General features: G+C 40.7%; 1 protein-coding gene across 2 annotated transcripts; it reads right to left on the reverse strand.

The window, feature by feature from the left end:
* Positions 1-716: 716 nt before the first annotated feature.
* UBE2N (ubiquitin conjugating enzyme E2 N) lies at positions 717-21,597 on the reverse strand. 2 transcript variants are annotated; one of them, XM_043966317.1, is made up of 4 exons: positions 21,526-21,597; positions 3,237-3,483; positions 2,909-3,049; positions 717-2,409 (listed from the first exon to the last, which is right to left on the reverse strand). In XM_043966317.1, exons 1-4 carry the CDS (start codon positions 21,580-21,582, stop codon positions 2,369-2,371), a joined length of 486 nt encoding a protein of 161 aa, XP_043822252.1. In that variant the 5' UTR covers positions 21,583-21,597; the 3' UTR covers positions 717-2,368. The 2 variants fall into 2 exon arrangements, with proteins under 2 accessions (XP_043822252.1, XP_043822253.1); XM_043966318.1 differs by lacking the exon at positions 21,526-21,597 and adding an exon at positions 9,295-9,324.
* Between the last annotated feature and the right edge of the window lie 50,492 nt (positions 21,598-72,089).

Here is a 72,089-nt window from a genome sequence, read left to right on the forward strand (position 1 = left end):
ACTAAACCTTGAATGAGCTCAGATTTAAGTTCAAGGGAGAGGACAGCAGGAATCATATGCTGGATGACCTATTATTCAAGGGCTGGCAAAAGGTAGAAAAATTTATATGCCACAACTACAAACTTCCCAGAACTCCACTTTAGTTATATAAATTGATTTCCCTTTAGTTTTAGACCTGAGTTTTACAGCCTTTTCTAGAGCTGGTCCAACTTCATCATCCCCTTCATCCTCTTCATCAAGGGACAAACTGTGGCTCCTTGGGAGATATATAACACCTGCTGTTTCATTCCCAGTTACTGTAGAAAATGCTACTCTAATAACAATGGGAAAATTAATGCCCCACTGAGCTTGCTGGGTTGTGAGTTTATTTATTTGATCATTTCTGGCACTGTAAAGGTGAAAATTTCTTGAGAGAGGTCTTCCACAGATCCATTTAAATCATAATACTCTAAAAGTTACCTGGCTGTGTAAAGACTACATATCTGAAATACAATCATATGTCTACTTTTCATACCTGATTCATATATAAGACATACCTGGATACTTGGATAATTATAAATTTTCCTAGCCACACAGGTTTTCCTATGCTGTCATCCATCGAAAACTCCAATAGTAGTTTATAGTAGGGTTACAGAAACTAATTATGGATTAATGTTCTAACATTTGTTAGCATGCAAGGCATTTTGAGGTATACCAGTTACCAGTCATCAAAAGCATTTGTATGTTGAAAATGTATTTTAATAGATAATTCTTCATCTTACATAGGAGCACAATAAAATACACCACATTCTGAAGAAACTCCAGATGATATAAGAGTGGGAAAAATTCAGATGGGCTACATAACCATCACCTTGAACTGCAAGAGACAAAGGTTCCACCTGCAAATTAACATGAACATAACTCAGACTGACTGGCCATATGATTGGCTTAAAATAAAAATAAATCAAATATGCAGAGTGAGAAAAGTGCAGAAAGAAAAGGATAGGACAACTGAAAAAAAAAAACAAACCATGGGAAATCAAATTAAAGAAGGGGGAAGGGGGGCTCCTTTAAGGAATACCTAGAGGGATCATCAGGAAATGATTATGCAGGAACTTTAAAGATTGATTATATTACACTAAAAATTGGGGACTTTCAAATGAAGAAAAACCTCTCCAATAATTCAATTTAGCTAGTCAATATTTTGTTCATCTGGGTTTGTAGATAAGATTGTAATAAATGGCTTAGCAAATCTATCATTGTTGTCCTATAAAATACAAAAGGTCATGTAATAAATTCCGACAAACTGGGAAGAAACAAAATTATAATGACCATATCAATATCAGACATGATGTGGCACAAAAGAAAAGTTACACATTGGCCAATCACAACTGCTGCTTGCTGTCAGTCTTTCCCTGGACAGTAATTTTCTAACATTCTAGGTCTAGATACCGATCAGATAGTGATAATTTTGTACGTGCCAAGTTTATTTCAATTAACATGTCAGTCACTGAAGAGATTTCTGTATTCTCAGGGTCAATTTATAAGAGTTCATTTAGCAGCATTTTATCACTTATCTGTATCAATTAAAAGAAATTGGCAAAATCCATGTCTTACTATTAAATGTCAGATGGTGAAGACCCAAAACAAAATGTTCTAGACTAGTTTTAATCTTCAAATACGATTGTCACATTAGGGAAACGAAATAAACACAGCAAAATAAACTGTACAAAGGCAAAGTAGAATAACAAAAAATATTTTACTAAAACATAAGATTTACAGAAGTTTCCAGACAAGCCATACAAAATGGTCACAAGCTTTTCTTGAAGGGAGGTTTCTACACTGGACAGCAGAATCACGATATTAGTGAGGGCTGTGATGTTTAATGTTCCCATTTTTGTTCAAACAACCAAGCTTGTCCATCTACAGCGTCTAAGGAGTTAGACTTGGCTAGAGGGCATATTCTAAAGTACAACTGGTTAGCTGCTTTAACCAATGCAATTAGCGTCACCATAAAAAGGGAAAAGGAGCCCACAAAACTTGAAGGAAAAAAAGACATACCCCTGCAGCTAACCGACAACTACTTTCATTCACAGTGCTGATACTTAAACCATGATGGGAGAAATGAATAAAAGCAGAGCTGGACCACTGCTTTTAAACAATTTCACAACAATCCAGATGATACTTCTAGCCTCTGCTCATGCGTTACAACAGTGAATCAGGACAAGACAGAGATTTGCTAATGTGCATTTAATCACCAAAGGACTGAAGATGGTCTGGGTTTTTATTCTGTAATGTTTCTAAGACTGTGTCCATTAAATGCAAACAAAAAAGGAAGAGGTCTTGGCAGAACAGGAGAAGTGATGCACACTTGATGTTGAGATTGAATTTAAATATTATTCATGGCATATAGCCTAGTCCATGCTCTGGCTGTAAAGAAAAAACAAACATGTAGTCATAGATTACTTAGTTCAATATCCTATTTTCTATCAAACATATTAAACAGGAGAGGCAATTTAACCCCCCAAATTTGAGCTTATTATTTAAACACAAGCAATATTTTATAACTATATTAATATTTTCTATAAGTTGAATAGGGTCATAATAATATCTTGGTCCTAAAAACTTCAATGAAATTCTACAACCACAATGGATACAAAATGCTAACACTCTGTCCTATTTACTGTACTACACAAATGAGTGGCACATGGGTACTTGCTGAATTGCACTGAATTTAGAGGCCAAATGCATTTGAAAATAAGCTTGAAGCAAACAATTATTTGGTTATATTAGAATGTTGTTGCATCAAATGTGTGAAAGAAAGTAGGCTGCCAAATGCAGTTAGGAGGTTGCTGGTGTGATAAGATCTGATGCACACTCAGGGGAAGGCCAGAATGTCCGCCCTAGCACAACATCCCTTGGCCATTACCTGTTTCTATGGCTTGGGCTTCATTGGTCTTCCACTGCTCAGCTACATCATTTGCTAATGGATCATCTGGATTGGGAGCACTTAACAAAGCTTGGATTGAGAGCAGCACTGTACGGATCTGCAATGCTGGAGACCATTTATCTAAGGAGACAGCAGTTTGGACTATTATAAAAACATACGAGCCATCTGAAGAATTCATGTACTGTCCTCCCCCAGATCTAGATATAAACAAAATCAAGCTAAGATTGTTAAAGAGGATTTGAAATACACCACACTGAAGTTAAGAGGAAAGGAGGAATGTCAATACCAGGACAAGGATGCCACTTACCTTTCAAAATATCTAAACATATTCTTCCCAACTTGTCTACATTAGGGTGATAAATTTTGGTCATGAAACGTACTTTAGGAGCTGCCATTGGGTATTCTTCTGGAAGAAATAGTTCAAGTTTAAAAGTCCCTCCCTCAAAGGGGGAATCCTGTGGGCCTGCAATGACCACATGAAAATAACGTGCGTTGCTTTCATCTGGTTCTGCTTTTATCCCAGGAACTGGTTCTGCCAGCAAACGCTGGGTTTCCTAAGAAAGAAAAAACACAAAAAAGTGTGCAATAAATGTAATTTAATTAGGCAAAAAAAAAAAAAAAATCAAATCAAATCAAATTCCTTTCTACAGAATATCATGTGAAGGCAATTTAGGAGGAGTGCTGTTATCTAGGTACAAAATATAAAGCTCACAAGTTGTACTTAATGAACAAGAATTTTCTAAATATTGCAATGTAACAACACAATTAACCTGCTATAGTTTAAGAGACTCTGGAGGGGACCACAGAGACATCTTACTTTGAAAAAATTATTCCAGGTAAACTTAACACGCACATATATAATTAACATGGCTAACTGCAAATAGCTTAAGGAAAAATAAGTCACAAAGATCACTGAACATCCAAAGGAACACAGGAGAAAGGAGCTTAGCTACACTAAAAACAATACACTGACACAGTCAGAGCAAGTATTTTTAAAAGTAGTTTGTCTCTCTAACAGGCTGGTGGTGGAGAAATTGAGGAAGAACCAGTGAGGCTGGAATGCTAGGCTAGATAGGCCTTTTCTTAGTTTTGTTTTTGTTTTGCAGAGCAATGAGGGTTATGTAACTTGCCCAGGGTCACACAGCTAGTAAGTGTGTCAAGTGTCTGAGGCTGGATTTGAACTCAGTACTCCTGAATCCAAAGCCAGTGCTTTATCTAGTGTGACACCTAGCTGCCCCAGATAGGCCTTTTCTTAATTTTCTGACCCGGGTGTTTTCTTTTTTCTAATAAATGCTTAATGCCCCCAAACTGGTGCTAAAGCTTCTAATGCAATTCTACAACTACAATGGATTCAAAACCCTACCTAGCTTTCCCTACACTTGGGACAGGAATAAGGCAACCACACATTATTATTATTTTTTTTTTTGAGGCAATTGGGGTTAAGTGACTTGCCCAGGGTCACACAGCTAGTAAGTGTTAAGTGTCTGAGGCCGAATTTGAACTCAGGTACTCCTGACTCCAGGGTTGGTGCTCTATTCACTGCGCCACCTAGCTGCCCCAACACAAACACAAAGTTAAACAAGAAATTAAATATCTAGTTATATGGAAAAAAATGCCCTAAATCACTACTGATTACAAGTTTGAGGTACCACCTCACATCTAAAAGACTGACTAATATGAGAGTAAAGAAAAATGATGAATGCTGGAGAAGATGTAGAAAAACTGGGATACTAATGCATTATTGGTAGAATTGTGAACTAATACAACCATCCTTTATTTTTATTTGTGTGTGAGGCAATTGGGGTTAAGTGACCTGCCCAGGGTCACTCAGCTAGTAAGTATTAAGTGTCTGATGCCATATTTGAACTCAGGTCCTCCTGAATCCAGGGCCAGTGCTCTATCCACTGCACCACCTAGCTGCCCACCAACCATCCTTCATAAAGGGACTAAAATTAAGTTTTCTTTATGCAAAGACCAGTTCCTTTCACTTCTCTGTTCAAAGCACCTTCAATTGCTCTCTACCACTAAATTAGGGTTCCAACTCTTTTCAGGCCTTTCAAACTCCCACTTAGTTGAGACAAACTAGACCCTTTCTATATACCACATATTCTGGCCATTGCTCCTTTAGACTACAAGTCTCCTATCCACCCACAGCCCATGGTATGTCAATGCTGCTTACTCCCTATAACCTCATTCAAATGAGGCCTCTCAACATAAAGACCTCCTCATTCTTATCAATCAGTCTTCATATAATACTGTTTCCTCTCCCCTCTTCTATGCCCTCATCCTGTGTCAAAATACCCAACAGACTGGTTTGGTAGAGGGCAAGGACAGATGCTATTTTCATCTTTTTTCTCCCCCAAGTGCCTAGGGCAGTGCTTAGTGCTTGTTCCATAGTAAATGTGTAAAGCACTGTGGGAATGAAAACAGAGAGGTACCGACTAGATGTTTTGGGGCCAGTCAATCCTTCTGAACTTTTAGTATGCAAGGACTGTCATTGTGGATTAGCTATTTTAAGTTATTGAACAGTTCTAGAAACTGCTGACATTCAGTATCCAAGCATCATAATGTAGACAGTAGGCAAATATTTACCGATACTATTTCCCAGAAGGAACCCTCATTAAAAGCGGGGAGGAAGATCACATACAAAAGGAATAGGGGAAGTGGGTTTAGAACTTTTCTCCTTCCTTTCAACTGTTTAGTCGTTTTTTTGGTCTTGTCCCCTATATGACCCCATTTGGGATTTTCTCTGCAAAGATCCTAGAGAAGTTTGTCATTTCTTTCTCCTCCTCATTTGACAGATGAGGAACTGAGGCAAACAGGATTAAGTGACTTGCCCAGGGGCATATAGCTAGTAAGTGGCTGAGGCCACATTGGAACTCAGAAAGAAGTCTTCCGGAGCCCAGGCCCAGCACTCGTATCCTCAGTGCCACCTAGGTACTCCCTTCCACTACTAGCCAACTATTTCTTCCTTTAAAAGACGAAAACTGGGGGCAACTGGGTGGCGCAGTGGATAGAGCACTGGCCTTGAATTCAGGAGGACCTGAGTTCAAATCCAACCTCAGACACTTGACACTTACTAGCTGTGTGACCCTGGGCAAGTCACTTAACCCTCATCGCCCTGCAAAAAAAAGGTAAAAAAATGGGGCAGCTAGGTGGCGCAATGGATAGAGCACGGGCCCTGGAGTCAGGAGGACCGAGTTCAAATCTGTCCTCAGGCAATTGACACTTACTAGCTGTGTGATTCTGGGCAAGTCACTTAACCCCAACTGCCTCACCAAAAAAAAAAGGGGGGGGGGGCAGCTAGGTGGAGCAGTGGATAAAGCACCAGCACTTAACCCTCATTGCCCTGCAAAAAAAAAAAAAAAAAAAAAAAAGACGAAAACTGAATAAAAAGCCTCTTAGGTTTACAAGCTTATTTTTCTTTCAGATAAGGTTAAATGCGAAGCTTTTTTAGCTCAACATTTTTTGGGGGCAGGAATCATTTAATTAGGAAAACACTTAGATTCTACTGTCATACTGAAGCAACATAGGAAATAAACCAAAAAGAAGAAGAAAAAAAAGGAAGGATATTGGGTCACAATGGGTCACAATGGCTAGTCACATCCATCTCAGAGAACAATATTCAACAAAAATATTCATCATTTTTGCAAGATAAACACACAATAATATGAAGTCAGGTACTACTGAGAACAAGAATTGGGTAAGGGTTTTTTTTGGGGGGGGGAGGGGAGAAGTAACCTTTGTATAGAACCCTGATGTCTTCAAGGGTCACAGGAGGAATTTAAGACAAGCAAAGGACATGCAAAGGCTTGGTTCTATTCTAACTCAAAGGAAGCATGAAAGAGAGGGAAAACACAGGGAAGAAAGGAGATGGGGAACATAACTTACTATTTCTCATAATCAGATGTATGAGAATAAACAAACATGGAAGGGGGAAAGAAGAAAGGCAACACATGGGCCTCGCCATTAGAGTTGAAAACAGTCACCCATTTTGAGATGAGATTATTTCATCCACTGTACTTGGATCTCCAGCATTTAGCACAGTGCCGGTTAGAGAGAAGGCACTTAAGTCACTGCTGACTGATTTAGTAAAGAAATACATTAACATCAACAGGAAGGAGCAGCTAGATGGTGCAGTGGATAAAGCACCAGCCCTGGATTCAGGAGCACCCGAGTTCAAATCCAGACCCAGACACTTGACACTTACTAGCTGTGTGACCCTAGGCAAGTCACTTAACTTTGCTAGGCATTGAGATGCCTAGCAAAACAAAACAAAACCAAAAACCAAAAACAAAACATCAATAGGAAAACAGGCCAGGACAAAGGATTTTAAAAGGGAGGAAGCAGACTCAAAACAAATTGCAACGGTAAAGTATGGATTTTAAAAGTGAAAAGACTCATTTTGAGAACTATTCAATGGGGGTTTGGGCAAGAGAACAAAGAGGGGTGGGGCAGTAGGCAGTATCACACTCCCACTTTCACTACAGTCTTCCTCTTTTCAAAGAGGATGGGGAGTAGCAGAAAGAGTAAAATGTACACAGGAGAGGAGAAGGGTAGTCAATGGACACTGAGTAAGGGTTTTACTATGTGCTAAACTCTGGGGCTACAAAGAGAGAAAAACCCCCAAAACAAACAAACAAGAAAACCCAACCCGCCTGCCTTCACCTTCTAATGGTGGAAACACTAACCCTAACAAAGCACATGATATATATACACTATAAAAACAGGAAGACATAAACAGATGAGGCCGACCAGGAGGAATGAATCAGTAGATAAAGGGAAAAACATAACCAAGAACATGAAGAAAAGGACAACATCAGAAAACAATGCTGTTTATAAGAAATAGCTGAAACAAAAAAAAAAATCACAAGCTAAAATAAATACTAGCTTGAAATGAACTAAAAAAAAGCAGAGGTAGCAATCACAATCTCAGAAAAGGCAAAAATGAAAAAAAGGATTTTAAAAGATAAAGTGGGAAACCACATTATACTTAAAGCAATCACGGCCAATGAAATAATAGCAACACTTAATATGATGGATCTGTGGTGATTACTGACTGGGAATCAAAAGGAATAGAACTACTTCTTAAATGTACATGGCAGCTTTACAAATTGTGACCATGTGCTAAAACATAAACCTTTTAATAAATGCACAAAATCAGAAAACATTAAACACATCCTTTACTGACCACAATTCAAAATTAAAACTTAATTGGAAACTAACTTAATCCCAAAGAATTAGTGTGTTAAAGAATAAACCAAGAAACATTTCAAAGAAAATGACAATTTAAAAACATACCAAAACTTTTGGGATACAACCAAAGCAGTCCTTGGGGAAAATTTTATATTTCTAACCACTTTTATCAACAACAAAAAAAGAAGGAACAGATCAATTCGCTAGGTATGTAACTAAAACAAACTAGAAGAGCATAGAAATTATGAAAATTAAAGGGATTAATAAGACTGAAAGCAAAATTTTCACTGAAATGAAAATTGGGAGTTGCTTTTGGAAGAAAAAAACTAATAAAATACATAAACCATTAGCTAGCTTGATTTAAAAAAGAATGGAAAACAATGTATAAAATATAGAATTCATAACAAATAAAGGAATAAAGGAAATTCTTAGAAATTATTTTTTGCATACCATTTATACTATCTTAAAAACAGCATAAAATGGAAACCCCAAAAGTAGTTTGCTGATAATATACATATTGTGTAACAAAAGTCTATTCTACATGTCCCTAAAAGCAGGTGACTTAAAAGGAATGGATAAATATAAATATATAGATTAACAGGACAAGAAACAGAATTTAAATAACCAGTCTCAGAAAAAGAAAGGTCACGAAATGAATTCCCCAGGGGGAAAACAAAAGAACAAAGAGAACACTCGATATATTCAAAGAACAACTAATTCTGGTACTACACAAACTGCTAAAAGTGGAGCAGGGCCACTTAGGTGGCCAGTGGATAAGAGACCTGGAGTCAGGAAAACTTTTTCTGGCCTCAGACATTTACTAGCTGCGTGACCCCAGGGCAAGTCAATTAACCCTGCTTGCCTTAGTTTCCTCATCAGTAAAAAGGAGCTGAAGAAGGAAACGGCAGGAAACCCCAAATGGGGACATGAAGGGTCAGACACAATTGAAAAACTACTAAACAAAATAGACACATGAAGAGATCCTACCAAACTATTACCCTCTCACCGTGCCTTACTTAGAACACTCACCCTTGTCCTTCATCCTCGCTCCCTCTATCTTTCCCCCAAACCATAGTTCTTTCTCAGTTTATCACCCAAAGTGGCCACATTGCCCTTCCTTCCCGGTCTTGAACTGCTGGTAAACAGACAACTGTCCACTACTCTCTAACCTGGAATCCTTTCATCTTGTCACTGATCACGCCTTGCTTAGCATCTACTTCCTTTGACTCCTAATTCACATGCTACTGAATGAAGCTAGAGGAGGAAATCATGAAACTGCTGACTAGGTCAATTATAAATATTTGTTGTTTAACCTCAAACGGGGCAGAGTAGAGACAGTGGGAATGGAAGGAAGCATTTTTGCCTAGTTCACTCAGTACAACTCCTTCACAAAGACCTAGAAAACATACCAGACCAAATTTTGATAGGAAAAGTCAAAATGAATAATTTTTTCTGTCCCAGGGCAAGCTCAGGGACAGAGAACTGCTGTGGTCAATGGGCATAGAGGGACTGGTCAGGAAAATGCAGGGTGGCAGCAGCAGAGTACCAGCACCACCTTCTGGCCAACTTCTCTGCTCCCATATCTATTACTCTGTCAATAGGAATATAAGATAAGGGCTCCATCTCTGTTCAAGCCATGTAACAAAGGACATTATGGAATGAGGTCTTAGATCAGAGAGAGCATGTAGAGAGCAACCTGGGGGGAATAGGTTTATTTTGTATATGAATGATTTTTAATGAATACAATGTTAATCCTTACAGATAAGCAATAATCACTGAAGTCAATTAGGAAAAAAAAAGACTTCCGGGGCGGAGCCAAGATGGTGGAGGAAAAGCAGTGAGTTCTCAAATTCATGGCACAGATCCCTCCAAAAAACAACCAAATAAGGCCATAGGACAATGCCTAGAGCAGCAAAACCCACAGAAGAATGTGCTGAAATCATCTTCTAACCAAGAACGGCTTGCAAGGTCAGAAGGAGGGAGCTGCTGTGCTGATACAGGAGTCAGGCCCAACCCCACAGTCACCCTGACACAGATCCAGTCCCAGCAAGGTCTCACCAGAGAAGGAGACCCCCAGAGCCTCTGAATCAGCTGAAGCACCAGTGTCGTCTGGAACTAAGCTCACAGTCTGGTGAGTGGGCTGAGCCCTGGGGCAGGGGAGAGACTACAGGGGTCTATGCTGGTGCTATGGCAGAACTTGGATTTTACACCCCTGCTGAGAACCAGGAGGTAGGCTTGAGTAGCAGTGGCCCAGGTTGGGGGGGGGGGGAAGAGAGAGACCCCACAGGCTCATCAGAGCTGACAACCACAACACACAAAGCTGGTTGATTAGCAAGTTGGTCTAGGGTCATCTATTGACCAGGCAAGTGAAGAACCTGCTCCTCCTTAAATCATACCACCTGGGACTTCTTGGGATACTGCAGCCTGGAAACAGTGCCCCACTTTAAGGAGCAAAAAGTCAAGTAAAAGAAAGGCAAAATGAGCAGACAGAGAAAGGTGAGGACCATAGAAGGTTTCTTTAGTGACCAGGAAGATCAAGGTGCACTCTCAGAGAAAGATGTCAACATCAGGGCCCCTATATCTAAAGCTTCCAAGAAAAATACGAATTGGTCCCAGGCCATAGAGGTGCTCAAAAAGGACTTTGAAGATAAAATTGGAGAGGTAGAGGAAAAAATGGAAAGAGAAATGAGGGTGATGCAGGAAAGACATGGTAGCGTTATTTGTAGGAACAGGTCGTAGATCCAAAATGGAAAGCAGTCGAGAGTGAGTGTACTGAGCAAGACACAAGTTCTGTAGTGAAATAAGCAGGGCAGAAGTCCCAGACCAAGGGGGAGTCAGCACTTTAGTAGCAGACCCTCCCAGCAGGCCAACAGTAACTGAGTCCAGCATCAGTCTACTGCAACTCAAACATACATACACCAAAAGACCCAAACCTGAGTCAGGAACTTGTAGAACTCAGACTAGGAGAGCAGTGAAGAGACCTCTCCCTGGATCACATCACTCTGGGAGCACTGAAAACCCGCAGGCCCCCAAACTGAGCTAAGAAATCAAAAGGACATAAAAAAGACAGAAGCTTAGGGCAGATACCACCCCACACCCTCACACCCACTGAGAAGTCCAAAGTCCAAAGTCAAGAAGTGGGCAGGAAGAATGAACAAACAAAAGAACTCAAACATAAAGAGCTACTATGGTGAAAGGGAAGTTCAAGACACAAAAATAACTACAAGAAAAGCCTCAAAGAAATGCATACTATACACAAGCCCAACAAGAATTCTTAAAACAGTTAAAAGAGTAAAAAATAAAAATTAAATGAGTGACAAAAGGAAAAGAATGGGAAAGAAACAAGAGTAATAGAAAAGATATAAAAAGAATTAACAGATTGATAAAAGAGCTAAAAAAAAACCTTTCTCAAGAGAATAACTGCTTGAAAATTTAAAATGGCCAAATGGAAGCTAATATAACTCCATGAACCATTAAGAAATAATCATTCAAAAGAAAAAAAAAGAGATCATGTGAAATATCTTATAGGAAAAACAACTAACCTGAAAATGAGATCAAGAAGAGATAATTCAATCATTGGACTACCCTAAAGCCATGAATAAAAAGTACAGATATCATATTTCAAGAAATAATTTTTATAAACAAAAGTTGAGAAATATCTTTACATGTAATGGAAAAAAAATAAAATAATTTAAAAAAAAGAAATAATTTTTAAAAACATCTTCCCAAATCTTAGAAACAAACATACAGATAAATAATAAAAGAATCCACCAGTAACTTCTTGAAAGAAATTTCTAAATAAAAACTCCCAGGAATATTATAACCAAAATCCAGAACTTCCAGGTCAGGGGGAAAAAAATATTGCAAGAAGCCTGAAAGAACTGAAGTACTAAAGAACCATAGTTAAGGTCACACAAGATTTAGGAGCTATCTTTATAAAGGACCCAAGAGCTTGGAATATGATATTCCAGAAGGCAAAAGATCTAGCATCACAACCAAGAATAACCAAACCAGCAAAACTAAGTATAATCCTCTAGGTGAAAAAAAAAAAGTGGATCTTTAATATAACAGAGGACTTTCAAACACTCCTGATAAAATGACTAGCAGAATATAAAATCTGACAAAGAAAAAAAAGTAGACATGAGTCTCATGTTTAAACTGTTTACATTTTTTATATGCAGAGATAATACAGGTAATCCTCCAAAACTTTATCATCACCAGGGCTCTTCTTAAATAGAGGGTTTCGGTAGGATTCTATCATTATGTCTGAATGATCCCCCCAAAGAATGGAAGGATGGGGAAGAGGAACCTCAAATGGGCCCCTCACTGAATGAAGACATTCTATTCCTCCCTCATTGGTCTGTTATCCCACGATCCGCAGCAAATATGCCACTCTCAGCTCTCCTTTCCCCACTACTCACCTCGTATCACCCACATCCTCAGCCTGGCACCTCCATCTCGGAAGAAGAGGCCTTTTCCCTTCTCTTGCCAAGGCCAACTCCTCCTATACACGCACTCTTGAACTCATTCCCTACAAACATGCCCATATCTCCCCACCCTTAAAAATAATCTTCAGAAGGGGGCAGAGCCAAGATGTTGGAGGAAAGACATTAAAGGCACAGAGCTCCTGACATAATTACCCTAAAAACAGCAATAAAACAAGCCCTGGAATGGCAAAACCCACAAACAGACGGGCCGAGATGATTTTCCAGATTAAAGGGGGCCGCACTGTGAGCAGAGTCCAACCCCCCAAACGTGCTGACACAGACCCTAGACAGCTTTGAAAGAAGAATTTACCCCTGAATCAGCTGCGGCACCAGCGTCTTCTGGAACTAAGCTGAGACGGCTGAATGGCTGACAGAAGGGGTAGGGTGGGGGAGGAGGGGAAGAATTCGGCTATCCTAAGTGGGGGGGGGGGGGTGCTGGCTGGTCGAAGCTAAAAACCATAGCACACATAGCTCTGCTTCCTGGTTAATTAGCAAGTTGGCTTGAGGTTATTTTTGGACCAGGCCAGGCAAGAGAAAAACCTGCCCTCCCTCAAACCGAAACACCTGGGACCTCTGAATCTTGGGACAGTAGGGCCCCACTGTAAGAGGGAGCTAAAAGTCAAGTAAAAAATGGCAAGATGAGCAAGCAAATAAAGTCGAGAATTATCGAAAGTTTTTTAGTGACAAGGAAGATCAGAGTACACTCTCAGAAGAGGACAGCAACCTCAGGGCCCCTACATCCAAGGCTTCCAGGAAAAATGTGAATTGGTCTCTGGCCATGCAAGCACTTAAAAGGGACTTTGAAGAGAAAGTAGGAGAGATAGAAGGGAGATTTAGAGAGGTAGAGGAAAGAATGGAGAGAAATGAGAGCAATGTAGGAGAGTCATGAGAAAAAAGTCAACAGGTTGAAAAGCCAAATGGAAAAGGAGATTAAAAAGCTGTCTGAAGAAAATGATCGCCTAAGAACTAGGATGGAAAGGAAGTTAGTGACTTTATGAGAAACCAAGACACAGTAAAGCAAATCCAAATGAATAAAAAAATTAGAGGTCAATATGAAATATCTCCTTGGAAAAACAGCTGGCCTGGAAAATAGATGCAGGAGAGATAATTTGAAAACCATTGGACTACCTGAAAACCATCACCAAAATAAGAGGTTAGACAACATCTTCCAAGAGACTGTCAGGGAAAATTGCCCTGATATTCTAGAAGGGGAAGGCAAAATAGAAATTGAAAGAATCCACCAATCACCTCCTGAAAGAGATCCCAAAAGGAAAACCTCCAGGAATATTATAGCCAAATTCCAGAGCTCACAGGTCAAGGAGAAAATACTGCAAGCAGCTAGAAAAAAGGAATTCAAATACTGTGGAGCTCCAATAAGGACAAAGCAAGATCTAGCACCATCTACATTAAAGGACCGGAGGGCATGGAATATGATATTCCAGAGGGCACAGGAACTGGGACTACAGCCAAGAATCATGTACCCAGCAAAACTGAGTATAATCTTTCAGAGGAAAAAATGGGACTTCAACAAAAAAAAGAGGATTTTTGGGCATTTGTGATGAAAAGACCTGAGCTGAATAGAAAATTTGACTTTCAAATACAAGACCCTAAAAAGGTAAACAGGAAAAAGAAATCATGAAGGATATTAAAAGATTAAACTGTTTACATTCCTCCATGGGAAGATAATACTTCCATACTCATAAGAATTTTCTCTGTAAAGAATACACAGAGGACACAGGTCCAAACTGAATATGAAGGGATGATATCTGTAAAGCATTTATGTTTTGCTTATCCTTGTTCTCAGTGGGGCAAACAGGGTGGGGTGTCATGCCCGGGGCCAGATTTGGGCTCAGGCCTCCTGGGTCCAGGGCTGGTGCTTTGTCCACTGGGCCACCTAGCTAACCCATGATGACATCTTTAAAATAGGGTTGAGGGGTAGGAGGAATAGACTGGGAGAGGGGGAAGGAGAGAGGTAGTTCACATAAAGGAAATAAGAAAAAAACTTATGGAGGGGAGGGGTAGAGGGGGAAGGAGTGGGGGAGTGAGTGAACCTTATTATCATCAGAATTGACTCAGAGGGAATAACATATATACTCAAGTGGGTATAGTAATATATTTTTGCCCTAAGGGAAAGTGGGGGGGGGGAGAGGGGAAGGGCAGATTGGGGGAGAGAACAGTAAAAAGCAAAACACTTTCGAGGAAGGTGATGGTGTTCTGCATAACTACACTAGTATGACATATTGAACTGCTTGATTTCATAGGGAGGAATAAAAATTTAGAAAACAGAATTAGTTCATCAAAGACTTTAATCTCATCAGAGTGGGCTCAAGGAGGGGATAACATTCACACCCAACTGGGAGGAGTAATCTGTTTAACTCTACAGCAAAGTAGGAGGGGAAGAGGATAAGGAGAGAAGGATGAAAGAAGGGAGGGCAGAACAGGGGAGGGGACAGTCAGAAGTACAACACTTTTGAGGAGGAATAGGGTATAAGAAGATAGAAATATCAGAGTAAATATCATGGGAAGGGAATAGAATGGAGGGAAATGGTTATGCTGATTGACAATAATGGCAAAATGTATGGTACCTACTTTGCTGGGCTACTGTGTTTGGTTTTGGTTTTTGGTCAGGCAATAAGGGTTAAGTGACTTGCCCAGGGTCACACAGCTAGTAAGTGTCAAGTGTCTGAGGCTGGATTTGAACTCAGGTCCTCCTGAATCCAGAGCTGGTGCTTTATCTACTGTACCACCTAGCTGCCCCCTGCTGGGCTATTGTGAAGAAAATTCTTTGTCAAGTTTAAGGTACTATATAAAAGTTATGATGAACAGGATGCTATCTGAAAAGCACAGCAAGACCTACATGAACTGAAGCAGAGTGAAATGTACTGCAAAATAACAGCAATAGTGTAAGATGCTGGGAAGCACGTGGTTATTTTCAGCAAGGAAATGATCCAATATAATCCTGAAGGACTTATGAAAATTGTAATCCATCTACAGAGAAAGAACTGATGGGTGTCTGAAAACAGATTGAAACACATTTTCTTTCTTTGACAATTCCTTAAGCTGAAGTTTTGTTTTTTAACTGTTTTCTCTCACAAGCTAGCTAATGTGGGGGATGTTTTCCATGACTACTCATGTATAACTTATATTGAATTACTTGAGGGGTGGGGGTTGGGAAGGGAGGGAGGAAGAGAAGTTGGAACACAAAGTTTTTTTTTAAATTGATGTCAAAATTACTACATGTCTCATGGGCATTTCAAACTCAAGTCCAGAAGAAAATTTTCTTTCCTTCCCCCAAACTCCCCCCTTTCCCAAACTTCCTTATAACTGGTCAAGGGTACCGCTATCCTTCAAGTCACCAAGGCTCATAACTCTGGTGTCATACTCAACTCCTCACTTCACTCTCACTTACCCCACCTATTAAGCAATCTTGTCATTTCTACCTTTCGTGATATCTTTATTTGTCCTCCTCCCTTTCCTTCCTTCTGCTCACAGAGCCACAGTCCTAGTTCAGGTTCTCATCACCTCTTACCTGGATAAAAGCCAACAGCCTTCTAATTGGTCTCCCTTAAGTGGTCCATCACTCTAATTCATCCTCCATGAAACTGTCACTGTAGTATTTCAAACTCTTATTTCAGACTTTATCAGTCTTTCATTACTAAATGAACTCTATTAGTTCCCAAGATCTCCCCAATTAAATGTAAATTCCTCTATTTGACACTTAAAGCCTTCCACAACTTGGCCCCTTTCTAACCATCTAGTTTTATTGGCTCTTTCAACAAATACTATGATCTACAAAACAAAACCCCAAATCCTATCATCTAGCTACACTGGGCTATCGGTAGTTCCTTGAACACAATTATCCACCATACCTGGAATACTCTGTTCTCAGATGACCTTCCATCTACTCTGTCTGTATCTTATCTACCTGTTGATGTGAATCTCTCTGATTAGAATAGATGACCTCCTTGAGGACAGGAACTCCCCCCCACCCTTTATATGCTCAGCATAGTGCATAGGAAGTTTTTGGGGTTTTTTTAAGTTTTCACTTATTTCATGAAATATTTCTCAATTACATGTAAAATCTGATGCTCAAAGGGGATAAAATCCCAACTATTTCAAAAACGCAGTTCTTCAGAATCTGTATGTTTGCTATAAATAGGTGAGTCTATCACTTCCACTGAATCCATGGTACCTAGAAGGCATTAAATGTGTTTTTCTGGTTTGGGTTTAACTATGAAACCACCTTAGGGTCCCAAAATGACTCATTTGATACTGCTCCTATGATATACCAAACAGTAATGTGGTTCTTGCCAATTTTACGTAACTAATCCAATGATTCTGAGCATCCAAATTAAACAGATACCTAAATATTAAGTACGAGGTACAGACAAAAAGGTGAGAAGAACAGGAGAAGCAAAATCAACTTTAAAAAAATCTAATTTAAAACAAATTTAGAAAGCACAATTCAGAATTCAAATAAGGCTTTTTAATACTAAATCTTAGGATGTAACTTTTTTTTACAAGAGACTAATTTCATTTTAGTAATTTCATGCTACCCCCTAGTGGACATTCATTATACAAACATCAAAATAAAAAAAATGGTGTGATAAGTGGAATGATTAGGTATTTTAACTGGGTACAGTTTTTTTGGGTTTTTTTGGTGAGGCATTTGGGGTTAAGTGACTTGCCTAGGGTCACACAGCTAGTAAGTATCAAGTGTCTGAGGCTGGATTTGAACTCAGGTCCTCCTGAATCCAGGGCTGGTGCTCTATCCACTGGGCCACCTAGCTGCCCCTGGGTACGATTTAAAAAAAAAAAAAAAAATCTCTGGTGGACCAAGGCACTAGTATAAGTGGGGAGGACTGAGTTATACAGTTTAAACATTGCATTTTAGTGAAAAGGAAACTGAGGCTGAAAAGTTAAATGTGCATCCACACAGGGATAAAGCTAAAGGTGAAAAATTTAGGTTTTAACTCCATTCAGTATTCTCCTACTCCATGCAATTTTTAATATTATTTGGCTGCCCCAAATATAGAATACACTCCCAAAATGAAATCTAAAGGAAAAAATGATAGACTATACTGAAAAATACTCAAATACACCTGATGTGTGTGTGTGTGTGTACGTACAACACCCCCCCCCCAATACACCCTCCCTTAGGGCTGTCCACCAGCTATACTTCACTCTTACAATGTAATAAGCCACCTGCTTCTTAATTTCCTTAGTTTTCTCATTAGCATTTTAAATTTTTTGTAGTCTGAAGTATTCCATGACTTAAAGCTATATAATAGTTGAAGAATTCTGGCATTAAAAACATGAGCTTTTACATTTACAGAAGACAACAGCCCACGGTCTTGTTGTCCATCTAATTATATATGTCATAATCTGAATAGATATTCTTCACCCATTTAATTTTTCCTTTATGGATAGTTAAGTCAAATTCCCGAGTGGTTCTAGATCTCTTCCAGGATGGTCCTGGTAATGTGCCAGGACTTGAAGCAACCAGCCAATGTTTTTCACAAACAAAAGTTTCTGGCAGGTCCCCATTTCATATCTCACCTGATATTTATGATCAGGTTATTGCTGTATCTTTTAAAAACAAATAATTTTGAAGTATAGATGGGAGACACCTTGTTAGCATCTTATTTTAACCAAGAAAATGCTTTTTTTCTTTCTTTCTTTTTTTTTTTTTGAGGCAATTGGGATTAAGTGACTTGCCCAGGGTCAAACAGCTAGTAAGTGTTATGTGTCTGAGGCCGCATTTGAACTCAGGTCCTCCTGACTCCAGGGCTGGTGCTCTATCCACTGCGCCACCTAGCTGCCCCGAAAATGCTTTTTTACAACCAGTAAGCAATAAGCACCTCCATGTGAAATTACCTATAGGATATAACAGTTCAAAAGCCCTTTCTTTCCCCAGCTAATACCTGTAATGTTGATAATTTTCAAGACCATTGCATAACAAATGAAAAATTAGGCATATTCAGACCAGTAGCTATTCACTTTCTCTTGGTCTCTCCATGTGAAGATCCACCTTCCCCTATCCTTGACCTCAAAATTGGGTTTCCTCTTACATACATGTCTCCATGTGTGCTTGTTCTGACCCAGCTATGCTCCCTATCTCTGGTCTCCTGAATGCCATTTCTACCTCCTCTGTAAGTACATCTAAGACTGAGAGTTTAGAGGTCAACAAGACTTGATAGGGAGAAAATTGTTAAAGAAACCCTTGCAGATCATTCCCATTCTGCTGTTTGACAGCCAACTTGAATTTTCATCTTTAAGTTCCCTTAAGATGACTTTCTGAATGGCTCTCACTCACTAAGCTCTTGTTAAAATGGCTCTTCTGATGATAAATGTTGGAGATGTGGAAAAACTGAAACACTGAAGCACCGCTGATGGAGTTGTGAACTGATCCAACCATTCTGGAGAGCAATTTGGAACTCTGCCCAAAGGGCTATAAAACTGTGCACACCCTTTGACCCAGCAATACCACTAATAGGTTTGCATCCCATGGAGATTATGAAAAAGGGAAAAGGACCCACATCGACAAGAATATTTATAGCAGCTCTTTTTGTAGTGGCAGGGACTTGGAAATTATGGGGATGTCCATCAATTGAGAAATGGCTGAACAAGTTGTTGTATGTGACTGTAACAGAATACTATTATGCTGTAGGAAACGATGACCAGGCAAATTTCAGAAAAACCTGGAAAGACTTCTATGTATTCATGGTGAGTGAAGTGAGCAGAACCAAGAGAACATTGTACAATGATTAGCTGCAATAGATTTAGCTTTTCTCAGCAAAACAATGATCCAAAACAATTTTAAAAGACTCATAATGGGAAAAGCTCTCCAAATCCAGAAGAACAATGGAGTCTGAATGCGGATGAAAGCATACTATTTTCGCCTTTTTGTTTCTTCTTTCCTGTTGTTTTCCCCTTTTGTTCTGATTCTTCTCTCACAACACGACTAATGTGGAAATATGTTTAACATGACTGTGCATGTATAACCTGTATCAGATTGCTTGCTGGCTTTGGGAGGGGGAAGGGAGAAAAATTGGGAACTTAAAATCTTAGAAAAATGAATGTTGAAAACTATCTTTACATGTAATTGGGGGGGAATACTATTGAAAAATAACTTCTGTTTTATGAGGCAATATTGCTTATAATCATTCATCATATTTTTGCATAAGATTTTGCAATTTTATATTATAAAGTGGTGCTGTCCTTGGTTGACATATCATTCCATGTGGCAAGACAGTCAAGCATTTATTTGCTATCTAGAGTGATGTTAGCTTTTTTGGACTATTATTGCAGATACTGTGCATAAATTATTCTGTTTCTTCCTTGATTTTCAACATCTATAAATTATCTGAAAAGACCAGGATTATATTATTTTGCCTCATGTGTATGTGTGTGCTTCCCCCTCATTTTCATTCTCCTTGCTTTCTATTAATTTTGATCTGTTCTCAAAATGACAATGGTCATACATATACATCTGATAATGAATGACTCCCACATCAATAACAAGTTATTTCCTGTTAATATATAATCAATTTAATTGGGGGTGGGCTGTCTGTGCTTCCTTTGTCCAGAAAGCATCTAGCAATCCTATTTTCAAAGACAATGTTCATGAGGCTTCTGTGTAGCCTACCAGTCTTGCGTCTCTCATTCAATATTCCCAGATCCATATTTTTCAGTCCATTATTTGTCATCCTCATCTATTTCCACCTTTTCGTTAAAGTCACCATGTATAAAGTATTAAAGTATGGGCTGACCTAATTTAAAGTCTACCAATCATGTTTCTCTAACTCTTCATTCTCTACAATGACGTTTGTACACAGGCCACAATTATTTTCATGGTGACCTTTTTGGAAATACTTGGAAGCATTGCCACACAAGTTGAACAAACTTTCTATGAAATTATGTTTCTTGTTGCCCTTTGATAAACAAATTACTTCTTCAAGGAAAGTCTTTAGCCATCCTTTTATCCAGCTGACACTGTTTTTCTTCTAGTTTCATTTAAGTCAAGATTTGCAAGTTCCCTGCACCCAGCACAGGGTCTGACACAGCAGGAATCGAATACTTAAACTTTATTGATTCAGTTTCTCTTTTATTAGGTGGTCCACTTATGGATAAGTGGACACATAGCTTACATTTAGAGTATCAATAACTAAATTAAAGTCAGTAAATTGTTTAAAACGATGGTGACTTGGCATACTTTGTCTCTTTTCCACCCCCCCACCCCCTGCCCCAGCACTTCAGAAATTGGGGGGGGGGGGGAGTGAGGTTGGGAGAGACATAGGCATGTTTGTAGGCAGTAGGGAAGCAGCCAGCAGACAGAGACTAAAGTAAGAAGGGGGATGGAGAATAGAGGGAGCAATCTGCTGGAGAAGGGAGGGGATCAGTTGTGCATATACAGGAGTGTGACTTGGAAAGAAGGGCCACTTCATTATGTGAAAAAGGAATGAAGGTGGAGATAATGGTGGTCATCTGGGAGATGGGGAGTTGAAGAGGAAGAAGACAAAACTCTCATAAAGAGCCTTAACTTTTTCCAGTGAAATATGAGGGCAAAAGTCTCAAATGAGAGAGGGTGGAGGAGTCATAGAAGTTACAGGGGAATGAAAAGGTTTAGAAAAACCCGCTACGGTGAGCAGGATAGGGAGGTGTAAAAGGACGCAAGGGCCTCAGCACCGAGGGTTCGGCTGATGTTTCTTACTTGATTCCTCTCCAGGCTGCACCCCAGAATCCCTCAACCATGCCCCAGAAACCTCTTCATCCTGGAAGCTCCCTCGTGTACGGACACTTACAGAGCCAAAGGAGCCTCCGTCCCTGCAGTCTCTCCTCTGACTGGATGATTTTTCCCAGATCCTCTCTTTAAGGAGGGTCGTTTCTCATTATCACCCAGACTGTCCCTACCTTTGCATCCTGCCCACGATCACCCTTCTCAGATTCCTTTGAGGTGTCTTCTCCCATTAAGATGTAAGCTCCTGGAGGACAAGGGCTATCCAGCTGCTTCGCCCTTCCTACAGGGCCTGGCACAGAGAGTAACCATTTAACGAATGCTTGCTGACTGACTTTATGGCTTGATGTTACCAGTACTATATGCCTCTTGAAATTCAAGACCCTGAATAATCAAATAGGAACTAAAAGCCCTCACAAAATGGATAGCCTAAGTCTCTACCATTCCTTCCCACCCCCCTAGTGTAAACATTGGGATGTTTAACCCACATCAATTAGGTCTATTTACTCACAAGATCAAAGAATTCTAAAAATGATATAAGGTAAAATGCCAAAACAAACAAAACAAAGCTGAAAATGAATTTACGTCTAAATGACCAGTTAAAGCTATAGACAAAAATAAAATAAAAGTGAACTCAAACTAGATCTGGACCCAAATATTTTACAAATTAAAAAAAAAATTAAAGTTCAAGTCCTTGCCACTTCTTTCTGTGCTCAAGATGTCAGTGTTCACCATAAAGAAACAGGCCCCCTCTGTTTTCTTATTTCCCTAATTTTCATTCAGAATGAATGCACTAAAATCCTCTCCCCTCCCTGAGTTACATTCTCCTCCCCTGAATCTATATGTTATGAAATGAAATGTGTTTTCATAAGAGATTGTTAACAATAGAATTAAGGATGAGAACATTAAAAAATCCTTTAAAAGTCTTATACAACCTTTTTCACAGTTTCTATAAAGTTGTTTCAGGGGCGAAAATGACTCATTAGACATGTAGTTCATTAACACAAAAACCACTTGGCCAAATTTATTCAGCTAGCTAATTATACTGAGACCTGGCATATCAACACACTGGATTCTTTCTTCTGCTACCAGCTTTCAAAATCTTCCAGCCAATGAGTTTCTACTACATCATTCCCACCAGTAACCAAGAGAAAAGAAGAGAGAAACCTAGCTACCAAGAAACTGCTCATTATAGGCATTGAATATCTTAGGGACATTCTACTACCAATAATTTTCTAAAGCCAAATTGAACTAAATATATAATATAACAAAGATCCATGCTAGTGGTAATATAGTTGTGAAGGTATTGAAAGGAAAAAATAAAACGTATATGGGGGGGGGGAAGAAGAGTCTTCACAGAACCAAGAAAATAACTACCCATCTATATAACATCCTTCAAAAAGGATTAGTAGGAAATAAGTTTTCACAAGGGCAGCTAGGTGGCACAGTGGATAGAGCAATGGACCTGGAGTCAGGAAGATCCAAGTTTAAATCCAGCCTCAGATACTAGCTCGGTGACCCTGGGCAAGTCAGTTAACCCTCTCCCTCAGTTTCCTCATCTGTAAAATGAGCTAGAGAAAGAAAAAGAGACGGCAAATTATTCTAGTATCTCTGCCAATTAAAAGCAAAACAAATGGGATCACAAAGGGTCAGACGCTACTGAAAAGCAACTGAAAAACGAAGGTTTTCCCAAGCCATTTTCTACAAAGGACCACATCTTTACCATTTCTCAATTAATCAAAAGGTGTAGAAAATATACTCATTGTGCTTGTTTGTTGATTACAAAAAAGCACCTGAGAGAGTAACCCACCACCATACAGGGTCTTTTACAAGGTATCTCCCCTAGCCACACATCAAGATCATTCAGAATTCCTTAGAAGCTACAACAGAAATAGGCCTGCTTAATGATCTCCTATGATAATAAACATCAAATAAGGTGTTACAACAAGAAGATATATTTGCTGCAAAGATGAAGGAAATCCAGAGCAGAGCTCACATTCAAGAGGTATTCCCTCTCAATGGTGAAGTCTTCCTCAGGCTCTTGTTTGTGGAAGATATTGAGCTAATTGCATTAAGCCCCACAACATTGCAGAGGCTCAGAAAGAAACCAGTAATTACCCCGATTTCAATATACATGTGGATATTCTCCTCACAAATCTTTCATCAATATGTACATTTGGGTAAGAAAGGACAAGTGGACATGGAGTTAGACCCAGAGCTGAACAGGACTGTTCAACACTGCAGCCGAACTGCCTTTGGGAAAACTATCTCAATCGCCCCCTAACAGAAGACTCCCAACTTTTCAATACTTACATTCTGAGAGAGTTGCTGCTATATGACAGCACAACAGGGAATAACCAAAATGCTCCACTAAGTACCTTTCTCAATGACAGAAGAAATCAAGAAATGCCTCCAGTAGCCTGGCTAGATAAGACAACATGCAGGAGAGTTGCACAAAATGGGCAGACAACGAAAGGGTTGAGAAATGCTTCATTTGAAGGAACTCCCAAATTGATCTGATTAGTTCACAGACCTGTTTAAGAATTAAATTTTCTGAAGAAGAATCACTGAATTTAAGATTCTATATTGCCTAATTCAATCCTTTTAGTTTTACATATGAAGAAACTCCAGCTCAAAAAGGTCAAGTTACTTTCCACAAACCTGCACAGGTAATAAATGTCAATTATGATCCAAATGCAGGCCTCCTAATTCCTAACCAAATATTTTCACTATACCACAGTGTGAAATTATTCATTCGTAACACTTGATAGTACATATGAAGTACAGCAATTTATGAACTGCATAATGCATATTCTTTGTAGGCACTTGGAGGTGGACAGAGAGGAGTAGGGAAGTTTTCAATCTTCTAGAGCGATCAGATAAAAATGTGGTCATAAGATGATTATTCCCCTCACTCCTACCATATTTTTGAATCTTTTCATGAACCTCATTTATAAAAAGAGTAAATTCCTCTCCCTGCTCTAAAAGATGGTTAAAGGAACAACAAATAGGAAAAAAATGCTCTAAATCAATAGTAATCAAAACAATTCAAATTAAAGCAAATCACAAGTATCAGGCTGGCAATGTGTAATGATTGGAATGACGCCACCTACTGGAAACTTGCTGTGGAAAGCTCCACCATGAGGAAAATGCCTCAGAGGCATTGTGGCTTTTCCTTGGCGTCAGGAAATGACATTTGCTCATGGGTGCTGTCTATCAAGGCTACCAGCCAATCAACTTGAGAAGCCTCCTATGGTCTGGGAGGAGACAGGAAGGAGGAAAGGGAGCCTGCGCAGAGAGCGCTGGCCTTTTTTGGCTTCCTGACTTGATGGTGGCGGCGGCAGAGGACTTCACAGGAAATTTGAGGAAAGATAGGAATGCCAGGCTGTTAGAATTCTGTTCTCAATCTTTTTCTATTTTCCAATAAACGCTTAAAAACCTAAACTCGTTTTATCAGTGATTTTTAGTCAGTTTCCCCCAAACTGGGGGAACAGATTAGAATCCACATTTAGAATCTTAAATTACACAGTTTGGCTGACCACGAAGAGGAAAACCGAACGTTCATCTTCTGATCTTCTGATTGGGTAAGATTTCCCCTCCCTTGTCCCCTTAAATTGGAAAGAACTACCAAGTATAGGCTATTTTAAATTTCAAATGGATCTTTTAAACATCCTAAGTACCCCTTTTCTAGCTTTACCTTCACTAATCAGAGATGTTGGCCAGTTTGAATTTGAATATATTTTTATTACTCTTTGTGGTTTTGTGGGGCTTTGTGGTGTGGTATGGAGAATTTGGCATGCCCTAGATAATGTTAGAATAAAGATGATTCCCTGGGATTCCCCATTAGGAAAGCTACTTATGGATTGGAATGAGGGAAAACTTAGACTAAATACAACCATGACCAGAGGAGAGCTTATCAGACTGTGTTTTATGTGGCATGAGGAATTACAGGAAGAATGGCCCAAATATGGGTCATTTGATCCCCAAACATTGAGGCATTTTCCTCATGGTGGAGCTTTCCACAGCAAGTCTCCAGTAGGTGGCGTCATTCCAATCATTACAAATGACAAACGACAAATGTTGGAGGGATTATGGGAAAAGCATTACTGTTTGTTGTAAGGTCTAAAATTCTAGCTATGATGTCTAAAATCTAATGAATGGTCACCTTAAATTAGAAGCTTTAGCAAGAGTTTAGCCTTTTAAGTATTTAATAAAGTGTATTAGAAGTAAAGAGAGGGAGAAAGGAAAACAAATTCCTTATACATGAAAAATCCTAGCTTTGATCTATTCGGTATAGCCAGAGAGAAAAAATCTTCCTTTCCTAGCAGCCCATGTGAAGTCCCCCATCACAAAGTCCAGAATCGAAAAGACCCCGCTTCTCCCAGAAGCCTCCTGTGAAACAGGAAAAAGGGCTGTATACACACACACACACACACACTTACTTCCAAGCTAATTGGCTGGTAACACTGATTAACAGGACCCACGGGCAGCAGACATCACTTCCTGACTCCAATCTGACCTTCAAAACCCCAGAAAAGGTCACTTCCAGACGCTAAGTCACATGCTTTCTTTTCATGGTGGAGCTTTCTCAGCAGGTTAGTAGCACTCTAATTTTCACATTGTGGAGCTGTGAACTGGTCCCACCATTCTCCACACACACACACACACACACACACACACACACACACACACACACACACCCATTTCTGAATTCTCTCCCTCTTCAACCTCGTCTCTGAGATAGCAAGCAATTTGATACAGGTTTTGTGTGTGTGTGGTCATGAAAAATATATTTCCACATTAGTCATGCTGAGAAAGAAAACAGAGAGAGAGAGAGAGAGAGAGAGAGAGAGAGAGAGAGAGAGAGAGAAGGAAAAAGCTCAGATCTGCATTCAAAGTCCATTCTTTCTCTGGAGGTGCATAGCATTTTTCATCATGAGTCATTTGGAATTGTCTTGGATTACTGCATGGCTGAGAATAATCGATCAACATACAATATTGCTGTTACTGTGTGCAATGTTCTCTTTCCAGGTTTTTCTGAAAGCATCGCTCATTATTTCTTTTTTCTTTTTCTTTTTTTGCAGGGCAATGAGGGTGAAATGACTTGCCCAAAGTCACACAGCTAGTAAATGTCAAGTGTCTGAGGCCCAATTTTAACTCCTGAATCCAGAGCTGGTACTTTATCCACTGAGCCACCTAGTTACCCCCACTCATTATTGTTTTGTTTGTTTGTTTTGGTGAGGCAATTGGGGTTAAGGGACTTGCCCAGGGCCATACAACTAGTAAGTATCAAGTGTCTAAGGCCAAATTTGAACTCAGGTCTTCCTGAATCCAGGGCCAGTGCTTTATCCACTGTGCCACCTAGCTGCCCCCCATTATTTCTTGTATCAAAATAATATCCTATTATCATATACACCCCAACTTGTTCGGCCATTTCACAACTGATTGACATCCCCACAATTTCCAATTCTTTGCTACCACAAAAAGAGTTAATATATTTTTGTACAAATAGGTTCTTTTTATTTTCTTAAATTTTGGGGGGATACAGCTTCTAGTTTAAAGGGTATATACAGATTTATAGCCCTTTGGGCACAGTTCCAAATTATTCTCCAAAGTGTCCCAATATTCCCACATCCTGTCCAACATTTCTCATTTTCCTTTTCTGTCATACTAGTCAATCTGATAGGCATGAGCTGGCACCTAAGAGTCAATCTGCATTTTTTAAATCAATAGTGATTTAGATCATTTTTTCATATGACTATCCCACATCTGATAGGTGTGAGCTGGTATCTCAGAGTTAATTCGCATTTCTCAAATCAAGTGATTTGGAGCATTTTTTCATGACTACAGACAGCTTTGATTTCTTCATCTGAAAACTGCCTGTTCACATCCTTTGACCATTTATTAATTGAATGATGTCTTATAATCTTATAAATTTGACTAAGTTCTCTATATATTTGAGAAATGGAGTTTTCAGAGAAACTCGTATAAGGTTTTTCACCAGTTTTCTGCTTTACATCTAATCTTGGCTGCATTACTTTTGTCTGTGTAAAAACTTTTTAATATAATCAAAATTACCCATTTTACATTCCATAATGCTCGTTTGGTTATAAATTCTTCCCTTATCCGTAGATCTCACAGGTAAATTATTACATGCTCCCCTAATTTGCTTATGGCATCACCCTTTATATCTAAATCATGTGTCCATTTTAATTTCACTTTAGTAAACTGTGCGAGATATTGGTCTATACCCAGTTTCTGGCAAATTGTTTTCTAGTTTTCCAAGTAATTTTTGTCAAATAGTGAGTTCTTGTCCCCAAAGCTTGGATCTTTGGATTTATTAAACACTAGATTACTAGATTACTATGGTCATTTACCACTGTGTGCTGTACACCTAATCTATTCCACTGATCCTCCAACTCTATTTCTTACTTAACCAGCACCAGACTGTTTTGATGACCATTGTTTTATATAATACAGTTTAAGAACTGGTACAGCTAGCAGCTAGGTGGCACATTGGTTAGGGTGCTGAGCCTTAAGTTAGGAAGCTTCATCTTCCTGAGTTTAAATATGGTCTCAGACACTTACTGCGTGACCCTGGGCAAGTCATTTAACCCTGTTTGCCTCAGTTTCTTCATCTGTAAAATGAGGTAGAGAAAGAAATGGCAAACTACTCTAGTATCTTTGCCAAGAAAACCCCAAATGAGGTTACAAAAAGTTGGACAAGACTGAAAAATTCAACAAGGCTGGGATGCCTTTCTTCATTTTCTCCCCATTAATTCCCTTGATATCCTTGACCTTTTGTTCTTCCATAAGAATCTTATTTTTTCTAGCTTTATAAAATAAAATTTTGGTTATTTGACTGGTTTGGCACTGAATAAATCAATTTAGACAAAATTGTCATTTTTATATTGGCTCAGCCTATGGGAGCAATTAATATTTTTTCAGTTGTTCAGATCTCACTTTATTTGTGTGAAGTGTTTTGTACTTGTGTTCAGATAGTTCCTGGGTTGTCTTGGTAAGTAGACTCCTGAGTATTTTATATGTCTATGGTCCCACCATTCTTTTTTTTTTTTTTTTTTTTGGTGAGGCAATTGGGGTTAAGTGACTTGCCCAAGGTCACACAGCTTAGTAAGTTATTTGGTGGCAAAGAATTGGAAATCAAGGGAATGCCCATCAATAGGGGAATGGCTAAATAAGTCGTGGTATATGAATATAATGGAATACTATTGTGCTGTAAAAAATGATGAGCAGGAGGCATTCAGAGAAACCTGGAAGGACTTACATGAACTGATGCTGACTGAGAGGAGCAGAACCAAAAGAACATTATACACAGTAACAGAAACATTGTGTGATGAACAATGGGGCTTATTAATTTTGATTGATTGAATTTATTGCCATTTGGGGACCCTGCCTTTGGGCTGAGATTAAAAAGCCTTAGGCCCTTAGGGTTTCTGAGGAAGAGGGGTTGGTGCCCCTCCCCCTCCGCTTCAGCTGAGCTGAGAAGCCCCGTGAGCCTTAGAGGATGCCAGCTGGGGAAGCCTCAGCTCCCTGTGCCCTGATGGGATCTATCCTGGAGATCCCTGGCTAGCCGGGGCGTGGAACAGCGCAGCCCACCCCCCAACGAATTAGCTTGTCCTGCATAGGTGATCAGCCTGAGTTTCAGGTGAGAGTGCGTTTTTATATACCAGGGTAGTTAGACAGTGAGGGAGGACACCAGAGGACTAAGAGAACACAAGGAGGTAGGTGAGAGGAGACACAGGGGGTTCGTCACTATGGCTGACAGAGACAGAGAAAGAGCTAGCGAGAAGATAGAGAGACGCCAGAGGAGCAAGTACACTAAGAGGTTTTTCAGGGGGTTAGGGTTAGAAGAAAGGAGCGGAGCAGTGAAAGCGAGACAGGGGAGCTGGAGTGAAGGAAAAAAAGGTCATATATCTTTGCTTTTCTTTACCCTTCTCTCTTCCATTTATTTTTATAAATAAACCCAGCTTTGATTATTATTAAATAAAAGAGGCGTTTTCTTATCAATTTGGGAGGAGCAAGTGTGGGGAAAATTTTAAACGGCCCTAACAGATTGGTTTAGGAAATTAATAGCAGTCAGATAGCCAGCCAGTCAAAAGTCCACAGATCAGGCAGGGCCCACAAGTTAGTTAAAATATTCTTACAGAGGACAGACTTGGCTCTTCTCAGCAGTGCAACAATCCAAAACAGTTTCAAAGAATTCATGATAGAAAAGGTTCTCAACATCCAGAAAAAAGAAAAAAAAGAACTGTGAATTATGAATGCAGATTGAACCCTACTATTTCTACTTTTGGACTGTTTTTTTTTCCTTCTTTTGTGCTGATTCTTCTCTCACAAGATGACTAATGTAGAGAAATATGCTTAATGTGATTGTACATATATAACCTATATCAGACTGCTTTCTGTCTTAGGGAGGAGGGAGGGCAGGGACAGTGGGAGAAAAAAATTTGGAACTAAAAATCCTGTGAAAACAAATGTTGAAAACTATCCTTATATGTAACTGGAAAATAATAAAATAATAAAATACTTTTTTAAAAAAAGAAAGTTATTTGGAACTATGTCCAGAAAGTTACTAAATGGGGCACATCTTCTTTACACCAGTAGTGGTATAGCTGGGTGGTAACTAGAGCAATGGCTGGTTTCAGGTTCCTTTACAAAAGGAATTTCTGCTTTAATCCTCATCTCACATCCACTGGTTAGCAGAGTGCAGACTTTTCCTAGCGTGACCTCCTAACTACATCGACTCCACAGTGACACGGGCTCAAGAATGGCTTCCCTAATGAGACTCCTCTATCCATATGGATGGAGGAAGGAAAGAGGAGCATGACACTATACTTGGTCAGCCTGCCAAAATAAAAGTACACACTGACATTTCAGATTTGGTTAACTGAACCAGTAACTCCCCTCTATGGCTCCAGTGGATTTGTTATGCTATTCCGTAAGTCTGAGAGAGAAAATCTAGGTCTCTGAGATTTTCAAAAGGCAAACACTTTTTAGAATAGTGCTTCAATGAAGGAATTCCTTGCCAGCATTTCTCAGAAAATTTGTGTTGTTCTGAATACTGAGAAAAATCAGTTGAGAAATCAGGGATAAAGTGTCATGATTCTCCTTCAAGAACTGAAGGTTAACAATCAAACAGAAAGATATTACTGATTTGAAGGAATCTACTGGTGATAGGTCAAAAGCAAAAGCAGGAAATGATGACACAGAGAGCTGCAGATTAAGATCTCCAGAATCCATAGGAGATAAGCTGTCACAGAAGTAGTGAGCCTTGCACATAACTACTGCTATAAATGTGTTCATGGCTGTTGGCTGAGTCATACTCGCAAATAAAATATTAAGGTTTTTATCCTATGAGTGATCTTTCAAGAAAAAACAAGTTTTTGAATGTAAAATAAGTCCTTAAATCAACAATTTCAATATGTGACTGTGTAGTACTGTTAACCGAAATGTTACATAATTCAAATACTACCCCAGTAATAACATTTGTGGACATTTTCCAGGGTTTGAATATTTCCTATCAACTACAGCTCCTTGTAAAACCTACAAAACTTAATATTTCCTATTTATTAAATAAAATTTCGAAATGTAACCATAATGAGTAAAGAATGTGAAGAATATTGGTAGTATTTTAAGAAAAACAAAGGCAATCAATAACAGCTCACTACCATGTACTTAGAAATGCTGACATAATATGAGGTCATGGGGGCAGCTAGGTGTCACAGTGGATAAAGCACAGGGCTTGGATTCAGTAGGACCCGAGTTCAAATCCGACCTCAGACATGTGACACTAGCTGTGTGACCCTGGGTAAGTCACTTAACCCTCATTGCCCTGAAAATAATAGTAATAATCATGATCACAACAAATAGGTCATAATAATAAATCATGCACTTATTATTGTATTTTTAAACAGAAAACCTCAGAAACTTTTAGTATAATCCTATTAAAGAAAAAACAATTTGCTGTTTATTATCATGAGGACTCATTATTTAGAAAGATATAAAGCATTATGAGAAATACAGAAAAACTTAAGATTCCAGGAATTCCCCCAGAATTCAGATTTCTTGTTCCCAAATATCAAAGAGTAATATGTCATGAATTTAGAAATATTAAGCCAAGACAACCTCAATTACCCTGACTGGCTATCTAGATTTGTGATTTTTATCCCCCCAAAACTATTTTGAGTACTTTGCATAACTCAGAACCTTTTCCCACAATGAATGTGTGCATCTACATATAAGCAACTGTGTTAAATCAGGATAACTCTAAGAAGCTGGAATGATCCTGTAGGACTGGGGAATGGTTGAACAAGTTGGTATGTATATGTGACAGAATACTATTTGTACTGTAAGAAATGATGAAAGGGACAGTTTCAGAGAAACCTGGAAAGACATATGAACTGATGCAAAATGAACAGATTCAGAACAATTCATACAATGACAACGAGATGGTAAAGACAAACAACTGACAGAATCACTCCAATCAGTGTAATGATCAACTACCGTTCCAGATCTCACCCAGCTCCTGACAGGTGAAGGATCAGAGTGGTCAAGGAGACCTTTTTTGATATGGCCAATGCTGAAACTGCTTGACCCCAAGTTTATAACAGGGTTTTTGGTTTTCTTTTGCTCTCAAATGGGGGAGGGGGTGGACGACACACGGGACTCAACTGGGAGAAAGAAAAGGTGAATTTTCTTGCTGAAAAAAATATTATTAATATTTTTTTTGTGGGGGGCAATGAGGGTTAAGTGACTTGCCCAGGGTCACACAGCTAGTAAGTGTCAAGTGTCTGAGGCTGGATTTGAACTCAGGTCCTCCTGAATCCAGGGCTGGTGCTTTATCCACTGTGCCATCTAGCTGCCCCCCCCCCCCAATTTTTAAAGAAATTTTAAAATAGGAGAAAAAAATCTAAATTTCACAAAATTACCAAACCTCCCAAACTGAGGCAAATAATGTGAACCAAAGGATGAAAGTAGCAAAGAAATAAGTTTAGGCTTGATCTAAGGATAAACTTTGTTGGAACTGGGCTGTCTCAGGAGGTAGGTGGTTCCTCTTCAATGTTAAGTCAAAACGTTCACAGATCTCTACTACTGCCATCTTGCCTTCGCCAAACAACTTACCTCTAGTCTTTCCCCAAAGCCTCCAGGTATACTGACACAGGACTATGTATTTCACTTCAGGTTTTTAAGTGCACATAAAAGCGATTAAGCAGGGCAGCTAGGTGGAGCAGTGGATAAAGCACCAGCCCTGGATTCAGAAGGACCTGAGTTCAAATCCGGCCTCAGACACTTGACACTTAACAGCTGTATGACCCTGGGAAAGTCTTTTAACCCTCATTGCCTCCCTCCCCCCCAACCAACAATATAAATTTTAAAAAGCAATTAGACAAATGCTTAAAGAATTACTATCAATACCCATTCTAATTTAGCAATTTACATCAAGAGTTTTAAATGGAGGAGGGAATCTAATCTGCAAAGTCTAAGGGTTAAGAAGGGGATACTCTCTCATTATGTGTATTTATTGGAAATATAAAAGTTATCTCAAACCTTTATCATCACAAATACTTTTTTTTTTAAATCACACATACTTTTAATAGAAACATACCAGAATTAGGAAGACTTCATTGACGTTGAGCAATATATGTTAATACTCTCAATGCTCACAAGTCATTTGGTAAGATACCTATTGTATGCCATTTCAGTTTTTTCAAACTATTTGTCAACTCCATTATTTCTTACTATGAAAGAGATAATTAACACTGACGGGACAACTAAGTATGCTTACACACATTTTTATTTTTTGAATATATTACTGGATGAGATTCTCACCCCCATTCCTGTTTTGCTTAGATGAATAACAAAGTCATCTGGATCCCCACACTCCCCCAATACCCCCTCTCTAAAACCTTGAATACTCTAAATTAAATTGTTCCTTAACCACAACTACTAATGGCAGGGTGATGAATACCAGAATAATTCTTGACTAGAAGGAGAAAAGGCCTGAGACTTGAGATCTTGCTATGGATGACTCATCCATAGAAAACAGACTATATTCTGGGTGGTTTTGTTTTGTTTTTAAACACAGAACAGACTTTAAGGAAATACTTTATTAATATACATAAATATTAAATGAGAAGTAGCATGACATAGTGTTTAGAGAGCCATCTTCAAAGGGTTCAAGTCCTGTCTCTGAAGCAAACTAGACAGAGTAGGGCCCATGAACCTATGGTCCTGGGGGCAGTTACTTAAATGCTCCAGGAAATTCTAGCCAATCCTCTAATAGTCTAAGTTTCTGTGTGGTTTTTTTTTTTTTTAGTGAGGCAATTGGGGTTAAGTGACTTGCCCAGGGTCACACAGCTAGTAAGTGTTAAGTGTCTGAGGCCGGATTTGAACTCAGGTACTCCTGACTCCAGGGCTGGTGCTCTATCCACTGCACCACCTAGCTGCCCCAAGACTCTAAATTGCAAAGAAGGTGTAAACCTGTAACACAAAGAGGCACTTCCTCATCAGTGAATCCCCAAATCCAACTCAATCACAGGACCAGTCCCTATCCCTAAATCTGAGCAATCTGAAAGGCAATTCAATGAAGAGATAAGATTTATTCAGTGGAAGAAGAGAGGCCAATGCTAGGACTAATGGGTAGATATTATAAGGAGACAAATTTCAGTTCAAAGTAAGTAAGAACTCCTTATTAGAACTGACAAATAGAATGGGCTGCCTCAGATGGGAGTGACTCCTTGGTCTCAGAAAATGTTTGAGCAAAGTTTTGTTAGTAAGGCATTACAGGTGACAGGGAGGGTAGATTATAAGCACTGGTTTAACCAGATGCCATCTCAAGGTCTATTCCAACTGTGAGATGATTTTGTCACACAGGAAGAATAAAATTACAATATTTAAAAGGGTAATTATAAGGGTTAACTTTTTAAGTGGGGCAATGGGGGTTAAGTGACTTGCCCAGGGTCACACAGCTAGTGTTAAGTGTCTGAGGTCGGATTTGAACTCAAGTACTCCTGACTCTATTCACTGCACTACCTAGCTGCCCCTAACTTTGTCTTCTTATCCTAAACAATTCTAGTTATGATTTTCTTGGCCTGATAAATCAACCAAAATTAAACTACAAAGAAGCTGTGCACTACAGAAGAGAGAACTAAAAGAGAAGATTTACTTGGGTTCCAGTCTCATCTTTGCCCCTTCCCAGTCTCACAGCCTTGAGCAAGGCTAGACTATCTTTAAGGACCTGATTTTCATCTGTAAAACATAGATAATACCTCAACTGTCTATCTTACAGGATAATTCTAAGGATCAAAAGTAAAATTAAGTAAAAGCACTTTGAAAATGTTAACTACGGGGGCAGCTAGGTGGCGCAGTAGATAAAGCACCAGTCCTGGATTAAGAAGGACCTGAGTTCAAATCCAGCTTCAGCCACTTGACACTTACTAGCTGTGTGACCCTGGGCAAGTCACTTAACCCTCATTGCCCAGCCCCCCCCCCAAAAAAAAAGAAAAGAAAAAAGAAAAAGTTAAACTATGACACCGAGATATTTTAATTGTAAGACCATGAAATAGTAAAGTATGCATTACCACGGTATTAAAAAAAAAAAAAAGATTCCATGTCAGCACAGTGGTAAAGAAGCTAATGCTAGGTCTCCTACTCTACAGCATACTGTTAAATTTCTAAATTTGTCATGGCACACCTAAAGGGAAGCTGAGAGCACATCCACTGACCTTAAGAATGGAGCTGTCTGCTATCAGAGACAACAGGTAAAAAAAAAATCAGGTTGCAACCCAAGGCAGAAAAAGACTATCCTGGGTTTTGTCCCCATCACTAGCAACAATTAAGTAAATAGGGAAACTGCCTCAGTTTTGATCTGTATCTCTGAATAGCTACTTACCTAAAATATTCTTTTTATCTTAAACAGTAGGAAAAAATCTAGAAGGGGAGAGTTAGGTCCAAAGACAGCAAACATGCAGTCCCACTTCTCAGTGCTGCCCAACCAGATTTAAGTGTAATGGGGAAATATTTAACAAAACAAGTAAAGATCCAATAAAACCCAGATAATAATAATGATTTTTCTAAGTCAATATACACCTGCAGGGATCCTTATGTACAGTTTAGGGGCCCAATTTCTATTTGAGTTTGACATCACTGGTCTGTACAAGTAGTAAAGCTTCATTGGCTTCACTGAGCCCTTAAAAAAAAATGATCTGTCCTCACACTAATACATTGTTGGTAGTTGTGAACTGATCCAACTATTCTAGAGAGCAATTTGGAGCTATGCCCAAAGGGCTATGGGACTGTTCATACCTTTTGACCCAGTAATACCACTACTAGGTCTGTATCCCAAAGAGATCATAGGAGAAGGAAAAGGACCCACATGTACAAAAATATTTATAGCAGCTCTCTTTGTGGTGGCAAAGAATTGGAAATCAAGAAATACCCATCAATTAGGGAATGACTAAACAAGTTGTGGTATATGAATGGAATGGAATACTATTGTGCTGTAAGAAACAATGAGCAGGAGGAGTTCAGAGAACCTGGAAAGACTTATATGAACTGATGCTCAGTGAGAGGAACAGAACCAGGAAAACACCGTACACAGTAACACCAACATTGTGTGATGATCAACTGTGATAGACTTGGCTCTTCTCAGCAGGGCAATAATCCAAAACAATTTCAAAGAACTTATGATAGAAAATGTTCTCTACATCCAGAAAAAAGAACTGTGGATTCTGAATGCAGATTGAAACCATACTGTTTCAACTTTTGGGCTGTTTTTCCCCCTTCTTTTTTTGAGGTTTTTCCTTGTGCTCTGATTCTTCTTTCACAATATGACTAAAGTAGAACTATGTTTAATGTGATTGTACATATATAACCTATATCAGACTGCTTTCTGTCTTGGGGAGTGTGGGAGAAAAATTTGGAACTAAAAATCCTATGAAAACAAATGTTGAAAACTCTCCTTACATGTAACTGGAAAATAATAAAATACTTTTATATTAAAAAAAAAAAAGAAAAAAATCATCTGTCCTGCAGTGTTTATAGAAATTGACCAAGACTAAGATGTGGTAGTCACAGTTTTTGGAAAAATATGTATCTTTGACACATTCTAGAGAACCGATACATTTTTTTTAAAAAGTGTATCACTAGGGGCAGCTAGTTGGCACAGTGGATAAAGCACTGGCCCTGGATTCAGGAGGACCCGAGTTCAAATATGACCCCAGACACTTCTCACTTACTAGCTGCGTGACCTTGGGCAAGTCACTTAACCCTCATTGCCCTGCAAAAAAACCAAAAACAAACAAACAAAAAAACGTATCACTGTCATAATGCATCCACTCTATTCCATAACTTTACTTTTCTCCTTCCCTTTTTTTTTTTTACTTCTTCCCCTATTGGATCCTTTGTTTTTTTCCTCCTCCCTCTTTCTTCCTCTCCCGTGTCTATGCCTGACAACCAACAATCATTAATGAACCATAAGGGACTCGAGAGCTCATCTAACACAACTCCTTCAAAGTGTAGACAAACTGTCTCAAATATGTTCAGGAGTATGCACAAGATCACACAAACAGAAAATGGTACCAGAAGTCAAACCAGTATCTCTTGGTAGTATTCAATGCTATACCAGACAATTGTACCAAACATGCTTAGGGCTGATAATGACAACATAAGGATAAAGGAGAGAACATTTAGATCCGATTCATTCCTCCCTTTAACCTGTAGAGGACAGAAAGACTAGTTAAACCAAGAATATATTCAATCTCCAGGAAACACTAATAACAATATTAAATATAAAATGTTTCTTCGGGGGCAGCTAGGTGGCGCAGTGGATAGAACACTGGCCCTGGATTCAGGAGGACCTGAGTTCAGATCCAGGCTCAGACACTTGACACTTACTAGCTGTGTGACCCTGGGCAAGTTACTTAACCTTTATGCCCCCCCCCCAAAGTTTCAACAGTCCTATCAATGTCTTTTTACAAATAAGCATGTTCTTTAGAGTGAAGCTTTACTTTTTATATAATTTTGCCTGTCATTCTAATATTTTCACCCTAAAGAGTAAGTGAACATATTAGCTGTTTATGAATATATCAGGTCCTGGTCAATGGCCACAAAGAACTTTTAGATTCTCACTAACCATTTACTAAATAAAAGCAACCCATCCAAAGGGACAGAGTAATCAACGACAAAGGTGATTGAAACCTTCCAGATGAGACTATAAAACAATGCAGCTGCTTTTAAACATTCATCTAAACGAATTTCAGGGTTAGGTGTTCTCTAAAGAAGTCAGCAAAGAAGGAACTCTTTTCCATGATGCCATCCCTAAAAAAGCATTTTGGAAACTCCTTTTCTACAAAGGCCAAAGCCAGTTTCTAAGCTACATGAGAAAAACAGACTTGCTATCTGCCTTCAAGGCTAAGCCCCGATGTCACTTTCTGCAGGTCTTCCTGGTAGTCCCAGTTGCTAGTGCCTTCCCAGCACTTAGAAGAGTATCTGGCACACAGCAGGCACTTAATAAATGCTTACTGATACACTGGTTGATTGCCCTCGGAGACCACAAAATATACAGAGAGGAGATGAAATACATACTTAGCCTTCCCTGTTCCTCCCATTTCCACGCCCTCACACTTTCCACACATCTGCAACAGAGTCAGCTTCCTCCTTCCTGCACCCTGACAGAGTGCTTTTCTTCCTTGAGGACAGAGCTCAAGCACATCCCAACTGCTGTATTAACTAGCTTGTATCTGTGTGTCTTTATACACCTCCCATTTATCATGTGTATTACTTATGTATGTACTCCTCCCATAAAAATGTGAGCCCATGGCAACTAGAGACCATTCCCTATAAGAGAGTAACAAATGCTTGCTGATAATCATACAGGTGCATCTTGGTAATTGATGCCTGAGCTCCTGGCTCCCCCCACCGTGTATTCAGCAGACCTGGCTATAAATGACTGTCACTTCCAAATATCAAATCCATTCATAAGATTTGTTCCTTCTAAAGCTATTTAGGTATAAGTGCCAAAGGGGATAAGGCAGTTCTGTAACGCCTGGAATGACGCGGCCTGCTGGAGACTTACTGTAGAAAAGCTCTGCCATGAGGAGAAGGCCTCTGAGGGCAAGCCATGTGGTCAAGAAGTGACGTTTGCTCGTGGGTACCGTCTATCGAGGCTACCAGCCAATCAACTTGAGGAGCCTCCCAACACACAAAGTAGGAAGCGGAGGTGGGTGAAGGGGTTCAGGTTCTTTTTGGTTCCTGACCTCACCATGGTGGGTTGGATGATAGGGTCTCTTAGAAATAGTTAGATTTTTACCTTTCTCTCTGATCCTAATACTCTGTAATAAATACTTAAATGCTCTTGATAAAGCTTATAATTTATTGGCGACCACTCATTAGATTTTAGATAGTATAGCTAGAATTTTAGCCCCTTACAGTTCCAAACACCTGGATCTACAAACTGGCAGCAAAATAGATATGAGAAACAAGGAGATTCAGTCCTTTCTAGGGCGGAAACTAAAATAAATGTTTGCTCTAGATGACTACTTTGAGGAAGACAAAGCTCTATTAACTGCATTAATCTATCTATCAACCCATAATCACCTCTGCTAGCTCCTAAAATCCTTCCTGGCTTCAATTCCCCCCCCCCCATGAGGGTTAAGTGACTTGCCCAGGGTCACACAGCTACTAAGTGTCAAGTGTCTGAGGTCAAATTTGAACTCAGGTACTCCTGAATTCAGGGCTAGTGTTTTATCCACTGCACCACCTAGCCGCCCTCAATTCCTCTCATTCCTTACAAAAATAAAGGTCACAGCTCAGATTTTAAAAGTGAATAATCGGGGCAGCTAGGTGGCACAAGTGGATAAAGCACCAGTCCTGGATTCAGGAGTGCCTGAGTTCAAATCCGGCCTCAGACACTTAACACTTACTAGCTGTGTGACCCTGGGCAAGTCACTTAACCCCAATTGCCTCACCAAAAATAAATAAATAAATAAATAAATAAAGATTTTTTTAAAAAAGGTGAATAATCACAAAGGGGATGGGGATCCCACTTAAGACAAGTCTTGGGAGTGAGATAGGGGAAGAATGGAAGATTTCAACAATCACCAAGCGATTCATTAAGTACTTATTTAACAGACAAGTGAGAAAAGCAAAGTGAAAGTTTCTAGGAGCAAGGATCTTACTTCCTATTTGTTGGGAAGGGGTGGAGGTGGGGGAGAAAATTGTGCTTACAAATAAGTAAATAGAGTCTACAAAGTAAAGGAGGTGATGGATATGAGGACACTACACTAACTGGTGAACTAGTGAGGAAGGCAAAGGGCCCCAGAACAGGAAATGAAGAGAAAGAACACTCCCAGACAGAGAAGACAGAAAGTGGTCAGACTCTTCACCGTCCAGATCCAGACTAACACACAAGTTTGTATTCTGTCCTATTGGCAATGAGGAGTCAATGAGGCTCTTTCTTGAGTGTGAGATATATTGAATACAGAAAGACCAATTAGGAGGCTACTATTACAGCCCAGGGTCAGGCAAACACGTTAGTGTTTATGGTGTAAAATGAATACATGGGCTAAGTGAGACTGAATAGAAGATCACTGACAGTTTGTGAACCTGGAAAAAAACAAACAATGGTGTTGCCCTGAACAGAAATGGAGAAGTTAAGTGGAGGGCTGAGTTTGAAGTGAAAGATGAGTTCCAGGGGCAGCTAACTGGCCCAGTGGATAAAGCACTTGCCCTGGATTCAGGAGGACCTGAGTTCAAATCCGACCTCTGACACTTGCCACTTACTAGCTGTGTGACCCTTGGGCAAGTTACAAAAATAGAAAAAGAAATAGATGAGTTCCATTACAGGATATACTGAATCTGTGCCTACAGGGACATCCAGACGGAGATGTCAGGGAGGCAACTAGAGATGTGGGATAGAGTTGAGCAGAAAGCAAGGGCTGGACATACAGCATAGAGAATTGGGAGTCATCTGCACAACTGAACTGATTTAGGAGTAGATGAGATCAGAATGTAGAAAGAGAGGACCCACAACAGAGCTTGTGCAGAGAAGGAGGCTAAAGGATCTGCAAAGGATAAAGAGGGAAAAGATTAATCTAATGGAAAGGAAGAGAACTGAAAGTAGAGTAATGAGATTCCAGAAGGAAAAAGGATTCAGAAGCAGCAGGGTTGGTCACCACAGTCAAATGCCTCAGAAAGGTCAAGAAGGATAAGGCCGGAAGGGGGCAATGATCTTAACCAATAAAGATCACGGGGTAACCTTGGAGAGAGCAGTCTCTGACAAGTAGTAAGGATGGAAGGCAGACTGAAAGGGGTTTAGGAGTGAGTGGGAGGCATATGTAAGCAAGGAGTACAGACAGCTGGGTTCAGCTGTGAAAGGGAAGAGAGAAGAACAGGTAATTTGTGAAAAGTGATTGAAATGTAGCCATTCCAGGCTGTTGAGCTTATGTATTTGTATTTATACAAATATACAGTTTCTGAGTAATTCATCATTTTATCAGTTATGGCTAACGAATAATTAATGATTAATAAAAGGACGGTCGCTGGACCACAAAGATTTTGGTCTCGTGGAAGCTGCCTAATAGGTCATGGGAATGGCTCTTTGGAATCACTAGGAGGTAGTACAAAGCATGTTTGGAATCATGATAGCATCTGATCGTCTCCAAACTTTTCATTTGTCACAACTGGGAACGCAGGAGACTCTTCTACTTTTCTATTCTTTATAGAGAGGAAGGAAGAGAGAGTGTGAACCCAGCTCCCTTTCGTCCGGTAGATGGGGGTCATTTGTTTTTTTCTTTAACTCAATCCTTTGTCTTGGTTAAGACAAAGCACATTTGGGGTAGGGGGAAGAGATAACACTTTAACACTATAAATCATCTTGTCTAGCCATGAAACAGATTTTTTACAAGTGAAAGCAAAAAAAGAAAACATGGGTGTAAAACTAGGAAAATTTTACAAGGATTTACTTCTCAAAATAGAGCCGACAAGCCTCTCACTCTCCTAATTGTGTAGTATGGCTTGTGGTCTCATCATTCAACTGGAATTACTTTATCTAAGAGTTATCAGAGATCTCTTTAATTGCCAAAGCTATTATCCTTTTTTCAACCCTCATTCTTCTTGAGCCTTTGACACTGTCTCACCTCCTTGATATTCTCTCTTCTCTCTAGGGGTTCTCCTACTTCTCTAACCACTCTTCCTCCAACTCCTTTGCTGCATCTTCATCCAGGTCAGGCCTACTAACTGTGAATATCCCCAAAGATCTATGCTGGGCCCTCTTCTCTTCCTTTATCCTAGTTCATCTGGTGATCTCTCATCAGCTTCCGTGGATTCAGCTATCATTCCTCTAAGGATGATTCTCAGCTTAACTTGTTTAGCCCTAAGCTCTGCGCTGACCTCCAGTCTCAAAACTTCAACGACTACCTACTATGAGACATTTTGAACTGAACGTCCCATAGAAACCAACCTTAAACTCAATGCTATTCACTACAATCCCTTCCCTCCTCCGAACTTACCTAAATATTATCCCAGGCTACCATCAGCCTCCTAGGATCACAACCTGGGTATCACCTTGGACTCAACTCCCTCTCATCTACCTATCCAATCAGTTCTAAGTTCCCAAACATTTTTCACATATGCCTCTTCTCTCCTCTGACACTGCTACCACTTCACCCCTGCACTACTGCAGTAGCTGTTTGGTGGGAGGGGGTCGTTGGCCTGCCTCAAGTTTCTCCCCAATATAGTCCATTCTCCGCTCAGCTGTCAAAGTGATCTTCCTTAAGTGCAGGCCTAATCAGGTCACCTCCTATACTTTCTTATTGGCTCCAGAATCAAATATACAATCATCTGCTAGGTTTATAAAAACATCCTTAAGTGGACCCCATCCTACCTTTCCAGTTTTTTTTTACTGTGGTAAAAATTATTGGAATTTAGCTGACTCATTTGGGAGGGGCCACACCTGGCCCACCATGAAGTTACATATGCAACTGAGGTCAGGAGGAGAACTCTCCATAGGCAGTTTTTGAAGGACCTCCCCTTTTGGGGGAGGAAGACTAAACGCTCCCTGAGGGGAGGCTGAGGTGCTTCCAGAACGCTAGTTCTCTCTCTCTCTCTCTCTCTCTCTCTCTCTCTCTCTCTCTCTCTCTCTGCCTGGCAGGTATCCCAGGTGTGGTGAGTGAACACAAATTCCTTTGAATTAGCTTAACTGGAAACGATCTGGGGACTGCACAGACTTAGATTACTGAGTTAAGAGAATTGATCTGTATTTCTTTTTCCCTATTTCCTTGTCTTTGATTTTTATTAATTTCACCTTTGTTGTTTTAATTAATTCCCAAGTAATAAAATCTGATCTTTTTGTAGAAAAGAAGCTGTAAGGCTCCTTTCTTATTGGCCTGGGAGAAATATCTAATAGGGCAGTTCAGAGGGGATAGAGCTTTGAACCTAAAGGTCCCTCATTATTTCCGGGACCCCAAAATTTCGGCAAGTGACCCAATTAACTTTCCATATGTTAAATTTCGGCCCCTACAATACCTTAGGCCCTCCCTCCCCACTTCATACTTTTCAATTTAGTAAAACTGACCTTGCTGTCCCTCAAACAGATCCTCCAAACACTTTCAGGGGCTGTCCCCTGGCATGGAATGTTCTTCCTCCTCATCTCTGCCTCCTGGCTTTCTTTCCGTGTCAGCTAAATCCCACCTTCTACACAACAAAGCCTTTCCCAATCCCCCTTAATGCTAGTGCTTTGTGTCTGCTGAGTATCTAGAACACACGTGTTTACATGGTGTTTCCTCCATTAAGCTGTGAGCTCTTAGAGAGCAGGCACTGTCTTTTGCCTTTCTTTTTTTGTATGCTCTCATATTCAGCACAGCACCTAGCACATCAGTAACACAGCACATTCCAAACAGACCATTATCTTTCCCATCCCAAACCTTCCCAGCTCTGAAACTTTCTACTGTGGAGGGAACCTCTTCCATCTTTGAGGTCAACGTCCATCTCCATCTCCTTCTCTCTCTCACCAATGCCAATCCCCTGACAAATCTTGCCATTTTACCTCAACCACATCTCTCCTATTTGTCTCGTCTATACTTACTCAGCTACAACCCTAGCTGAGATCCTCACCCACTCTCCCCTGGACTCCTGCAACAGCTGCCTGCTAAGTGGTCTCCCTGCCGTCCACCCCGCACTCAGCTACCAAGGTGATTTCTTCATCCTCCTCCTCACCTAGTGCCAGTGGCCTTATCACCCCAGGATAAAACAGGTTTGTAAAGCTCTTCCTATCGTTCTAGTCCTCTTAGACTTTCCCCCACTTCAGAGCTGAAGATCCAGAAGACTGACCTACTTGTTCCTTAACGTGACACTCCACCTCCGTGTCTTTATACTATCCCTCATGGATCAAATGTCATGCTCAGTTTCCCTGACTTCCTTTAAGCTTCAACTCAAATCTCATCTGGGGCAGCTAGGTGGCACAGTGGAGAAATGGACTGGCCCTGAAGTTGGGAGGGCCTGAGTTCAAACCTCACCTCAGACACTTACTGTGTGACCCTGGTCAATTTACTTAACCCCAATTGCCTTAAACATCCAGGGACATCTCCAATCATCCTGATGTATATTTTGTCACTGGACCCAGATGGCTCTGGAGGAGAGAATGAGGTTGGTGACCTTGCACACCCCTCCCTCACCTAAATCCAATTCACTGCAAGTCATAACATCACCCTTATGTTATGGTCCTCTTCAACAAAGAAGGACAAACAACAAAATCTCATCTTCTACTGGGCATCCTTCTCAGTCTTCCCAGCTGTTAGTGCTTATTCTTGATTACTTACTCCCCATTTGGAATATATGGAGGTAGCTCTTGGTGCAGTGGATAAAGTACTGGACCCCACAGTCAGAAAGACCTGAGTGCAAATCTAGCCTGAGACACTTTACTAGCTATGTGACACTGGATAAGTCACTTCACCTCTATCTCAGTTTCCTCATCTGTAAAGTGGGGACAATAACAATAGTGCACACAGCTAGTTATGAGGATCAAATGAGATAATATTTGTAAAGTGCTTAGCACAGTGTCTGGTACATGGTAGAGGCTATATACAGATTCCCTTCCCTCTCCCTATATATCTTTTCTGTACATAGTTCCTTTCATGTTTGTTTCCTCCCTTAGATTGTGAGCTCCTTTCTTTCTAACCCCAGTACTTATCCTAGTAGCTGGCACCTAGTCAGCATTACCAATTAACAAATGGGAAACCTCACAGCACCTCAAACTTAACACGTCCAAAACAGACAATGGTTCTTTTCCGATGAACTGGCTCATCTTGCTGAGGCCAGCGCTTCTACCACTGATATCACTATTTATCTAGGCTCCCATGTTGGAAACTTTGGGCTTATTGTGGGATGTGAGATGAGAAGCAAAGAAAATGCTTCATCAGTTACCAGGCCCTGCGTATTCCATATTGACAGTTACTCTCATTCACTCTTTCCTCTCTATTCCAACTGCCATCAGCCTAGCGTAGAGCCTCATCCCCTGCCTGCACCGCTCCAACAGCCTCTCTCAGAGATCTCCTCAGCCGATTTTGCCCTTACAATCAATCTATGCTCAAAGCACTGATGATACCATTTTAATCTTCTGTAACAAAAAAATGAAAATTCCTGCTGATATCCTCAGAGGAATAGAATTATGTTAGCCTAGTATACAAACTTGTGTAAAGCAACCCAAAATTATTCTTTGCTTCTGCGAGCCCTGTACATACAAATAGCCATTGGACAGAAACTTTGACTACCATTTTAAGGAAACTAGTCTCAATTTAAGGGTATGAAAAAAATGCTTTCAGGAAGGTACCAATACTATCTTATATTTATAAGACTTAAGAAAAAAATATCGTTGCCGGCTACCATTCATTGTTCAAAAGCCCAATTCTAATACTATCTCTTCCATAAGTTTTCCTTGATGCTCCCCAACTGACAGTACTCTTCCCTCATCTAATCTCACGGCACAAAACTTCATATTCTATTTTGTACCACTTATTTATGTATAAGGGGCTTATCTTGTGCCAGGGACGGTGCTAAGTCCTCAAGGACCTCACAGTCTAATGGGAAAGACATAGTGTAAACAACTTATATACAAGACCTACGCAGGGTAAACAGGAGGTAATCTTAGAGGGAAGGCACTAACATCAAAGGGAACCAGAAAGGCTTCTTGAAGAAGATGGGGTATTAGCTGAAACTTGAGGATGACAGGAAGGGGTAGAGACGAAGCACATCTGAAGCATGGGGAACAAGCAATTCGAAAGCACAGGAGATTTGAGAAACAGCAAGGAGGCTAAGGGCTCTGGACTGCAAAGAACTTAGAATGGAATGAAGTGTAAGAAGACTGGAAACAAGGTACCCAAAGGCTTTAAAAGCAAACAGAGGATGCTCTATTTGAGCCACTGGAGGTTAAGGGAGCAGGAAAAAGGAGGGGGAGGGGGGTGACATGGTCAGATATGTACTTTAGGAAGTTCACTTTGGTAAGTGGGGTGGAAGATAGACTAAAAGTGTGAAAAGACCAACCAGAAGGCTACTGCAACAGTTCAAGAAAGAAGTGCTGAGGGCCAAGCTGACAGCCATGACTGCATAGGGGTCATGTTCAAGGGTTGTGGTTCATGTAGAAATGATGGGACTTGGCAACAGACTGGATATGGATTTGGGGGGAGGCAAGAGATCAAGTAGTTATAAGGATCTTAAAAACTGGGGAGGGGATTAGGATTTGTTTTGGACATGCTACTTTTAAGATTTCTATAGGGACATCCAGTTCAAGATCTCCAATAGGCAGATGGAGAGCAGAGAGATCAGAAGAGAGGCTAGGGCTCTGAATTATCAGCAGAGTTAACTGAATCCATGGTTGCAGATGAGATGACCAGGAGACATAGCATTTTTTTTAAGACATAGCAGGGGCAGCTAGGTGGCGGTGGCACTAGCCCTGGATTCAGGAGGACCTGAGCTCAAATCTGCCCTCAGACGCTTGACACTAGCTGTGTGACCCTGGGCAAGTCACTTAACCCCAATTGCCCCCCACCATACACAAAGACATAGCATCTGAATTATCTTTTCATTTCCAGAGCCTAACCCCTAGAAAACGATTTTTTATCATCTAATTTTGTCCTCTCAAAAATCCCGAGATGAAAGAAGTATAATTATTAAAAATGGAAAGGGAAAATACCTCTACACTTACTAGGTGAATGGGAAACTGGGTGGTGCAGTGAATTAGAGCGCCTGCCCCGGAGTCAGAAGACCTGAGTTCAAATCAAGCCCCAGAAACTTCCTAGCTCTGTGACCCTGGGCAAGTCACTTAACTTGGTTTCCTTATCTGTAAAATGAACTGGAGAAGGAAATAGCAAACCACTCCAGTATCTTGCCAAGAAAACCCTAAATGGGGTCATGAAGAGTCAGACACAACTGAAAGGACTGAACAAATATTGAGTGGAAATCCCATTTCCATATTAAGGAAGGTAAAAATCTTCCTCTTTTCCGTGGAAAAGATATTTTCCATAAAAAAGATTCAGAAACCATGATTTCTATCAGCTCCACATATCAAACTAAATGTAGCCTTTGACATGTGAGCCACCCTCTTCTCCAGGGCTTTCTGACTTCTCTCTCTCATAGTGCTGCTCCTCCCAGCTTTCTGAGCCCTCCTCAGTCTCCTTTGCAGGATCTTCCTCCAGAACACACCAGCTAACCCCAAGGCTCATTCCTGAACCCTCTTCTCTTCTCCCTCTATATACTATTTAACTTGATCTCACCAGCTCCATGGATTCAATTATCAATCATCTCTAAAAAGTTTTAAAAGGGTAGGGAGGCCCTAATCTAGTTTCAAATATAAAACTGACTCCTACAATGTAATTAAAAAGAATGAGAAATCACCTTAGTTTTCCTATGCTTATTCTCTATTAGGTGTGGCACAGTGCAAAGATATCTAGGCTTGAAGTCAGGAGACATGTGGATTCAAATGCTGCCTCTGACATTTACTTGCTGTGGTACAGAAGGAAGTCACTTCATCTTCCTGCATCAGTTTCAATTTCTTAAAGCAGGAAAAAAAAAAAAAAGAAAAAGGAAAAAAAAGCTCTGCTTTACCTCCCAGGATCACGGTGCAGTAGAAATGAAATCATGTATGTAAAACTTCATATACTTTACAACAACTGTTACTGAACAAATCCTGGTCCCCAGCACCAAGCACAATAATGGAATACAGAATGTATATCTATATCTACATGCAAACAATTCATATAGTGGTCAAGTGATCACTAAAAGGTCAACTATATTATGAATAGAAAACAAGGACAATCCCTCAGTGTTGGACACATCCTATCTCCACTAAATACCCAAGTGGCATTTTAATCTTCCTACAATTTATAAGCATTTCCCCTAATTAAATAACCTTCAACCCTAAAAGGTTGAAATACTACTATTGGGTACCACCCAATAATAACACTGAAAGTAATACAGTTAATATTTACATCGTGCTCCAATGTGCTAAGCAGTTTAGCTCCATTTAAGGAAGCTAAGTGGCACAGTGTATATACAGCACTAGGTCTAGAAGACCTGAATTCAAATCCTGCCTCAAACACATACATACTAACTAATTTGTGTTGCCTGGGCAAGTCACTTGACCTAGCTGCCTCATTTCCTCATCTGTAAAATGGAGATATTAATAGCACCTGCCTCCTCAGGTTGTTGAGGATCAAATTAAATAATACTTCCAGAGCACTTTGCACAACTCCAAGTGCTATGGAAATGCCAGTTATTCTTATAGGTAAATATCTACTGCAGGGCTTCTTAAACTTTTCCTACCCACTGCCGCTTTTTGCCTGAGAAATTTTTAGGCGCCCCTGGATATACAGGTCTTTCAAATAGGCACACAGAACCTTTTCACTGTTGCCAACTTTTTCACAACCCTCACATTCCAACCCTGATCCCATCTGAAATTTTGACCCACAGTTTAAGAAGCTAGGATTTACTGAACTGATATTAACAAGATAATCCACCCCTCTAAGAACAGAAACCACAAAATGAGGATGCCTATGAGGAAAGAATAAATCAACTTAAAATAATTTTCAATTCAAATAAGATTATTAGTTCCAATTACTATTAATCATTCTTTTCATACCTTTAAAAATAATTTAAAAACAAGCCAGAAAGGTTTATGAATAGCTTTCTCGCTAAGCAAACCATCTTGTGACCACGGTAAATTAAGTAGATAGAATTTTTAATAGAGAATGATTCCTTCATTCTCACAATCAAAAATTTAAACTGATTTCTAAAGAGTTCCTAACAACCAAAGTAAAAAGCAAACCCAAACACATTTAATACAAAAAGTTAACCAAATCAAAAATATTATAAAAGGGCTTGAAACTAGAACCAATGCACCTAATGAGACGGCCTGCAGTGGAAAAAATACTGGATGTCAAGTCAGGGACCTGCATGTGAATCCCCGCTTTGCCCCTTATCTGTGTAACCTTAGGCACTGCCCAAAGGTCTCTAGGCCTCATTTCAATGAATTAATTCCCTTTCTAGGGAATAAACCTTAACTGTGCTGGGTTGGCTAATCTCTCAAATTTTTCCTACCACATCACCAAATCACTTCTCTCCAGCAGGGGTACTGCTTCTACCAATGATCACAATTGGATGTTCTTTTAATTAAGACAACTTTTGAAAAGTGATTTTGCAATCCCAATGAAAGAATTACAACTTAAAGTAATTTTCTGGGATTGTATTTAGTAATACATAATTTCATTTATTTAAATTGTGTTAGCAGCAGTCAGAACACCTGGCCGGCCCTCCCAGATATTTGTTGCATAAAAAGGACTGGGCTACAAAACTCTTTTTTAAAAAGCTGCAACATCTAAATTAGTTAAGTCTTTGCAAAACTGTTTCATCATGCATACACACTCAGGTCACTCACTCCTTGAGGCCACTAAATCAGCTCACAATCTGGTGTATACATTTGGCAAATTAAGCATGCCTATCTGCAGAAGGACCCATCAGCCCAGATAAAATGCAGAGAAACTGTAGGCTGGTGTCCATGTAACAATATACTGCTCACCCCACCTGTTCTTGTCAAGTAGTGTCTGAGAAAACAAGGGCCCAAGGCAAAGTAGGCCTCTCTGACAAAGTTTTAAATGGAAGCAGGTATAAAACTGGAAAATTCCAGAAAATAGAAAAAATGAGATCACTAATCTGGCGTTAAAAGGATCTCAGAAGCAATCTAGTCCAACCCACTCATTTTACAAAAGAGAAAAATGAGGCCTAAGGATCTTAAGTGACCAGCTCAAAGTCACTCAGGCCCAGCATGAAGGAACTTTATTTTGTAGGGAGGGGCACAGTACAATAAGAGAGAAATTCACCCGTAAAACTCCTAGTTACTCTAACCTAATTAAGATGGGAATTTGTAAGTCCACTAGACTATATCTAACATTACTTGCACATATACACTACGTGCAGTCCTTTCATCATACTTTTCTTCCAAAGAGCTCAAATCACTTAAGTAAACAATACTTGTTTCCATAGTACTTTATAGTTAAAACTTTTCACAAGCTTTTGATCCTAACAGAAATTGTGACATAGCCACGGCTATATTAATAGTGGCCAAAATTAAACAATGCCATCTTATTTTAACACATCGTCCAAGGAGAAAAATTATCTTGCTAGTATGATTATAATACTAAAATTTCTCCCCTAAACTATACTGGCTTAATAAAAACACCAAGTCATCTTTTTCAAAGAATGGACAAAAGAGAATGGTGGTTTTTATGAGAAAGGAAAGCTAAGGGACACTTGCTATTGTCAAATTCTACAGTTCTAAGGGGTTACCTTATGCAAAAAGCGCAACTATTTACTGTAATTTAATAAATGAGAGTATCCATTAGAACTATTCGTATTCAAACCCATAAACATGAATTTATAGTTTAAAAAGGTCTACAGCTTCATATGATCTATATTTTAAAGCATAAAATCTTTCCCTCAGCCGTCTTCATATCACTCACAGTAAAGCTTCAGAAACCACAAGCTGGGTGGACTAAATTCATGTATAATCTTAAACCAATTAGTTGTATTTCTCAGAATCTTGCACATCAATTTGCATTTGTAGTAAAGCTCTACAGTAAGAGTAAATGCAAATTCTAGAATATAGGTTATATAGTCTTCTCACCAGTCATTTCCCTCTCATTTGGTTTCTAATAGAATTGAAACCAGATGATAGTTTAGGTCCATGCCACGACTGCTTTACAGGTAAGACCACATTACAAAAACCTCTGCAGGGGTTTCTGGCAACTAAACTATCTTGGACTAGACCCAAGATTAATTCATATCACAGTGAATTCTGTGCCCTTGATAAGTGTTTCAAAATTGTGACCATAACACCTTGGCTTTAAACTAATGAACTATAGCACCTGATACATTCTCAGTGTTGATTAAAAATGAAACAGCATCACCTGTGTATGTCTGTGTATAAAATCAGGGAACAGATAACTATGCAATATTCTGAATGGCAGGCCCTCATTAAGTACTTGCTATTAGGTAATATTTAGTTCTCCTTAATTGGCTTTTATTTTGCAATTTGTTCCCTGTTCCTATAAATCAAAAGGCCTGTTACTGAATAGATTACAAGCATTCACTCATCAGGTACAATTAAAGGAAACAGTCCTTATGTAGTCACATTATTGTTGAGTGAAGCAGTCACTGAGATCATACCTTCCACAAACTTCACTGCTATAAGTGAAATAAGCAAAATAATTTTGCCTTGGATCTTATTTGGAGCCAGCTCAAATGGCAGCAGGATGGTGATATTCAGGCAAAAAAGGCCAATTTTTATTTCATAAAATAGGGGAAAACTGCAAATTTGATATAAAATATAAAATTAAAAAGACCTTTTAAAAAATCTAAAGAGGGCGCTGCATGTCCTCCCAGACCAAGTGTCTAGATGTCTGTGGGCAGATTCTTTCCCTCTCTGGGCCTCACTTCTGTAAAAGGAGGGAGTTGGACTCTATTTAATAATCTCCAGGGTCCCTTCCTACTCCACATCTATGACTTTATCATCTATGATCCCATGACTAGATGAATTCTGAGATCAGCAGGTCAGTAAGTATTTATTAAATCCCTTACTATGTTGCAGGCACTGGGATACAAAGAAAAGCAACAAGGCCCCTTTCGGTTCTAGCTCTGAGTCTAAGAAAGGTGGTCAAGAGCGATAGTAATGGAAACAAATGGCAATCACTGGAAACAGCAGAAGCTGTGGACGGAAGAAATTAAACAGCATCTTGTTTTAATATATCCATCAAAAAGAAAAACTATATATTAGAATGGCCATACTAAAATCCCATGTTTTACAATTTTAAAAAGCTTAAAACTATTCTATTTCCACCAAAAGACTCTTGAATAGCCAAGGCGCAAGGGGATCCTTGGCTTTCCTTCATCACCGACCGGGTGCCTAGCATACAGTAAGCGCTTAATAAATGCTTGTTGACTGACCTCAGAGTTCATGTTGTCCTAAGATCAAAAGATCACAGAGGTAGAGCTTAAAGGGACCCTAGAAGCCATCGAGTCCAACTCCCCCATTTTTACAAAGGAGGAAACTGAGGCCCAGAGGGATTGGCAGTGTCCCAGTCACACAGCTAAGTGTTTGAGGCTTCCCGGGACTCCAAGTTCACGTCCCTAACCATTAGACCATCTAGCCAGTGGAGAAAAGGATCAGGCAGTGGTGGAATTCCCACTTAATCTGGAGCCAGAGAGCACCTTCCACCTTCCCACCCGGCTCTTGGGTTAGGTCTTTTAATTATTTTCTGTTTATCTGTCCGTGGCTTTCTTTGTCGGCGGGTGGTCTCCCCCTTTAGACTCAAAAGTTCCAAGGCAGGGCCTTTGGCCTCTTTTTGTATTACGCCACACCGGCGCTTAGCACAGCGCCTGGCACATAGTGGGCGCTTTATACGTGTTCACTGAATCCCGCTTTCAGCCTTTAGACGCGACGGGGACCAGTGAGCTCGCGCCCCCCACCCCGGCCTCTCCAACCTCGGAGCTGCCTTGCTAAGCAATTCCACGCAATCCACTCTAAACCACGCGCATTAAGCGCCTACTGGGTGCAGGTGTGGGCATGGCGCGGGGGTGAGATACGAAAAGAAGCCCGAGCCCGAGCCCGCCTTGAACCCGGGTCCAGACCCAGGCTCTTTCCGTGATTTTGCTTTTAAATAAAAGATCGAGGCGGGCTGGTTGGCGGGAACCATCAAATCTAGCGGGACGAGGAACTCGCGTGTCCGGCAGAAGTACCGGGGGGAGGAAGTCGGGAGGTGGGGTTCGGCCCCTCCCATTTATCCGGGCGTTAAACACTCCGGCTACGGCGTGCGGACGGCGGGAGGTACTGGGTTCGAATAGGGCCTCGGACCTTTGCTAGTCCTCGCCTCGCCGCCGCGGGCCTCAGTTTCCCCGCCTGCGACACGAGGGCGCCAGGCCCGGGCGCAGCTCTGCTGGGGAGCGGAGGCCCCGCGCGGACGCCCCACCCGCGCCCATTCATTCGCCGCCGACAGCAGCGTGCTCCCTCCCGCCCGCCCGGGGCCCGCCGGGGGCGCGCGGGAGCGGCGACGGGGGCGCGCGGGAACGGGCGCGCGCATGCAGGCCCGAGGCGGCCCCCTCCAGGAGCCCGAGCCGGGGCCCCGGCCCCACCGCCCAGCCCGCCGCGCCCCGCCGGAAGTCCCCGGCGCCTCCCGCGCGCTGCCCCGGCGGGCTCCGGCCAAACCCCTCTCGGCTCCGGTCAGGCCCCGGACCCTGGCTGCCGCCTCCGGCCCCGCGGGATTGAGGAGAAGAGCCGCGGAGGGGACGGAGAAGATGCAGGGGGGCAGAGAGGTACGGCCGCGGCAGTTACCCTTAATAATCCTGCGGGGGCAGCCCGGCCATCTTGTCTGATCCGGAATTCAGCCTCGGGGTCTCGTCTCCGGCTCCGCTCGCCTCACGCACGAGTGGAAGTCCCGGGCTTCACTTCCGGGCGGACGCCACCGCGATGCCGTTGCCGCCGCTGCCGCAGGCCCCACGGGAAATTGTAGTCCCGCCTGGCCCGAGCTGTAGGCGAGGGCCGCTTCCCTCCGCCCCCGCCCCTCTCTCCGCCTCCCGGCCTGGAGAAGGGGGCGGAAATGACGCAAGCCTGGCGGGGCGAGTGACTGGGGCGGCCCCTCACCTCCCTCTCCTCTCCCCCCTCTTTCCGGACCCCGCCCTTGTGGGAGCGAGGCTGGTCCGACCCCTAGGGAACCGGCTGCCCCCAGCCCTGGTTTATGAAATGACTGGAGGGGAGGCGGCCATAGCCGCCGTCCACTCATTCAGGTATCCCTCCCTCCCCCCTCCAACCATCCATCCATCCTTTCCTCCCTCCCATCCCTCCGTTCATCCCTCCCTCCCTCCCTCCATTCATTCCTCTGTCCCTCCACTCATCTCATCATACTTCCCTCTGGCCCTCCCTCCATTCATCCCTCCATTCCTCCATCCATCCATCCATCCACTCATTCATTCATTCATTCATAGACATACGGATTATAAGTGTAAGGGACCTCACAGGCCACCTAGTTCAACCCTCTCATTTTATAGAGGAGAAAACTGAAACCTGGAGAGAGGAAAGTCACACATTAAGTTATTTGCAAAGACTCCCGATCACGGATCTAGAACTAGAAGGACCCAATTCCCTCATTTTGCAGATGAAGATACAAGCTTAGAGAGGAGGAAGTGACTTGTCCAAGTTGCACAGGTGGTCAAGTTGGAGGGCCAGCATCTGGGGAATATGGATGGAGAGAATTGGAAGGGATCTTGGAGGTCACTTAATTTAACCCCCTTGTTTGATAGATGGGGAAACTGAGGTTCCATAGCAGTTAAATAATTTAGGATCATAGATTTGTATCTGAACAGAACACTATAGGTCATCTAGTCTGATTCCATTTCTCCAGATGAAGGAGGAAAAGGGACTTGCTTAAAGCCTTGATGATAAATGGTGGAAGTAGGATTGGAACCCAGGCCTTCTAACTCCACATTCAACATTCTTTCCATTGACTAACTCCCATCTGAACTCAAACCCAAGTCTAATCCTAAATCTAGGTCTCATTCCACTGGACAACCATTATCTCATTCAAAGCTTCTTAAACTGTGAGTCATAACCCCATGTGGGGTCATATAACTGAATGTGAGGGTCACGAAAAATTTAGCAACAGTAAAAGGTTTATAAATATCTTTTTTATGTACCCATATATCTGGGGTCATGTAAAAATTTCTCAGGCAAAAAGGGTCCCAAGTGGAAAAAAGTTTAAGAAGCCCTGATCTAATCCAACCCCAATCCACGTTATGAAATCTGGCTACAGTATCCTTCACAAGTGCTCACTTAGCCAAATGAATCCAAACAATTGATAAGCCTTTATTAAGCACTTACTGTGTGCCAGGAAAGTCAAGCAAATAAACATTTATTAACTCCTGCTCTGTGCAATTTGCCACACAAAAGGAAAAAAAGAGAAAGAGTGCCCCTTACCTTGCTTATAATCTATGGAGGAAACAATATGTATACAGATAAGTAAATACAAAATACATTAATGTTAAATGTAAGGTAATTTGGGGTGAGGGAGGCACAACAGCTGAGGGAAGAATAATAACAGCTAACATTTACATGTGTACACACGTATATAATATATACATATATGTGTATGTATATATACACATACATATATACACACATATACATATATACATACATATAAAAAACAGACAATACATATTTATTGCCAATCGCGGTGCTAAGCACTTTAAAATTATTATCTCACAACAACCCTGGGAGGTAAGTGCTCTTGTAACCCCCATTTATAGATGAAGAAACTGAGGCAAACCAAAGTTAAATGACTTACTCAAGGGCACACAGCTAGGAAGTGTCAGAGGCTAGATTTGAATTCAGGAAAGATCTAAAGTAGGAGGTAGCTTGTGAGCTGAGCTGTTAAAGAAGCCAGCGATTCAAAGAGGCAGAGAGGGAACACATTCTAGCAGTGGTGGGGAAGAGGACTCAATCAAAAAAGCATTTATTAAAGGAAGAAAATGTTTCTTAAGCTCCCATCACATGCCAAGCATTGTAGTAAGCGGTTTTTGTTTTGTTTTTTGTTACAAATATTGTCTCATTCCAGCCTGACAGCCACCCTGTGAGAGGTGGGTTGTCATTATTATCCCCATTTTAACAGATGAGGAAACTGAGACCAGCAGACATTAAGTGATTTGCAGCATAGCTAGGAAGTGTCTGAAGCAGGATCTGAACTCAGGTCTTCCTGACTCCAGGCCCAGAACTCTATCCACTTCACCACCTGACTGCATTTTACTATATGCTTGCTGTGTGCCAGGCACCATACTTTAGTACCAGAGACACACAAAAACAAAATGGAAAAAACAGTCCCTTCCCTCAAGGTGCTGACATTCTATTGGGAACCTATCGTAAGAAAAGACCCCCAATGATGAGTAATCATTAACCCTGCCGAGACTGACTCCCATTTCAGTTTTGAACCCTGCTCTTAGGAAATTTTTCCTTATCCCAGAAATAGACAGCAACTAAGATTTCATAGAACACAGAATGTTAGAGCAAAGGGCATCTTAGGGTCCATGAATAAAGGAGTTCATAACCCCGGGGGTCTGTGAACTTGTTTTAAAATATATATTTTTATAACCCTGTTTCAATATAATTGATTTCCTTTGTGCTACTCGTTTAATTTTTTGCATTTAAAAACACCATTGTGAGCAGGGGTCCTTAGGTTTCAGCAGACATTGCCCAAGGGGTGTGCATCTCAAAGAAGGTTAAGAACCTCTGGTCTATCCCAAACTTCTCATCTTAAAGAGATGGAAATGGGATCAGACTGGTTAAGATACTAGAAGGTTGAGGTCCTGCTGAGGAGATAAAGGGAATTCTCATTATCACCATTGTTAACTGTATTCCTGACTTATTTCCTCCAGTGATTTTCAAGTTCTGGGGGTAAGGGCCATAGGGTTGGGAGGGTGTGGCCTGTGGGTAGCTGTGTCTTTATATTCTTCTGATTTTAGAAGCTGAATGACCAACCCGAATGAGGGTGCCAGTAAGTGTTGTCCTTATTACCTCATAGGGCTATTGAGAAGTTCATATGTAAAACACTTTGCATATTATCTCCAATTTATCCTGGATAGATCTAGTTTGCTTACATGTTGACTTCTTTATTAGACTGTGAACTCCTTGAGGGCAGGGGTCTGTCTTTTGCCTTTGTATCCCCAGTGCTTAGCACAATGCCTTTCATATGTAGGTGCTTGATAAATTCTTGTTTACTGGATTTTTGCAACCTTAAAACACTTTATAAATTCACCATCATCATCACAGTTACTGAATAGTCATATGAAGTAGGTGTTTCTCTACTAAATTAAACAACTGAGATATACTTCACTATTGGGGTCATTCAGAAGGAAGCCTAAGAGGAGTATTTTATAGTTTATCTCAGCTCATATTCCACAACTGGCCTAGAATAGATCTGTACCACTCACTGTCATTATAATTTGTTTTTGTTTTTGTTTTTAGTGAGGCAATTGGGGTTTAAGTGACTTGCCAGGGTCACACAGCTAGTAAGTGTTAAGTGTCTGAGGCCGGATTTGAATTTAGGTACTTCCTGAATTCCAGGGCCGGTGCTCTATCCACTTCGCCACCAAGCTGCCCCTTTCTTTTTTTTTTTTTAGGCGATCAGAGTTAAGTGACTTACCCAGGGTCAAACAGCTAGAATCTAGGGGTCAGACTTGAACTCAGGTCCTCCTGACTCTATCCATTGGTTTTGACCTGGCTGCTCCTAGAAAGTGGTATGATTTTATTAATGGAAATGACATTAAAGAAAAAGTATTACCATCTGTTTGGTCATCACAGCCTAAAGACTAATGGATTTTCCCATCTGATGAAGCTGAAGCCTTCCAAATTTTTGTCTAGCCCATTAGAAGGTGAGCTTCCTTTGAAAGCAAGGAATGTCTTCCCTTTTTTGTATCATCAGCTCTTCACACATTCGTTTGCATATAGTAATCCCTTAACAAATGCTGTGTTGTTCTTTCATTCATTCATTCATTCATTCATTCATGAATTGCCCTGGGTACTAAAAAGCAAATGACTCATGGGGGGGGGGGTATCACACAGACAGTATGTATGAAAAGCAGACCTTGAACCCAGGTCTTCCTGGGTTCGAGGATAACTCTACGAGCTACTCCATGCTGCCTCTCTTCAAAAGGAACGCTACAATTCAATTAGGGAGGATTCTAAAGTTTTGCATGAATTACCTGCCTAAATCAGTGAAAGGAAGGCCATTTCAGAACTAAGTTTAATCATTTAAAGGGGATTACAAGAAGAGTGCTGGTCGCTAAGAGATTATGAGGCTGGGTATCTGAAAATGAAATGAGTGGGGAGAGTAGGGAGCAGAGAATGGCTGCTCTTCAGAGGATGACCGTTTGGCAGAGTTGTTTCATCTTCCCAAAAGTTAATCCAACAGGATCAGTGAAAAGCTTCCAAAGCACCACTTTGTGGGGGGAGGCTTTGTGTGGAAAGCATCTGGTATCATTATGGATAGACTTCTGGAATTTGGAATTAGGAAGATTTGAATCCTGCCTCAGACTGTGTGACTCTAAGCCTGTCACTGAACCCTTCTCAGTCACTTTACAGATGTGGAAACTCATCAGTTTCCATAACTGTAAAACGGGGGCAAGAATGGCATCTATCTTATTGGGTGGTTGTGAGAATCAAACAAGATAGGAAATGCAAAATACTTTGCAATCCTCATGTGGTAGATGAAGGTGAGCATGCATCCCATTTTCCCCCTTGTTTATACTTCTCTCTTTCCTTTCTCCCTGTCCCTTCTCACTAATATTTTCTCCCTGGGCACCATCTCCCTCAGTCTACCCTCCCTTCTATCAGCCCCAACTCCTTTTGTCCTTTTCCCTTTCACCTCCTACCTTTTGCCCTCCCTTCTATCAGCACCCCACCCTTTTCTTTCCCCTTTCCCCTTTTACTTCCCTATAGGATAAGATAAAATTCTATAACCAACTGAGTGTATATATTATTCCCTCTTTCAGACAAATCAGATGAGAGCAAAGTCAAAACAATGCTCACCCCTTCTTTCCCTCTATTGTAATATGTCTTGTGTGCCACTTCATATGATGTGATTAACCCCATTTTGCCTTCCCTTTCCTTTTCTCTGTCAGTATAATCCTTTTTGTTACCCCTTAAGGTATTTTTTCAATAGTATCACATCACCTTCTGTCAGTATGTACTTCTCCTCTCTGCTTTAATAAAGATACAGTTCTCAAGAGTTACAAGTATCTTCTTCCCATGTAAGGATGTAAACATTTTAACCTTATTGAGTAACATGTTTTAATTTTTTTCCCTTTTTATAAACCTTTTCATGCATCTCTTGAGTCTTGTATTACTAGACAGAATTTTTTGCTCAGTTCTGGGCTTTTCCTTAGGAAAGTTTTAAAGTCCCCTATTTCATTGAATGCACATCTTTTCCCCTAAAAGATCATGATTATTTTTGCTGGCTAGTACATTCTTGGTTGTAATCTCAGTTGCTTTGGCCTCTGGAATATCATATTCCAGGCCCTTCAATCCTTTAATATTGAAGCTTCCAGGTCCTGTGTAATTCTGATTGTTGTTATTTGATATTTAAATTGTTTCTCTCTGGCCCTATATTTTTTTTTTTTGCGGGGCAATGGGGGTTAAGTGACTTGCCCAAGGTGACACAGCTAGTAAGTGTCAAGTGTCTGAGGCCAGATTTGAACTCAGGTACGCCTGAATCTAGGGCCGGTGCTTTATCCACTGCACCACCTAGCCGCCCACCTGGCTCTATATTTCTTAAGAGCACTGACTGAAAAAAAAAAATGTAATGATGATTGATGTAAATCCTGCTAAACCGGATATGTTTTGTTTACCAGAGTACCAGAGTTGGCACGGAGCTGAACCCTAACTTAGAAACATGCTTAAGAGTCCTACTCACCCAAAACATTGAATGAAGTTTCCATCCCAAGGTAAGTGGCACCCATAGTCCCTTAGATACTCTAGAACTTGTATTATGGTATAAAGCTATGACCCCTAAGGGTATATATCATTCTTTCCTCAGTGGAAAGAAATAGGTGGCATGAATCAATAATGACAGTACAAGCTATAGGGACACCAGATTATAGAGTTACAGACTTTCTGAAGCAACCAGGAACTAAGAGGCCTTCCAGTCCCCTTTGGTAGAGAATATCCTCTACAGTAGATGCCTCAAGTACCCATCCCATTAATGGCCAGCAAGTGTGGTACAGTGGAAAGAGATGTGAGTCTGGAGTTAAGAAGACCTGAGCTCAAATTCTACCTCTGCCATTAATTACATGAGAGTTTTTATTTAATCATCATCCTGTTTGAGGTTTTCTTGGCAGAGATCCTGGAGTGATTCGTCATTTCCTTCTCCAGTTCATTTTACAGATGAGGAAACTGAGGTAAACATGGTCAAGTGACTCATCCAGGGTCACACAACTAGGAAGTGTCTGAGGCTGGATTTGAACTCAGGAAGATGAGTCTTTCTGGTTCTAAACCCAGTGCTGTATCCACTGTGCCACCTCGCAGCCCCTATTACCTGGGTAACCTTAGGCAAGCTTTCATTTCCTTACCTGTCAAACATCACCTATGGCCCCTGAGACTCCTTCTAGGCCTAGATTTCTGATCAATCTAATGACTTCCATTGAGAGGGATCCAGCTAACTCCCAAAGCAGCCCGTGTCCTTTGGGGGTAGCTCAGTCATTAGAAGTCTTTCCATAAGCCAAGCCAAGTTTCTACCCATAGCTTAAAGCAAAATGGTTCTTTCTTCTTCCCTTCCATGACAATAGCTGAAGACGGTTGCCATGTCCCCACCAAGTCTTGTCTGTCCAGGTCATACTTGCCCATTTCCTTTAAGTGATCTGCATGAGATAGGATCTTATTGGCCTTAGCCATCCGGCCACTGTGCACACTTCTCAGCTCATCATTGTCCTCCTTACAATGTGGTTCATGGGCCAAATGTGAAAATTCATTTAGCTTGAGTCTGCGTGTTTTAATGGGTTTTGCTTTAATTTTATTCTCATTTGGGGAGTTAGTGAGAAGGAAGATTTTTACTAATTGAAAAAAGTGATAGATTAAGAAGCTGAAGAAAAAGGTAGCACCTGTATCTAAACACAAGACTCCCGATGTAGTCTGAGTGAGCAAAACACTCCTAAATCCAGGAGGGCAGACCCAGGTGTCAGATTCCATGTAGCAAAGGGGCAGCTAGGTGGCATAGTGGATAGAGCACTGGCCCTGAATTCAGGAGGACCTGAGTTCAAATCCGGCTTCAGACACTTGACACTTACTAGCTGTGTGACCCTGGGCAAGTCACTTAACCCCCATTGCCCTGCAAAAAACAAAACAAAACAAAACAAAAACAGATTTCATGTAGCAACATTTCCCCAAATTCCACTGATGTATTTGGTACCTCAGCACTCCCTGTGTAACTGTAAGCAAGTTATTTTCCCTCATTGGTCCTCAGTGGCTTCATCTATAAAATGGAGTTGCACTAGAGGACCTTTGACATTCTTTCCAACTCTACATCCATGATCCCTTCTGTGACAGGACCAAAGTCCACCAGGGTTTTCCTTTCCCCCACAACATGGGTTAGCCTGAATGACAGAGGTCTTCCACAGAGACTTGATTGTTTTAGGGGGCCATGGCTCACGCTGCCCATTATCTTGATGCAGCATCCATATCGAGATGGCTCCTTGATCACTTAAAAGCATAAAGCGATTCACTCAGGTGGGGTCAGGCCCTTCAGACTCCATGGAACTGTGGCATTTAAAATTATATGTAGTCGCCCTATTTCTGTCCCAAGTTTAGGGAAACTTAGCTGGGCTTCCTAATATAGTGCTACTTATAAATTAGAGGCTTTAGCACCAGTTTGGGCATTAAGCATTTATTAAAGCATATTAAATATTAGTAAGAGAGAACGTGTGGCTCAGAAAGTTCAGAAGGACCGATCTAGGAGACAGGAAAGCTAGAGCTCAGCACGGCTGCCTCCTCCTCCAAGTCGCCCCCCCCGCTAAGAGAGTGTCCCCAAGTGTGTATGAGTGGAAGCTTCCTGCAGGTCCAGAGGAGAGGCAGCCCTTCCACACTGCTCAAAGCTGATTGGCTAGCATCATTCGAATCTATTTATGGTGGTCCATGAGCAGTATGGGCTGATGTCAGAGTACAGAGCCCTCTGGGGGGAAAAAGCCTTGGTAGTGTTTTTAGTGAGGAAACTTCTATGTCTGTATTCACGGGCCATTTCCTTTGAAATTCTCCTGACTCTGGGCTGGCCTTAAGAAAGGTCTGGCCAGGCTCTCCATTATTTTCTCACAGAACCCCTTGTAGCTCCTTGAGGCCCTCTCTCCCAGCCAATGACACTCAGCACAGCCATAATCTGTCAACTGGTACCTCCCCAACTGGACATCTCACTCCAAGTGAAAGCAATCTTCATTACAAGCACCACCCAGTGATACTGATTAATAATAATCATAATAATAATAATGACCCAAGAGGCATTCTTCCAGAGGCAAAGCCAAGATGGTGGAGTGAAACCAGGAAACTGTCTGAGTGCTCCAAATTTCTCTCAGAAACAATGTTAATTTTTTTTTTGAAACAATGTTAAAATAAGCCTCTCGACAGATTCTGGAGCTGTAAAACCTGCAAAAAACTAGAGTGAATAATCTTCCAACTTAACCTAGAAGATCTTCAGGAAGGGTCTGTTTCGTCTGGGTAAAAAGGGAGCAGAGCTCAGTGTAGAGGGGTCTGGGCAAGTGAGCAAAGGGCTCTTAGCCACAGCACAGATCAGCAGCTGAGGACCCGTAGTCGCGGCTTAGCAAGCTAGAGGCACAGCAGGCCAGTTGTGAGGCCTCCAGCCCCAACACAGAAGGCAATCTGCCAATGGAGTATCTGCCTCTCAAAAGGCTCAACTAGGTCGGGCCACTCCAGTACAGTGAGCAAGCAGCAAACTGCTGATGCCTCAGAACAGAAAGTCAGTGACTAGGCCTGTGGCCCTCAGACAAAGAAGCTTGGGAATGTGCATGCTCTGCCCAGGAAAAGAATTCAACCTTAAAAGGCACAAAAGAGGCTAAAATATGAATAAGAAACAGAAAAAAACTCTCACCATGAAAATTACTATGGCAACAGGGAGGATCAAAACATAAACTCAGAGGAGGAAAACAATGATAAAACGCCTAAATGTAAAAGCCTTAAAGGGGAAGAAGAATTGGTCTCAAGACCAAAAAATCCTCTTGGAAGAGCTCAAAAAGGATTTTATAAATCAATAAGAGAGGTAGAATAAAAATTGGAAAAAGAAATGAGTTATGCAAGAGAAAGTCAGTAGCTTGGAAAAAGAAAATAATGCCTTAAAAATACAATTGGACAAATGAAAATGGAGGTACAAAAGCTGACTGGGGAAATAATTCCTTAAGAATAAGAACTGGACAGATGGAAGCTAATGACTCAATGAGACAACTCAGAAAACTAAAGCAGAATCAAAAGGATATGAAAGTAGAAGAAAACATAAAATACCTCTTCAAAAAAAAAAAAACAGATCTAGAAGATAGATGCAGGAGGACAACCTACAAATAATTGGACTACCTGAGGACCATGATCAAAAAAAGAGCCTAGACAGCATATTTCATGACATTATTAAGGAGAACTGCCCCAATGTCTTAGAAGCAGAGGAAAAAGTCATCATTGCAAGAATCCACTGATCACCTCCTAAAAGAGACTCTAAAAGGAAACTCGAAGGAATATTGTGGCCAAATTGCAGAATTATCAAGTAAAGGAGAAAATACTACAAGTGACCAGAAAGAAACAATTTAAATATCAAGGAACAACAATCAGAATTTCACACGACCTAGCAACTTCAACATTAAGAGATTGAAGGGCTTGGAATATGATATCCCAGAGGCCAAAGCAACTGGGATTACAACCAAGAATGTACTAGCCAGCAAAATTCATCATAATCTTTTAGGGGAAAAGATGTATATTCAGTGAAATAGGGGACTTTAAAACTTTCCTAAGGAAAAGCCCAGAACTGAACAGAAAACTGTGTAGTAATTCAAGACTCAAGAGATACATGAAAAGGTTTATAAAAAGGGAAAAAAAAACCAAAACATGTTACTCAATAAGGTTAAAATGTTTACATCCTTACATGGGAAGAAGATACTTGTAACTCTTGAGAACTGCATCTTTATTAAGGCAAATAAGAGTACACACTGACAGGTGTGGGTTAATTCTGATATGATGATATTAAAAAACACCTTAAGGGGTAACAAAAAGGATTATACTGACAGAGAAAAGGAAAGGGAAGGCGAAATAGGGTTAATCACATTACATGAAGAGGCACACAAGACCTATTACTGAGGACTTTTTTTTTTGGTGAGGCAATTGGGGTTAAGTGACTTGCCCAGGGTCACACAGCTAGTAAGTGTCAAGTGTCTGAAGCCAGATTTGAACCCAGGTCCTCCTGACTCCAGGGCCTGTGCATTATCCACTGTGCCACCTAGCTGCCCCCCCCACAAGACCTATTACAATAGAGGGAAAGAAGGAAGGGGTGAGCATTGTTTTGACCTTACTCTCATCTGATTTGTCTTAAAGAGGGAATAATATACATACTGCAGTTGGGTATAGAATTTTATCTTATCCTATAGGGAAGTAAAAGGGGAAAGGGGAAAGAAAAGGTAGGGTGCTGATAAAAGGGAGGGTAAAACTAAACTAGGAGGTAAAGGGGGAAAAGGACAAAAAGGAATTGGGCTGAAAGAATGGAGGGTAGACTGAGGAAGTGGTGGCCAGAGACAAAACACTAGTGAGAAGGGATGGGGGGGAAGAAAAGAGAGAATTATAAATAAGGGGGGAAAATGGGATGCAGGGAAATACACAGTAATCACAACTGTAAATGTGAAAGGGTTGAACTTTCCTATATAATGGAAAGCAAATAACAGAGTGGGATTAAAAAACAGAGTCCTACAATATATTGTTTATAAGCAACACATTTGAAGCAGAGAGATACACACAGAGTAAAAAGTAAAAGGCTGGAGCAGAATATATTACATTTCAGCTGAAGTAAAAAAAAGCAGGGGTAGCAATCCTTATCTCAGACAAAGCAAAAAAACCCCACATGTACAAAAATATTTGTAGCTGCTTTTTTTGTGGTGGCAAAGAATTGGAAATTGTGGAAATGCCCATCAATTGGGGAATGGCTGAACAAGTTGTGGTATATGAATGTAATGGAATACTATTGTGCTGTAACAAATGATAGCAGATGGATTTCAGAAAACCTGGACTTACATGAATTTGATGCTGAGGGAAATGAACAGAACCAAGAGAACATTTTACATAATATCAACAACATTGTGTGATGATTAACTGTGATAGACTTAACTCTTTTCAGCAATTACAGTGATCCAAGACAATTCCAAAGGACTCGTGATGGAAATGCTCTCCACATCCAGAAAAAAGAACTGTGGAGGGACAGCTAGGTGGCGCAGTGGATAGAGCACTGGCCCTGGAGTGAGAAGGACCTGAGTTTCAAATCCTGACTCAGACACTTAACACTTAGTAGCTGTGTGACCCTGGGCAAGTCACTTAACCCGAATTGCCTCACCAAAAAAAGAAAAAAAAAATTTTTAATTAAAAAAAAAAAGAACTATGGAGTCTGGATGCAGATTGAACCATGCTATTTCTACTTTTGTTGTTGTTTTTTTTTCCTTTTTTGAGGTTTTCCCTTTTGTTCTGATTATTCTCTTACAACATGATTAATGCTGAAATATGTTTAACATGATTGTAATGTATAACCTATATCAGATTGCTTGCTGGCTTTGGGTGGGGGGAGGGAAGGGAGGGTGGGAAAAAAATTTGGAACTCAAAAAAAATCCTTACATGTAATTGGAAAAAAAATGAAATAAAAATAAAAAAACAAAAGAAGTAGACCCAAGGCCCCCATATATCCATGACCATAGTGTAACCTGCCTTTTATTCCTGAAGCAAACAGGAGCCCAACTGTATGACTTGTCCAGCATTCACAGTTCCTGGAGTGATGATTGATGAAGATTATTGAAGGGTCACCCAGTCAGTGTGTGTCAGAGACAGGATTTTGAAACCAGCCCTTCCTGTTTTGAAGCCAGTTACCCAGTGAGATCATGTATAGAAACTGCTTTGTAAAGTTATTTATATTATTGTGCTCCACTTAGTGGTGTCACTTTTCTCTGGGAGTCACTTTTTGGACATAGAGACTGACTTTTTCCCTCCTATAGTGAGAAGGCAACTTACTCCTTGTTTCCAACTCCTGTCTCCTTCAGGTTCAGAACTTAAATCCTGTCTCCTGTAGGAAAACATTTTCCACCCTGCTAGTGCTAGTCTCTTCTCTGTGATTGATCTTCTCTAATTTGTCATCTATATCTTGTTTTCACACGGTTGTTTGCATGTTGTCTTCTGAGCAAAGAATGAATTGTTTTTTGTTTCTCTTTGTATCCCCGGCACTTAGCACTGTGCTGGCATGTAGTAAGTGCTTGATAAATGCTTGTTGACTGAGTAACTGACAGGTGATAGTGATTCAAGACATCTAGCCATATCCTAAATATAACAGGAAATCTGAGAAGGAGACTCTTTTCCCTTGTGTCTGGCTCTGACCATCTAGGCTTCAAGGAGTAATTGGGGTCTATTGTTTGAATTTCACTTCCAGAGTCTCCATCCTGTCCACCCTTGTGATTAGGGACAGAGTCTACCCACTCTGATCTGTCCTTCCCTTCCCTCACACTTTACATCTTCTGCCCCAACTCCTTTTCAGGACATTGTCATCTTCATTGTCTTCTTTACCCACATAAGTCAGTCTTTCTCAATTCATACCAATATCTCACACTAAAGAAATTGTCCTTCGGTTGGTCGTTGTGTATCCTCCCAATATGGGGTTTTCTCACAAGTGAAAAATATCCAGCAATCTTATGCAGCCTTTGCTTTTGCTCCTTGCAGAATACTCGGTGACAGGAATTATTCTGTGCTGTTTGGTCAGTCCAAAATTAGCAAGAAGAGGGATCATTTTTGTTTGTTTGTTTTTGCAGGGCAATAGGGGTTAAGTGACTTGCCCAGAGTCACACAACTAGTTAAGTGTCGAGTTTCTGAGGCTGGATTTGAACTCAGGTCCTCCTGAATCCAAGGCTGGTGCTTTATCCACTTGTACCCACCTAGCTGCCTGATCACTTTTAACTTTGTACCTTGACCCTGCCTTTGTTGCCTCCCTGTCCTCACCTAAGAACTAGGCTTTTTTCACCTGTCTGTGTTGAATAATTCTGTTAATATTTTGATGGATCTGGGACCTAGCTCAAAGCTGCGAATCACAATGCTCTCATTGTGTATGACTTCTCATGTCTTCTCCATAAATCTTCAAAAGGGGTCTACCAAACAATACTGGGACCTTCTTGTAGACCAAACTTCTTTACATGGTGTCTAGCACTTCCAAGGGGACCCTATCTGTGAATAGATTTTTTTTGGGGGGGGGTCTGTGATCTTGGCCAGGGGAAAAATTACATCTTTATTTTAATATAATTGTTTTCTTTCATAATCCCATGTATTTTATTTTATGCATTTAAAAAATGTTTGAGAAAGGACCAATAAACTTACCAAACTGCCAAAGGAATGAATCCATGATAAAAAAATTAATAATTCATGCTCTAGCTTGCTTGATACTGCAGGGACACCCCATTGGCTATATATATGTTGGTTTTCCCTTCTTCTCACCACATCACTAGTCCACCATCTTTTCTAGTTGTATACCTCTCTGATACTATCCATTTCACCTCTTTTCACAGTCAGTTCTTCATTGGTAATGGAGTGCAGTCTACTGACTTTTGATGACCTTCAACTCAAATTCTTTGGAGACAATGGCCCTCCATGACTTGTTGACATACAGACTCTCTAGAAGATAACTGTTGCTAAAAATCTGGGCCTTTGGTCCAAGAAGCTGGTGGCCCTTAAAGCCTTTCCAAAAGGAATTCAGCCTGTTTTCCCCTTCCTGCTCTGTTCTAGGCCTAGTTCGTTTTCACAATGTTTTGTCCCAGCTATGTGTTTGTTGTTGTTTGTCATTCATTCTCGAAGAAGTACCATAACATCAGGGTGATGTCACAACTTGCAGTGAGTTGGATTGAAGTGAGGGAGGGCTGTGCAAGGTCACCAGCCTCACTCTCTCCTCCAGAGCCATCTGGGTCCAATGGAAAGATATATAAACAGAATGCCTGTAGATGGCCCTAGATGTTTATGGTAATTGGGGTTAAGTGACTTACCCAGGGTCACACCGCTAGTAAGTGTCTGAAGGAAGATTTGAACTCAGGTCTTCTTAACTCCTGAGCCAGGCTTTATCCACTGTACCACCTAGCTGCCCCCTAGATATGGGTACTTCTAGACAAGTTCTCTGGGGTGTCCCATTCACTGCATTTTATAACTTGGACAATAGACATTTTTCACCAGCTTGGATTTTCCTCTGCATGGATAGTGAGAAGATTAAGATTGATTCTGTATCATTTTTTAATTGATCCTATTTATAGTTAATTGATTTTTGTCCTACAACTGCCTAACATCATGGTTCTTTGTCTCTGAACTCGGTGCAAAAAATTCAGCTGGTCTGTAATGAGTTAAATTTAGACATCTAATTCTCTACTTATCCACCATTCTATTCTCTCCTCAAGGAATCTTGCTATGCTTGGAGGGTGAGGGTGGACACCAGGGAGTCTGGTCCAGTATCTTGCCACCATCAAGCTATTATCCTTCAAGGATGTCTGGTTTTGCCGTCCAAAGAAGTCACTATCCTGACCCTTGCAGGTGGACTCAAACAATGAACATTTCTTAGTCCAGGAGGGAAGGAGGGCATTGCTACTAGTCTTCATTCCCAATTTCCAACCAATCATATTGTTCCCTAGGCCTCAGTTATGTTACCATTCATATTGTCTGTCCATAACCCCATCACATCACCTGTTCTGTTCTGTCTAACTTTACAGAAATGAATTGTCTTCATCTCTGGTTATTCAGCTAAATCGAGGCAAGCCACTGATCCATTTTATTGCAGGCAGCACCCTTGCTAAAAACTTTTATCTTGCTTGGAGAACACATACCTCAATCTGCTTTTGTGGAATTTTACTTGCAATAATAGTGAAGTCTAAGTTTTGGAGGGATTCTAGATCTGATGTAGGAGGCCTCTGCAAGTGATCCAGGGTTTTTGATGGACTCAGCACAATGCTACGGGAGCACATGGATAACCTTACCATTGATCAGGAACCCTTCTTCCATCTGAACTCCATTAGGACAGAATCCACTCATCTTTTCCATAATGGCATGCCATGGCCATGCCAACCTTTGAAAACACCTCTCCCTGTTTTATCCGTCATTTGATATTAATATGTTCATCGAGCAAAATATTTTTTGTTGTTACAACTCTCAAGGAATTGTGTGTGGCTTTGTCTTACCCATAAGAAAAAGAAAGTGGGAATATAATTAGTAGTGATTACAATTCTCTGGCCACCATTTGGAGAAAACAAAGAAGAACAGGGTGGTTTTTTTGTTTAAGCCTTTAGTATCCTTACCTCTTTCAGAAATCCTTGAGAAATGATCCTTCGGTGCCCTTAAGATTGTGTCACCTTCATCCAGCTCAAACCTCCTTTGTTTATGATTGGTCCAGTCCAGCTGTTCCTCCCATCTCTGTTTCCTTAATGACATTTAAACCGCATCTTGAAGCACATCTGGAATTGTTCTGTCAGAGACCAAATGTGAATGATTCCACCATCCTTGGGGAAATGAACTTGTTATTTAAAATCTTCATCGCTTTTTTCCATTTCTGTCTGTCATCTTCCTTGCAGTTTCATTCCAAAATGCCTGTGAGATGACTTTGCTTACTTAGGTCTCTTGCCAAGCTTTCTGTAAATTGCTTTTCCCTATTTGCTTCTTACTGTTTTGTGAGATGATAATGTTCATGATCTTCCACCAATTTCCTCTGTAAATTTTACAAAGCTCTTACATTCTAAATCAGAATGCTGCTCTTCTATGTTTAGCAAAGACTCAGAGTTTTCTGGCTAAGGTATCTTCTAGCTTTTGCTCTCCCCATTGTGAAGATGGATTTATATCATTTAGATTTCCTTAAGAAAGGAAAATAATCTGTTTCAATGTGAGTTCCTTTATCCATTTCCCATTTTTTCAGCATCAACTGCTTATTTAAATATATCAGTTGGAGCTGCATCACTTGCATGTCATATCTTCTAAATTTTTACTTGCCTTTCTAGGTTTCTTTAGGGTATTGATCTTTGATCTAACAAATTGTTCTGATTGTATCCGGAATGATGATTCAGAAATTATTCTTCAATTAGCAACCAATTGATTATATTCTGTCAAAAATAAACAGTTTATTTTTTGTTGAGGATATTTTGTGCTTGCCATGTTTATAAAATCTTGATTCCCTTCTCAAAGTATTTTTTTTTCAGGGCAATGAAGGTTAAGTGACTTGCCCAGGGTCACACAGCTAGTAAGTGTCAAGTGTCTGAGTCTGGATTTGAATTCAGGTCCTCCTGAATCCAGGGCTGGTACTCTATCCACTGTGCCACCTAGCTGCCCCCTCAAAGTATTAATAATTGGACAGGTTTATATCTTTTATACAGTGTATAAACCTTTGACTGGTCTCATTTTGGTGGGACACATTTTCCAACATTTATTGGAATCCTTACACATGTCCACATTTGCAGTGAAGGTACAAAAAATCATAGTTTATATTCATTTAATTTGGGTTCAGTTCTTAGGTGTTGTTGTTGCTCAGTTGTTTTTCAGTTGTGTCCAACTCTTTGTCACCCCATTGGAGTGTGTGGGGGGTTTTTTGTTTTCTGTTTTTTAGTTTTCTTGACAAAGATGCTGGATGGTTTTCCATTTCCTTCTCCAGCCTCATTTGACAGATGAGGAAACTGAGGCAAAGAAGTTGAAATGACTTGACCAGGATCACACCAGCTAGGTAAAGTACTGAGGTCAATGTTGAACTCAGAAAGGTGAGCCTTCCTCCCTCCAGGGCTAGTGCTCTATCCACTGCACCACTTAGCTTTCCCGAGTTCTTGCTAGAATTTCTTTATAGAATTAAAGTTTATGTACCACCTAAGTAATAACAATAATAGGTAGCATTTTACATAATGCTTCAAGATTTGCAAAGCACGTCATAACTATGATCTCGTTTGATCCTCACAAAACAGTGGGGGAGGGGTGTGGTGCTATGAATACTCCCATTTTACCCTGAAGAATCTGAAGCACAGATTTGAACCCAGGTCTTCCTGACTTTCTGACAAAATCCAGTGCTTTTCAGGATACCAAACTGAGTGGACAAAGGGACAAAGAAGAAGTAACACCTGATCCTTGGTTACTTCTGGATTTGCATTGTAAAGTTGGTTCACACTTAGAAAAACTCCCGGTCTTTCCTGCTTCCCAGGGTAGCCCTCTGCCATGCCAAGCTGTTTCTATTAGATACTTTTCTTGGCACCACCATATTTCAAGCCCTCATCACCTCCTGCCTAGTGATTGCCCTAGCCTCCCTTCTCCTGCCTCCAGTCTCCCTAATCCATCAGCTCCCTCATTGACATTGCTAAAGCACAAAAACGGGGAGGGGGGGGGCAGCTAGGTGATGCAGGTTTCTGGCTCCGGATTCAGGAGGACCTGAGTTCAATTACTAGCTGTGTGACCTTGGGCAAGTCACTTAACCCCAATTGCCTCACACACAAAAAAACCCAAAACAAACCAACCAAACAAACAACAACAACAAAAAACAAAGATATTGCTAAAGCACAAACCAAGCCTGTGGCTCCCTGCTCATGAAGCTTCCTGTCATCTCTGAGACAGAGCACAAACCCCTCAGATGGGCACTGAGAGGCCTTCACAGTCTGCCTCCCACCTGGCCTCTCAGCCCAACTACATATTCTGGCCTCGCTGGCTCAGTGCTCTTCTCCAGGCAGTGCATTCCAGCCCCTGTTACTCCATTCCCGGACTGGCTGTCTCCCAGGTCTGGTATGGGCTGCCTCTTCATCTCTGCTGCCTGGAATTCCTAGCTTTATTTAGGACTCAGATTGAATGTCACCTCACACCAGGACTTTCCCAATGGCCTCACTTGTGGGCGCCCTCCCTGGAAATGACTGTCTGTGGTCACTTAGCGTGGTCACCTTCATTTCCCACCAGCGATGCTCCTTGGCTTTGACATCCCCCAACCCCATCATCACGCCCTGTAGTAACACCACCAAATGGTATTCCACCTTTCATCAATCCCTCCACTGTTTCTGTCTCAATAAGTAGAGGACTGGAGCAGGGGAGTGTAACATCTCTTCCTGGGGCAGCTAGGTGACACAGTGGATAAAGCACCAGCTCTGGATTTCAGGAGGACCTGAGTTCAGATCCTGGCCTCAGACACTTGACACTTACTAGCTGTGTGACCCTGGGCAAGTCACTTAACCCTCATTGCTCTGCAGAGAGAGAGAAAGAAAGAGAAAGAGAGAGAGAGAGAGAGAGAGAGAGAGAGAGAGAGAGAGAGAGAGGAGAGAGAAGAGAAAGGAAAAAAAAACTCTTCCTAAAGTGTCCCTTGATAAAGCCCCAGGAACCCAGCCAATTCTTCATCCCCAGCTGTGCTCCTTGGATTCAACCCCATTATCATCATGTCCTTGT

The sequence above is a fragment of the Dromiciops gliroides genome, chromosome 5, assembly GCF_019393635.1.
Source record: "Dromiciops gliroides isolate mDroGli1 chromosome 5, mDroGli1.pri, whole genome shotgun sequence".
Taxonomy (NCBI): domain Eukaryota; kingdom Metazoa; phylum Chordata; class Mammalia; order Microbiotheria; family Microbiotheriidae; genus Dromiciops; species Dromiciops gliroides.

Coding starts and splice junctions, on each gene's coding strand:
- UBE2N (XM_043966317.1), bottom strand. CDS start 21,582: ATGGGAGAAGACACCTCAAAGGAATCTGAGAAGGGTGATCGTGGGCAG. Junction 3,484..21,525: donor ATCGTGGGCAGGATGCAAAG/GTAGGGACAGTC, acceptor TTTCTTTCTTAG/GAAACCCAGCGTTTGCTGGC. Junction 3,050..3,236: donor ATGTTTAGATATTTTGAAAG/GTAAGTGGCATC, acceptor CTGTCTCCTTAG/ATAAATGGTCTCCAGCATTG.